Below are 72,089 nucleotides of genomic sequence, written 5' to 3' on the forward strand. Positions count from 1 at the left end.
GACAATTATTAATGGGTTATTTTAATTTTTTTGCAATTGAATTTTAACTCGATTGGTATGAGTATTATTATCAATACAGGATGACGCGAGTTCGAGTAGATAGAAACGTATTATCCTAACCCTTAACAAAAATAATAAATCTTATGAGTATAAAAATATATGATGTTGGTTATATTATATTATAAATGTTTTCATAGGCAGAGTCCATTATCAAAAAAGATGTTTGATCTGTCTTGTAACTTTTACTTGAGATTAGCCTCAAATAAAGCAAATATAAATTCAATGTCAAAACAAATTTTGCATAGCCAACCATATTCTAAAGTAGCAATTAGTTACAGTTTTATATTGATATCAAACAAAAGTTCACCCAATCAAAAATTTAGAAAATATTTAATGTATTACATAAATTTTGTAAACTATCAATAAATAATAAAATAAAACACTATCATTAAATAAAAATAATAATAGATAACTTTTTATATATATATATATATATATATATATATATATAAAGAGTTAATCCTATCTTATTTTAATAATTTAGAGCATATACTTGATTCTACAATATTTTAAATTTAGGAATGAGAAACATAAAGAGGCAAAAATAAAATCTGTTAATCTCAATTATCCAAGTCTCAATATTGGCATTATCAAGTTAAAACTTCTTTTATTATAGATTTTGATCATATTTGCTCTTTTTGATATAATGCTTAGAACTACTCATAGCCTATTACTAACTCATAAATGGAAGAATAATACATTCAGCACACTTGAACTCACGTACTCCTGCATTGACAATAATACTTATATTAATTAAATTAAACTAATACCTAATTCTCTTTTTATATACTAATTTTTTAGTAAAAAAAAAAAAGAGTTAGAAAGAACAGCAAAAGCCAAGAGTTTATTGAGAATCTTGTCCTATATCCAAATTTAGAGATATCAATTTTTTGTCTTAAAAGGAGCTTTATTTTTTAGCTTGGAGGACAAAAAACCTAGCATTATAATAATTAATAATTATGTAAAGTAGACAATTAATTAGAGACATAAAACAATTAATGTGGCATTGAACATATAAAAACATACATTGTTTTAATTGGCACTTTGTAGCTGTTTGTTTTTGTCTTGTTTGTCTATGTAAAACAAAAAAAAAACGTAATTCTTCTTTATTATTTACCTTCTTTTTTCTTTTTTGTTGCATGTATCTAACTCTTGTAATATTCCACCTACCCAACTGATTTATATATAATAACATTTAATATAATAATTGGAAAACATTTTAATCAGCAAACAATCTCTTGGTCCAAAGACAAAAGCATTATATTGTAATTATATGAGAACTTAGGTTTGATACTAAGCAACTCCATTCCCTCTTCCAATTATCAAAAAAAAAAAACATTTTAATCATATTCTAATTTCTAGTTAATTATTTGTTAAAACTTATCATATCTATACCATTAATAAAATCACTAATTGAGTTGTCTTCACGGGTTAATCAAGGACTAACTCGGTTGGAAAATAATTTATAAATAAATTATTGCCACTACACCAATAATAATTCTTGAGTAAACTTCAACAAATTTAACTTTTAACATAAAATGTTTTCTCTCACTAAATTTGTATATCTATCTATACTATTAATAAAACCCTTGATTGGTGTCATGATTTAACTGTATCAACTATTAATATTCTTAATATGATGTATTTACCAATTTCAACTTTCTTTTACTCACAAATTAAACTATTTTTTGTTTGCATTTCGTACATATTGCATATATATTTTATTTTATTATTATTATTATTATTATTATTATTAATTTCAAAATTTACGTTTCATTATTTATTATATGTTATTTTTAACACGCACTTATATTCTAAATATATAATTTACACATACCATCATTTATAAATTTATGTGCTTTAAACTTTTAAATTTAAAAAAAAACATTATTTCCCATAATTATGTCATCACCTAATTTATTGATAATATATAAAATTATACGCAACCAATACATCAAATATAAATAAAGTATTGTTTGCTTTAAAACTTTTGGGGAAAAAAGAAGGTAGAGTACACTTTTGAGATTGGCAAACAAAAAATACTTTAGAGAAGAATGGATATTCATGTGTGTGACTGACAATAAATATATTGCTTGATTTTGTGGTGTAATTTGAAAATGAAGTGTCTTTATCACTTTCCATTACTCATCAGTATGGTATATATTCCAAATCCAAGGCCAGTTCTTGTTATAATAATCCCTGCATGTGTATTTATCTTTCAATTTTGATTTTGTCTTTTCCAAAACAAATAAAATAAAGTAAGGAGAGATTAATTCATTTCATTCTTAAAATTTCAGTCAATACTTGTACTCATCTAAACTATTTGGATAGTTCTACACTTCGTAAATCCAATCTAAATCTTATAAATATTGGGTTTTATTAGTAAATTGATCCTTAAAATTATACCTCAATTTTCATTTTGATCCTTAGATTTTTTTTGTTTGTTTAAAAGTTGTTGAAACCATTTTTTAAATCGTGTTTTGGAAAATGGGTTTCGACTTTAAGAAAAACAAAAACATCACCTTATAAAATGTTTTGTTTTAAAACATTAATTTTGGTCTACGAAAGTCGAGAAAACAGATTCGGGAGTCGGTTACGTACGAGAAAGGGTTAGCACCCTCGTAACGCCCAAAATTGGTACCTAATTGATTATCAAGTGTCTTTAATGTCGGAAATTTAAAAGTTTTAAGATGCAATCGTCTTTAAAATATTTTAGTTGTTTTAAAATTAGGGTCCACTTGTATCAAATGAATCAAAACATTACATCCAATAAGTTTGGAAGCAATATTTTTAAGACATTCGAAGCTAAACTAGCCCTTTTAGAAAATCCCTACCTTACAACGACAAGACGCCATATCCAGTAAGTTAGGATTCTAAGACAGTTGCTCATATTTTGAAAACCTTAAAAACTTAGAAGGATGCTTGACTATTCGAACTCAACGAGAAAAGTTGCAACCCAATAAGTTAGGGCACTACTTTTCTCGAAATTTCCAAACACCAAGCATTGTCTTTATTTTGAAAAATTTAGAGTCTCGTTTTTAAAATCGATGCATTAGGAGCACATTAACATTATAGAACATCATACAAGATAACATATTATCTTAATAGGCAAGTAAAAGCATGAACTTAAACAAATTTTAAACAACAAACAAGGCAGATTTAAAGCATGTAAAACATACATACAAATATATACGACATACATTAAAAATGAATAAGTAAGCATATAAACATATAAGGTATACTCTATATATATTTTAAAAATAATAGACAAAAGATGATGCATGGCATACAATTTAACATAAACATGCCTAAAATAATACCAACATACATGTCAATTCTAAAATACAACTCTTAACAATAATTATAAATGATATGTATGATTTAATCAACTAAACAATATCAAAATAAGAGAAATACAAAGACAAAAAATGTATAAAAATAATTAGAAATAAGACATTTAAAAGTATAATATAAGAATGATAAAAGAGAACCCCTTTTTAAAAAATACTTATATATAGATTATGTTATAAGGTATAATAGCTATACATAAAAATGTTCTAAGTATTAACAATACATTTATTTATAAGGTTTTGGAAATATATCATTAATAAATAATAATGCATGCTTTAGAATAAAATAAAGGTAATGTAAAGTAATATAGCATAACATATAGTGTAAAACACAATTTACAAATAAAAATATATAATGATATAAATTATGAAAATATATAATACAATGTATATAATATAATACATAAAAAATATCTTGAAATATAGGTATAATATGTGATGAATATATAAATAGAATATAATATGATGAGGGATATATAAAATAATAATAATAAATATTTTATATATAAAAATATAGTAACATAAACAATATATAAAACATATAAAAAACGGAATGAATATATATATATATAACAAAATAAAATTTTAAAAAAGTATAATAATAATCTAATGAATAATATATATACTATTTATATTACTAATAAATTTTTAAAACAAAAAATATAAAATAAAAAGGATTAAAATTGAATTTAATTAAGAGATCTGTGGGTTAATTTTCGAAATAATAAATATTCTGGGCCTGATTGAAATGCGCGCTAAATTTAGAGGACTCATTAGGCAATTTCGCCCTAATCCTAAAACGACGCCGTTTCTCAAATACCATTTTAAAACTAACGTGAGGATTAAATTGAAACAAAATTAAATCCTTAGGGCTAAATTTGAAATAAATAAAAATGGAATTATAAATATTAAAAAATGCAAGAGGACCAATGGAGTAATTAACCCAATCCCCAAAAACACGCGGATCCTCCCCGGGTAATCGGGTCAGCGCGCAGATCCTTAAACTAAAAACGATGCCGTTTTAAGCTTATTGGGTTAAACCAAAACGACACCGTTTCGTTGGGGCTATATAAACCAAAACTTAAGCCCAAAATTCATTTTACACCGGTTTTTTAAAAAAAGGGTTTAAAACTCTCTGCAGATGGGAAGAGAGGGGTTCTGATCTTCAGCCTTCGGCCTCCGAGCAACTCAGGCTCGTGTGCCTCACGCGCCACCATACACGGTGATCGGAGGGTTAAACCCTCGCCCTTTTCGATGCAGATTTCGGTATATCATCTCTCCCTCTTTATTTTTATCTGTAAACTAAGTAAACTACATGTAAAATCATAAATAATAAAGTAGATCTGAAGAGAAAAATCACCTTTCTCAGAAAGAAAACTACTTTTTGTATATATCAGTAGTAAATTTTTACAATTGTTCGTAGAATCCTTGTGTACAAGTTTGAAGTTTCTCTCTATCCCTCGTGTATTTTTAGTCTTTGTGTTTGTGTGTAAAAATCCCCCCTTTTACAAATTTGGAGAAAGGCTTTATAGCCTTAGGCTGTTATGTTTTAGGAAAGAAATCAAAGATTTCTTTCCATTTTTGCCTTGGTTTTCTGTCTTTGTTTCCTCTTTTGTTCGCAGGTAATCCACGAGAATCTCGTTCGATCACTGATGTTTGCGCGCTGATAGAGCCAACGCCGAATTCTAGCGTGTCTTGCGCGTCGATGGTGGCGTGACATCTGATCACGACGTGCTTGGTGGCGTTGATTGGGCCATCGAATTTGCGCAAGATGAAAGGTCGTGTCGCTTAGAGTGCCTGAAGCTTCCAGAATTTCTTTGCGGCGCTGAGTTCCCAGGAAACCCTAGCTTCTGATTTGGAGTCCATGTGTTTGGGGCTCATTTGGGCCTGCTAAGATTTGGGTCACGATTTGACTTTGGGTTAGTGTATGTGTTGGGCCTCGGGTGTATTTGGGTCGGTCTGTTATGTTTAGACATTGGGCCCCACTGTTTGGGCTTTGTAACCTGGACTTTTATGGACTGTTAAAAATAAATATTTATTTATTTATTTACTTTTGTTTTATTTAAGCCCGGTCAAACTTGGGCTATTACAAAAGTAATTCCTAAAATATCAATTTTATTCCTTTTTGCCCAAAAATGTTCACCATTCAATTAGAATTTGACATGTGTCACAATTTTTATTTATTAATATCATTTTTCTATAAGGGTGCCTTTGTAAAACACTATAATTAAAACACTTCAACTTTATCGTTTCATCAAAGCTTTATTTTACTTTTACATAAATATTTAATAAAAATAGTTTTTACATGAATTTTCTTCTGCCTGTGTCATGGGTGTGCCATAATATAATTATGTATGATTGTCTTCAAAATTATATAACCATGTAGATGAGGCCCATCTATAAGAATTTCACTTTATCAAAAGAGATCCTTGATGATGATCAACCAAAACTTACTTATTAAATACGAGCTTAGTCCATTTATAACAATAGATTAATACTCAACTAATCAGTTTTGTTGCACAATAACATCTTCTAACTACTTAACCAATTTCAATTAACAACTAGATGGTAATTTAGTTACAGTTGAGACTTAGTGGCTTAAGCTCACTTGCTAACATTCTCTCGATTCCTGATGCAACACTCCACAATTGACCCGGTCACCTGATTCGAGATGTGATACATCACATTCGTTGTTGAAGTAACTATGATCTTATTTCAATATTCAAAAGATGAATCATATGAACAAATTAAGTTTAATAATGCACTCAATGAGGTAAATGAGTTTTTAAACTTCTAAAAGCATTATTAATTCAAGTTTGGGTTCTAAGTAAGCTTACGAAAGCAATAACAAATAAGGGACCAAAATGTAAAATGGCTAAAATAGGGATCATGGCGCGACATTAAAGAATGCATGTTGCGACATTGAAGACAATTAACTTCTCGTGTCGCGACTTTATCAAAGAATTCTGCGACCTTGGAAACAATAGTTTGATGTCACGACTTCAGCAAGGGAATGTTGCGACCATGGAGACAGTTTGCTCAAGATTGCATCATTTCTTACAAGATTACCAAGCATCAGTTCCATTTGGTTTAAAGTGACCCAAAAACTCGTCTAATCACATTATAAGGAAACACGAATTCCAAACACCATCATCGACAACCTAAACATTTATAAACACATGATTACAAATATATACACATTCATACTACATTCATGCATCATACTCATTTACTTAGCATGCAAGTAATCTCTCAATGATAACATATCATAACCAAAATGAGCAAGCATATCATCTTATCACTAGATTAATACATATACATATCACCAAACATATATGGTACATTCAAAATGCAAACTTTTCCTACAATAAGTACCAAAACAACAAGATAAACATAAGATACGACACTAGGTACATGTCATTTACTACAATTATATCAAAAACTGCACAAACTTTGTTGGTTCGAGAATTGAGTCCTATATGTTGTCGTACACCTCGAGTTCTCGAGATCTAATGTTACTTGTGCACGAAAATAAACAAAACTGTATACTAAGGAATAGGGCTCAGCGGTACTAACATGATTTAAAGCAATAATCAAATATAAGAAAAATATAAAATATATTTAATATGAAGTCCAACTACTATCTAAACCATAAATAAGCTATCTTTGTTTCTTGGAATCAGCATATTACATTTGGACAATGCCTTAGATAACACATCTTGATGATGACCGATATACCATAATCTCATTAAGTTACATTTGGACTAGACTTGGGCCTTAAACTACACTTCTTTTGATATTTTGAGTATCAAGCATTATCAAAATTAGCACATGAGACTTAGAATAGGAATATTACATCTGGACAAGGCCATGTAGCTACATTGCACTTTACATCAGAACTACCATTAAGGTTAGAAGAACTATAAGTTACTACCATATAACTTTTTATCTTAGCAGAATCTTTAATAACAACTAATTTGTAAAACCCATCACACTTTAGCCCTTTAAGCGTCACTTTTTTGGAAACTATATATTGCACTTGACAATGGGAGGGATAGAACTCAAATACCATTTGGTTGAAAAATAATGATTTAGATATAGAAATTAAAAAAGACTACCTACTATGTAAAATAGGTAAAATGTAACATCCTGAATAATTTATTTCTATTTCTGTAAATATCTGACATAAGTGTGTATCTGCTTTAGTGGTCAAGTGTTTTGGGTGTGTGTGTGAGGTCTTGGGTTCAAGTCTTACTTTTGCTAAATTTTGTTATTCTTGATCCAAGTATTACTCTTGTTAGAAGGGCTTATTTTAAATTATCTGTTAATTTATATTAGAATGAGCCTACTGGTTCGAGTGGTAAGAGGTTGGTGTGCTGGGGGTCTTGTATTTGAATCTCTGCGTTAGCAAAAGTATTTATTTTTTCTCGGTTGTCTGATAGAGTTTCGGTTGAACTAAAATTCTCAGGGACTTATTAGTAGTGGGTTAGTGGGAGAGAAATAAGGGATATTGGTAATATTTTTTCTTTTTTCTTTTTTCTTTTGTTCAAAAATTTTCTCTCTCTTCCTAAAAAAATTGACGTCAATTCTTCTCCCTTTTTCTCTGTATTCCGTTCCTTTTTCTAGTCTGTTGAACTACTGACGAATCTTAGCATCTTGTTATTTTGTTTTCTTTTAATCATTCAGTAAGTCTTGGATTGTTAGAATCTTAACGCTTTTTGGCTAAGTGTTTAATGAGAGGGTTGTTTTGTTACTCTCGGTTTAGGCGAAGGACAGTAATTGGCTGGGGCTCCTACAGCGATTTGAGTGTTCGGGGTTTCTGTTCGCTAACGGTAAGTATTCGCATGTGTTGATTGATGTTGTAAGGCTTCATTTGTGAAATAATCTCGATTGAGTTTTCGTAAGTGTTACTAAACTTAGACTTTGGAATGTCGATTTTTAGGTTCTGGAAGGCTCGTGTTTGCAGTAGCATCAAAATCGAACCAAGTACATACTTAAAATGTAAAAAATTGAGCTTCGAAGAAAGTTGAAAAACCACACTGTCGATACTTCACGGGCGTGTACCTGGCCGTGTGGTTGGCCGTGTGCGAGACACAGCTGTGTGTTTGACGAGGGCATAGTAGTGCGCAAGACACAGCCGTGTGGTGGCTGGAGTGTGGCTGTGTGGGCCACACGGGCTAGCCAAGTTGGGCGTGTGGGCACACAGGCATGCCACATGGGCGTGTGAGTTTTGGGCCAGGCCGTGTGGGCCGCATGGGCAAGGCCAATCTGGGCGTGTGCGCCATATGGGCATGTGGGCCAATATTTCTGAAGTTTTCTCTAGGGTTGCACGGGTCATTCCAATCGACTGTGGGCCTATCGTAGGGTCAGTAACGGCTAACCAAACCCTATATTGTATGCTATGAGATTCTGATTGACTGATCTAAGTAGGATACTAAATGTATGTCTGACGGTATTATTTAAGTATGTTTGTTATCTGTATGTAAGCATATTGAGCATGTTTAATCTATTATTTTTGTATCTGATTTCTGCATCCGTTTTGGGGTGGGATTTGTATATATGGAGTAAGTGTTCTGAAAGGCGACCTTCGCCTATATTTTGGCAGCATGGCTGCATATTATCTGATATGTGTCATAATGGCACAATATGGTGTGTAGGGATAGGTGGGTGTTGTTAACCCCACATGGTGTGATAGGATGATCGGAGTTGGTGTGTAGGGGATGGAGGTAGGATTTCGTATATCTGTTCTGTATACCTATTCCTATTATCTGTATCTGAAAAGGGCGTAAATCCAAATCTGTATCTGACTGTATATGAGATTAATGTATGTATTGCATGTCTATTTTTATTGGGTTACACACTGAGTTTACGAAATCTCACATTCGTCAGTCTATTTTGTACATGTAATCCACAAACTTAAGCAGATCAGTGCGACAGAGCCTCTTAGTGAGCACGAGTTTATAAACGGTTTATGATTATGATTTTATTTTGATTTTAAGGATTATTTCTGAAGTTTTGTAATAATTGGACTCACCGGACTTTTGGGTTTAACTTTGGAATTTGGATTTTTAGTTTAACTTTTTACTTGCAACGGGTTTTTAAAACCATGGTTTTTATGAAATCAAGGGTTTTCCAAAATTGTGACAATTGATATAAGTGAATATGAGATATAAAACTGAAATGATTTATCAGATCAACTTTGTTTTCAAAACCTTTCTTTGTGACATCTCCAGATTCGACCATAACGTCTAGGTCGGGTTTGGGGTGTTACATAAAAATATTACTATTCACACATACATCTTACTAATGTGATTTATAGCACCTAAACCTAGGTACTAAGAATTATTGGACCACTTCAAGAGTTTAGGTGTAACACCTTTAACCCGTATTCTTCGCCAGAATAGGGTCATGAAGCATTACCGAATAAAACACATCATTTACATACATTTATGCATTTATAATCAATATTCATTTAACACATCCACATTGTCCTTTATAAGGTCCTCCGAGACCCTAAAACATTCTTAAAAGTGGTTTGACACTAAACTCATAATATATGCAAACTTTGAGAAACTTATAAAATTTTCTAACATTTAAGGGTCACACGCCCGTGTGAACAGGCCGTGTGCCTCACATGGCTACTAGACACGCCGGTGTCACAAGCCATGTGAAAATAGAGAATACATACTGACTTGCACCATACGGCTGGAAACACGCCCGTGTGCCTTGGCCATGGAAAAACTGGAAGGGTTACTAACTTGGGTCACACGGCCGGCCACACGCCCATGTGCCATCCCGTGTGCCACACACGGCCAGTAGACACGCCCGTGTGTCTAGGCCGTGCCAAACCTATAGGGTATACTGACTTAATTCGAAAGGGTACCTCAGGGGACACACGGTCGTGTAAGATGACTGTGTATCGCACACGGCTAAGACACAAACCCGTGTCTTTGCCCGCATGGACAAAAATATGCCATTTGTAAAGCCAATTTGCCACCCTTCTCTCATACACACATAGCAATCAAATTGGTACCATTTCAATACATATTTTACCAACCAAAACATGCTATTCCATACACATAACATGCCATCTATTCACAACCATTTCAACTACTCAATTCCATATTCAAAAACATACCAATTCAATATGCCTAAATCATCAAACTCATATAACTTCTAAATATATTTTTATCACCTTTCCATCAACTAAATCATGCCTCTCAAACATATCAATTCCTCGTCTATAAATCATACCATAATATACCATTCCTTAAGCACTAATAACTAACCAAATAAGTAACCATTTAGTCATATGAACAACCATAGCAAACAATGCCCAAAACATAAAGCATTATATACATTACTTATATCACTTAACAAACACATAATTTAAGCCAGCTTAAATAGCCAAATACATACCAACATTTACAAGCCAAATCCCATGGCTCAAAATCATAACTTAAAATATATCAAGATAACACTAGCCTATAAATGTCATATTCCATATATACAAAGCTCTAAAAGTACCAACGAGATGATCGATAGTGTGATAATGTTTCCCGATGATCTCCGAGTCTGAGCTAGCTTCGATAATCTATAAAATATGGAAGAACACACAAAGTAAGCTTCAAAAGCTTAGTAATCCATATACAAATAAAGTCAACACAAGAATAATTGCATATCAATTCAAATATGTTAAACATAGCTAATCACATTCAAATTCACAAACCTTTCTCATTGAACATATATTCAATGTCTTAATCAAGTTCATCAAATATTTCCCCTTTTCAATACTCTTATGAATTTTGTACATACCTGAGTTACTTAGCTCTTTCACATATTCTTTCTTGACTTGACTTTGCCCGTTGAACCGTTCAGAATCATTAAGGATACTCGGAAATCACATAAGCTCGTACAATGCCATATCCCAGGTATGGTCTTACATGTTATCACATATCGATGCCACTGTCCCGAACATGGTCTTACACGAAATCAATTAACGATGCCAATGTCCTAGACATGGTCTTATACGTAATCACAATAAAATGCCAATGTCCAAGACATGGTTTTACATGTAATCACATCTCAATAACCTAATGTCACGACATTCGTATCCTATACTATTCCTAAGGTTTGTACGAGACTTTCGGATATCGTAACTTCATTGATTCTTGCTCATAATTGCTCGTTCAACATTCATAACATTTCAATGACAAATAAACACATATAATTCAATTTAAAGGATTTATTAGCATATGAACTTACCTCGTAGTCGGAATAGAGGGACCGGATTGACTATTCAATAACTTTTGATTTCCCTTAATCTAAATCTGATTTCTTTTGTTCTTGATCTATATATATATATATATATATATATATATATATATATTCAAAATTAATCCATTTAATCACTAACTCAATCAATTTCATCCACAAAACACATATTTAAGTCAACTTGCACTTTGGCCCTAAACTTTTAAATTTATTATAATTTAGTCCCTATTTCATAAAAACACAAGTTACAACAATTTCAATTAAACCCAAGTTAGCTGAATTTCTATAGGCTCATTAACAGCCCAAATTTATCAATATTTTACACATTTAACCACAAATTTTTATCTTTTCACAAATTAACCCCTTTTATGAAATTTCACTAAAAATCACTTTACAAAACATGACAATCTATCATCAAAAATTCATATTTCATCATCAAACACCAAAGAACACAATAACTTATTAAAGTAAACTCTCAAAATCTTTAACAATTTCAAAAATTAAGAAACGGGCTCGCTAGTACTCAAAGCAACGATCACAAAAATATAGAAATTATCAAAAATCGAGCTAAAATAGTACCTCAATCAAGTAAGGAGAGTGCCGACTATTTGAGCCCTAAAATGGATTTCTTCTTCTCTAAATTCGGTGGATGAATGAATGAAAATGATGAACATTTTCTTTTGTTTTAATTAAAACATAAGTTAATAATTAATTTACTAATTTGACCTCGATTTAAAACATTAATAAATCACATAATGTAAGGCCATTAATGTCCACTAACCTTATCAATGGCATAATAACATCATGAGGACCTTTGGTTTAATAAACCATAGCATTTAGGCACTTTAACTTATAGCATGCTACTTTTGTATTTTATGCGGTTAAGTCATTTTCTCAAATTAATCACTTAAACGATAAAATTAGCTCACGAAATTTTCAATACTATTAAAATGATTTTACGACCTCTGATTTGTGGTTCCAAAACCACTGTTCTAATTTAGCTAAAACCGAGCTGTTACATTAGGTATAACAAGATAAACTTGAGGTGCTGAAATAACTACTAAAGATGATGATAAAGATTTCAATACTTGTATTAGTATACTAGACATCAATATATAATTTCTATGATGTGAACCATACACCCTAACCAGTGAATGAGGTAGCAAAATAGGAGTAAAAATATTAGGACTAGAACCAAGCCACGACATTTCGAGCGAAGGAGAACCATAGACACAAAAATGGGCTTGACCTTAATTGAAATAGGGAATAAAACCAATTGATGATTAAAATTTGGATTGAAATGATAAAATCATCTATCCACGAAGTGTCCTATCTGGCCACATAACTAGCATTGAAGTCTTAATCTTTGAAACCTCTTATAGCCTCTATATACTTTAAAACTTGAATTATAGTTGAATGGGTGATAATGAAGCATCCCAAGTATCCTTGAAGGGCAAGAATGTTATAATTCCAAGTAGAAGTAGTGTTGTGAGTAGTTGAAGATTGTTAAAAAGTAGTATTTGAAGGTTGATAAACTACAAAATTGCTAGCAGGGTTACTTAAGCAAGAAGATTAGATTGACAAACCTCAGAATCTAGAAGTATGGTTGTAACACCTTGAAGGTCACAAGGAACTTGAATGGATGTAATCACAATGATAATAAGATCATATTTTGGTAGGAAGCCATTTAGAATGATTGTTATGTATTTATGATTAGAGATTGTTTTCCCACAAGTAGCAAAACACTGATATAATGACTTCACCTTAACCAAGAACTATATCATGTTGAGCTCTCCCTTTCTTTGTGAATGTAGATGCCTCCTGTAGGACATAAGTTTGGATGTAGTTCTACTACTATACAATCGATCTAATGTAGCCTAAATTATGCAACATGAATTTTAACCAATGAGGTGAGGGAGAACACTACTACTAATTGAAGACAATATCCACAACACAAGAGCATTGCCTTGCTACTCAAAGTTATCAAAATAAGGATTTGGGACTTGTTTACCACTTTCGTCAATTATAAATATAGAAGGTGGAACATGAGAGGGATTAATGAACCTTTGTAACTTGTGTTTTTTTAATGCCAATAGAACCTCTTATGACCATAACAAATAATTGGAATCATCAAGCACGTCATTTTTTTAGTGGTGAACAATTTTTCGTCCCCAATAGAGTGTTTACATCAATAACAAACTAATTCATATTAGATTTGGTGAAAGTAGAGGCAATTTATTCGAAAGTCATCTTAAGAAAACAACAAAAAATAAAAAGAAACTTAACAAGAATTCAAGAAAAATTCCAACATGACAACAAACTATTCAAGAACATGTAACTGAGTATCAAAGTCGCAAGAAGAAGAAGAAGAAGAAGAAAAAGAAAACCAAAGCGAATTAGTAGATCAAGCAAAACCAAGAATTGATAGCTAATTGCAAATGAACCTATAGAACAATAGATTAATTCGATCAAGAGTATGCAGCAAATCAATCGAGTATTGGCTTTGATACCATGTACGAATTCCACTTAATCAATAGATAAGTACTGTAACATATGTTTGGAAATTAAGGAAATGTAAAACAAAAAGAAAAGAAATCACAATTGATGATTTTTTTATGATAATCAACCAAAACTTAATATATATGAGCTTAGCCTATTTATAACAATAAACTAATACCGTCATCCTTTTTCAACAATATTAATATTTTGATTTTAACTACTAAGTACATTTGAAGCTCAAAAATTTGATCATAAAATAATGAAATCATAGGCAATTAAAGAGAGCTTTATTGTTGCTCTTGCATGGAAATTGAAGCTTAAGTAAAGTGATTGAGCTTAGACTTTCAACTCTTTTCGATTAAGCTGATTATGAATTTCATCCATTTGTTTTATAAAAATTAAGAAGTTAGTTATTCTACATTAATTTGTCAAAATTAGGTCATCGTATTTTACCAAAAAAAAACTAAGTTATTCTAGTTGGGTAACATTGTTAAACTTTCTCGTTAAATCGCTAACATGAAAATCAACAATTCAACAATTTGTATGCAGCGAATTAATAAATTATATTAGTAATTCGACAACTTATATGCAACAAATTAGAAAAAAAGCACCGGATCAAATTCATGTGTTTACCAACTTGACTAACAATTTTTGTGAAGTACTAGGACCAAATTATTAGTAATTAAAGTAAAATGACTAATTATTCAGTTTTTGAAAACTAGAGAGATGAATTTCATAATTACTCTCTTTTTAGGGAAAAAAAACTCTAGTAATTTTTAATAGGACATATGTGTATGTATATTCAGGATCATCAGAAAGATCCTCATGCTTGTGGATCTAACACCTCAGATTCTGTCTTTAAAGTACAATTCTACTTTCACTTTCATGCGATGGACGGGAGATTCGGCTTTCAATAATACAATGAAAAGTTAAATGGATTTCAACTCCCCGTTAATGAATTAACATTTGTGTTCAAGTACGGTACGTAAGTTTATACATGGTTCCATATTAAGACGCATTTATCCATAAATTAATAAATAATTTTAAAATTTATTAAAAATAAATATAATTATCATATTTCTTTTCTGTAATACAATTTCAAATTCGCACACTACACTACCATCCAAATAAACTTATTGATCGAATATTAGTATTGAACTTGGATGAACTTGTTTCAACCAATGAATCTACTACTCGAGTTCATCCATTATACTTTTAACAAGTATTATTTTATTGTGATTCAATAATAATATAATTTTAAAATAAAGAGAAAACCTATTTTTACCACTCATATAAGAGTAAATCATTGTCAAAACATTCACACAACTGCAATTTAAACCTAAATAATTGTTAAGGAAGGTAAACACTGACAAATGAAAACTTTTTTAATTATTAGATCATTAAAATCCGATTTTGCAAAAAATTTTAAGTTTACGAATTGACATGAATTAAAAAAACTAATAAAGGAATTTATATTAATTAATATTGAACATTTTCCTAGGATATGTGTAGAAAAGGACTATTGAGAACTATGGCAGACAGATTTTTTTTCTTGCATCACAATTTAAGTATAAATTAATAAAACATAATAATATTAATATATTGTTAAGTCCCTCTCATTTATTTTCTTTTTCTTTCTTCAAAATTTATATATATACTAAATTACTAAAATATTTCACGGCCACGTATGACACATCACAATCCCATCATCATTTAATTACTACTTCACCCCTACTTTTAAGCGAAATATGTAAAATACCCTTTGTGAGATCTGGCACCTTGGGAAGTACCCCTACGCCCCTAGGTGCACGTGAAGGTGAGAATTTTTGTATTATTGTCGGGTCCTTTTCGAGAAGGATTCAATCAGTGCACCCCCGTGACGGGTGAGGCTATTTTCGTCATTTCGCCAGCTCACGGCGGCTGCGAGTTTAGTGTCGGTCTCGTGGTTTTGGATCAAACGTAGGGGCTTTTCGGGAATAAAATTGCTTTTGTAAAATTATCGCCGGAAAACGACAAATCGACTACTTGAGGCTCTCGTCCGCCAACAATGTTTGAAATAAACAAGCTTGTGTGGCTCTTCAATATAACGAAATGTCTATAGTGCCCCCAATGTCCCTCTAATATTACTTTTTCTTTTGTTAAGTAAGAGAGAGGTTATGGCAATACTTTTTTTCCATAATCTTTTAGCAATTAAATTAAAGGTTTTTATTAATGAGTCAAAACACATGTTTTAAAGTTATCATATTAGATAAAATGAGGATATAATAAGTGTAATTATGAATTTAGGAAAATAAAAAAGTCTATATTCTATGATTTATTAGGATTTAATATTCGTATTTTATAATTTAAATCATTGACTTAAAAATTAGCAATTCAACTATCTATATATAAAGAATTAGCAAAAAGAAATGAGCAATTCAACAACTTATAAGTAAAAAATTAGCAAAAAGCATCGATTTGTTTTCATGTGTTTACCAACAATTAGACTAATTTATTAGTTTTTATGAAGAACGATGATCAAATTTTGACAAATTAAAATAAAGAGGTTAACTTCTCAATTTTGACAAAATGTTAAACCTCATAATTAAAATTCATCTGATTATGATATTTATTTTATGTAAAATATTATTATCAATAATAATTTAATTAATTAATGAAAATGTAACACTTTCGTTAAAAATTTTTGAATTGATGAGAATACTTTTTATTATTAATTCTATTACAAAATTGACATTAGAATAATAAAGTAATAGCTCTTAATAAAGTAATGTTGTTTATTAATAATATTGTTTATCATTGATTATTTTATCTAAAAACTTAATATTTTATATTTACTATTTTTCATTATTTTTAAAATATTTTATCCTCTCAATTATTTTTCAAAATTAATAGAAATATATACTTTTCAAAATAAATTCTCATTTAATTAGTAAATACATATTTTAAAAATAATAAAATATATATATTTAAATACATTCAATCCAATTATAATCAAAATTACAAACAAAATAATTTCAAAACCCATTAACAAAATAAAAGTAAAAAAAAAACTTAAATCATCTAAATTTGTAAGTAACATTAAAGAAAAATAACCCATTAAGCTAATTACCCTAGAAAAACAATTAAGCTAATTATTACTTTTGACGACTTCTCTATTTTGAGTTTTTAAGATATGGGAAGTATATTTAACATGATAAGCTTTTATAAGAGTAAATTAAATTCACAAAAATGAAAAGTTTTGGGGATAAGGGCAAAATATTAATACCAAAAAAACCTAGTGCAATTTTCTTATAGCATTAGTCAAAGTCTTACATATATATATATATATATACATGCTACCTAGTAGTAATATTTATTATTTAATAATAATGGTCTAGCCAGGATGGGTTGGTTCATATATATGTTCTTCACTTACATCTAGAGCTAGAAGAAAAAAAAAAACACTTCACCACCAGAAATGAAGGAGAATTTCCTGGTTCTTTGTCTTCCTCTAGCTGCAACCAAATCCCAAGTTTCCTCTTTGTGTTTCTTTTGTTTTTTTCTTCCATTAATGTAAACAAATAATTAAAACCCTTTCTTCTTTATGTGATGAGCACCACGAACTAGGAATAAGAGAAAAGGAAAGAAACAAAGAGAGTCATTTGGAAGAAAGACAAAAAAGTTATTGTATTTTTCCATTAAAAGATCTCTCTTTTATATATATATATATATATATTTTTTTTTTTCTTCCCCCTCTCCTCTCTGTTCAATGTCAAATATCACAGGTGATGGAGGAGGGAGTTTCTCTTCAGAAACTCATCACCAAGAACAACAAGTAGGAAACTTTCATGGAGGCTCAAACTCTTTGCTTTCAACTAACAGTAATGGCGGCTCCACTGCTCCTCCACCAGCTAAGAAGAAAAGAAACCTTCCAGGAACTCCTGGTATATAAACAAAGCTTTAACCTTTTCTTTTTTTTTAAAACAAAAAAGGGGTTTTGAGATTTTCATTAACAGGTCCTTGAAATGGAGAAATAATTGTTTGATTTGCTTGTTTTTTCATTTGTTTCAGTCATAAGTTATCGTTTTTACTTTTACTACATAGCACACAATTCAACTTAGTTGGGGTTTTCTATTCTTTTTGGCTTTACATGCTTGATTTAGATTTTTTTTTTGACATTTCATGCTTATGTCTTACATATGTTTTTGGATCAAAAAACCAAAAAGGAAATGTTTTTTTTTTCTTAGCTGGTTTTGGTTTCAACTGGGGCTGTTATGAAGAAGATCTTCTGAAATTTTGAGTACTTTTTTGGGAGAATAATAATAGTTTTTTGGAGATCTGTAAAAATGGTGAATTATTGAAGCTTTTCTTTTTTCTTGTATATGCTGTGGAAAGGGAAAGGGTTTCAATTATTGGTTGGGTATCACAATCATTGCTTAGCGAACTGTTTGCCTACCCTCACTTCTCTTTTCTTTTTCTTTTTTTCCTCCTTTTCTTTTGTTTTTTTAACTGCTTCTAGCATGGAATCAAAATTTTAATTTTGATCTTATGCTTTTTTACAAGATAGCGTTAATTTATGAAGTTTTTGAAGTTTGATGAGAGAATTGGCAAAACAAAAGTGACTGATTGATATTATGGTAACTTTGCATGGATTTTTATGTTACAGATCCCAATGCAGAAGTGATTGCTTTATCACCAAAGACCCTTTTGGCGACAAACCGATTCGTGTGTGAAATATGCAACAAAGGGTTCCAAAGAGACCAAAACCTTCAACTCCATCGACGAGGCCATAACCTACCATGGAAGCTAAAGCAAAGAACCAGCACCGAGATCCGTAAAAGGGTTTACGTCTGCCCTGAACCATCATGCGTTCACCATAACCCAGCTCGAGCCCTAGGTGATCTCACCGGGATCAAGAAACATTTCTGTCGTAAACATGGTGAGAAAAAATGGAAATGCGATAAATGCTCCAAGAAATACGCTGTTCAATCTGATTGGAAAGCTCATTCAAAAACCTGTGGCACAAAGGAATATAAATGTGACTGTGGCACCATTTTCTCCAGGTTTTACATATATTCAACTCTTAGTTTCATGCACTATTAACTACTCTTGTATATATAACTCTTTTGGTAAAAGTATAGTTATAGGATTACATTTTATCCTTTGAGTAAATTAATTTTTGTACTATAAATCAAACAACAAATTAGACACGTGAAAAATTATTAAAATTTTTAACAATAAAATCGATTTACTCTTTGATCTAACCTATAAAACTAAATGTAATTTAACTCCATGACCAAATGCTTCTTCACCAACTCTTTTGTTTATTATATATTCAAAGACTTTTCATGCAAAAAGAAAGATTAGTCCAGCATATAATATTATGTTTTGGGTCGATGAACATGAAGCTTAAATAATTTCCTTAATACCCAAACACTCTCTTTGCTTTGAAGTCTTTGTTTGACGTTAGAATTGTTATTTTATTTTAAAGTGATCTCATCACATCAATATTTTTCCTTTTTGCAGAAGAGACAGTTTTATAACGCATAGGGCTTTTTGTGATGCCCTAACAGAAGAAAACAACAAAGCAAGCCGAGGACTTATAAACGTGGGATCAAATTTACAAGGCCAAGTTGTTGCTGCAGATCAGCTCATCTCTGCAATTCCCGTCAATAACAACCCCAACACGTCTGCCATCAATATATCTGAGCCGTTCAGCAATGACACCAAAAGCTCATTGCAGTCCTTAAACTTGGCGGCGGGAACCATGTTTTCAAACGGAAGCAGCAGCCTGTTTGGTGGAACAAAAGTCACCACTGTTCCTAATCCTTCCTCGACCTCTTGCTTGCAGCTGAACGGGAATTCATCGACGTTATTCGAAGGAAACGGTGGCCACCTTTTTTCTGGGTCAGCCTCCATGTCTGCCACTGCATTGTTACAGAAAGCAGCTCAAATGGGTGCAACTGCTAGCACGGGTAGTCTCAACTCTCCCTTGATGGGGAAAAGTTATACCACCACAAGTACCATGGCGCCACCATCGTTTGTTTCAATGCAAACCCATGAAAATAACAACAATAATAATCAAACACAAACACTAGGAGGGGCTGATAGTACTGGTTTTACCAGCCAGTCAGATTTTTTCAATGCAAATGGAGGGGTTGATCAAAGCTCAAGTGTTAACAACATGGGTGTGATGTTTTCAGGGATTTTCGAACAAAACAATGCGTTTTTTAAGAGTGTAGAGAGCAGCACCCCAAGAACTACTGGTTTATCAGGTTTCAGAGCTGATACAATGACTGTAGATTTCTTGGGGATTGGGGGATCAAGACCAAGGAATCTACTGGAGAAACAGCATCATCATCATCATCATCATCATCATCATCATCATCCTCATCAACCGCAGCAAGATTTGGAGCAGTTTGGAGGAATTGGGCAAGCTAGACTGCAAGGCTTGAGCCATTTTCAACAACATGCAGTGTTGGAGAAACCAATGTGGAAAGTTTAAAAAAAAATTTTAAAAAATAAAAATAAAAATAAAAGTAGCTAGCTTAGCTATATCTCCAATTAGAACTCTCCTTTTCCTGTAACTTCTTTCATCATTTTTCTCTTCTTCTTTTTTCACTCTTTCTTTTGAAGTATATTAAGATAAATCTAAATGTTCTTGCTAAAGAGCAAGATTATTGAGCACTTTAAATAAAATTCAAGCAATTTAGGCCTAATTATCTATTCATATTTATGCACTAATAATGCAAACAGTAAGGGTTTTGAAAAAATATTAAGTTTAAGAATCAGTTTAGAAAAAAATTAAGTTCACTTCAAATAATATTAGCTGAGTTCGGTTTTCAATATTTAAAGGTTGATCTTAGTTTTATCTCACCCATTTTTAATTTATAATTTGTTGTTTTTTATGTATTATGTAATATATATGGTATAAAGATTCAATATACCATACGATCAGAAATTTTAATAAAATAGAAAATATATAATGGTTATAAAAGAAATATTTATATATAAAATCACTAAATATTAAGTAAAAATAATATATTTTAAAAATTAAAAAATATTATGTACGAGTTTAAATGAATTGAGTTAGTTATTTATAAATATGGATTAACTTGAAAAAATTTTGAGGTAATATTTTGAGTAAGACCGTATTTAACAAGCTATGTATACAGTTAATTAATATCATACATAAACCCAGATTTGATTCATGAATATCACAAAATTTTAAGCTTAATGGCAAATTTAGCCTTTTGGTTAATTTTTTTTTTTCAATTTAGCCCTTATACTTTTTTAGCTAAATTTGACCCTCAACCTTTTAAAAAGGATCAAATTTAACCATCAACATTTCAAAAAGAGTCAAATGGTTGGCCTTTTAACAGAAACTCTGACTGAAACATTAACTTTTGAAACAGGACAACCTACATGACAATCCACATGTTCTCCATGTTATTTTTTAAAATTTTTAATTAACTTTTTATATGCTTTTTGAATTTTTTAAATTTTGAATATTTGATAAATTTTAGATTATGTGGTGACATGGTATATAAGACAAAGAGTGTCATTTTAGCATGAAGTATACGTGAACTGCCACGCAGGTTACCACATCAACATCGCTAAAAAATTAATGTTTTTTAATCATCATTTCTATTAAAAAAATCTATTTGAATATTTTTAAAAGGTAAAATGTCAAATTTAGTTTAAAAAAGGAATAAGGGCCAAATTGATAAAAATATATATAAATATTGAAGGCTAAATTTGATAATTTGTCATTTTTTTATCAAGAATTCCTTTAATTGAGAGTGTATTAAGTAAACACTATTTTTTTTAAAACCAAAGCATCTTTCAAGTCCAGCTCATAGAAATTATTTTTTTAAGGTTGATTATTCCTCCTAATAATGTCATCTTTAAAGTTTTGAACTCGCAGATTTTCTTTTGAAAGTGCAATGTAAAAGTTGTCTTCAAAATTTTCAACTCAGAAAATCTCCTTTTTAAAGTGAAATGTAAATTATGTAAGGCCACTTTTTAAAAAAATTAATTAACTTATATGAGCGTAAAGTTTAATTAATTACTGCATGCAAGCGGCAGATCTGAAGAGTTAAAAATCCATCATTTTCATGCATGATTTGCATTACCTTTCCCTTAGATATCGGCCCAAAAGAAAAAAGGTAAAAACTTCTTTTTACGTTTTGCCTTTATAATCATTGCTACAACTTTTTAACCCTTTTTTCAAGTGCACGAGCAAGCAAAAGAGGAACCAAGCATGCCTGTTTAGTACCCATCAAGCCCAAATATCAAAATATTAAACCTAAAAGTAAAAAGGATCAAACTAGGCCCAAATTTAAATAAATAAATAAATAACAGTGGCCTTATTGTAGATTTTGTGGCTATGATCAACAAAACAAACCAAATAAAACGATAACCACAAAAACTAGATAAGCATTATCAACATTTGCTTGGGAAAAACAGAACCCAACATTTGATGCATGATTTGCATTAAGAAAACAGTAAAAATCCCATTTAATTACTCAATCTAAACGATTCAGACATTAATATTTAATACTTTGTATTGTATACATCCCAATTGGACCCTCAAAAGTGCAAAATGGCATTGCAGCAGTATTTTCATGCTTGTAAATACGTCTCCCGAAACAAAGTTTACATGACACAATCATCCAACAATAGGCAAGGAAAGTCCCCGGCGGAGGAATTCGCACCGCTAGCCACCACATTCAGGCGGCGCTTGCTTGCCGGAGTCGGTTCAGCTTCCCTTGTAGCTGTTGGTGCAAATTTTGGTGGCTTAACAAGTTTCCTCCTGGGGTTGGTACCTGAGAGTGGTCGGAGTTTGAAGCTGGACGTGCTTTATCCAATAGAAGGATACAGTCGTCGGATTGAAAACAATGAAGGATTTGGTTAGTAAGTTCTACATAACCTGACTTGTTCCTCAAGTAACTTCGATTTCATTCGTGGGATTAATTCGTTAAGGTGGATGTTGTTTTTGTGTTGAGATTTTTGAAATGCAGAGTTCATATATCCGGCGAGTTGGGTTGGTGATCAAAGGTTGCTATATAGAGCAGCTGAGAGATTAGAGAGATCACTTGATCCACTGCCTACCAATAGTCCGAAATCCGGTAACCGTCCCAGGAAGAATTTGAACGAACCAATCGTTGCATATGGTCCGCCTGGTTCAAGCGGGGAGCTGAATGTTAGTGTCATTGTTTCACCAGTTCCCCTAGACTTCTCGTGAGTGCTACTATAATATCACTTCTATATTAATGCATACCTACCAATTAGCTAGGTTGGCTTTGTTTTAAATTGGAATGCTAGGTTGGGTTTGTTTTAGATTGGGCGAATATGGGTTTAAATTGATTTCAGTTTTGAAATCCTAGAGTTATTTTGAGTTATTTTGGATTTGGATTATTTAATCAAGTTATTTAGGTTGGGTTACTTCAAATTTTGTCATTTTAAGTTTGACCATTCTGGTTTTAGGTGATTTTGGTTTAAATCATTTAGAGTTCATGTTAATTTGGATTCATGTTATTTAAGTCTGTCATTTAAATTTTTTGAGTTGTGTCATTTCAGATTTGATTATTTTCGATTTGATTTATTCTGAATTTGATTATTTTGGGTTTGGGTCATTTTGATTTGCGTTATTTTAAGTTTGGGTTTATTTGAATGCGGGTCATCCAAGTTGACAAATTTCATTTTCAAGTTGGGTCCTTTCAAATTTAGATATTTTCTTTATTATTTTGAGTTCAAATCTTTTGATATTTTTGGGTTTTGATATCATTTTTATTTCAAATCATTTTAAGATTGTATTATTAACTTTTTTTATAACTAAATTAGATTAGACTGAGTCTGAATTGGGCAGGTAGGGGACTTGCTAATTATTTCAATTAAATTTTTAGATTTCATCCAAGACCATTCCAAGTGAATGTGACCCTCTAACAGATTTACTACAATTTACATCTTGCTTTTCATCTTTGTTTCATAGAATTGAAACATTTGGAGGGCCGAAAGAGGTGGGTGAAGCGGTGGTTAAAACGATAACTGGGCAACGCTCTGATGTGAAAGGAACGTTGATAGAATCAACAATGAGAGAAGATCCTAAGATGAATGTGAAGTATTATGAGCTAGAATTCAAGGTTGAAAGTCCATCATTCAAGCGGCATAACGTTGCCGTTTGTTGTGCTCGTGGAGGTAGGCTATTCACCCTAAATGCACAAGCGGCGGAATCGGCATGGCCGGAGTTGAAGTCGGCATTTTATAGAATTGCTAACTCCTTTAATCTCACCTCTTGACATGGAGTTTCAATTTAGCTTGTATGTCCTCCTAACAAAGTTTTTCAAGGATGAATCCAAAAAAAAACAAAAATTTAGTAGGGCCGAAATTTAATTATATTTTTTTCATAGATCAAAATATAAGTTTATTGTATATTAATTTATAATTTCATCATTTTGAAGGGCTAAACAAAAATTTTCACTTTTAGGGGTAAAGTGAATTTTACTATATATTAATTTATAATTTTTTATTTATAGGAGGATTGAATTATAAATTTTTATTATGGAGAATCAAAATGCAACTTCACTATATGTTATTTTATAGTTTATTTGTTTATAGGAAGACTAAATTGAAAAAAATTGTTGCAGGGGTCAAGAACCCTGCCTGTCGCCGTTCAGATTAGCTTTTGATTTAAGGTTTTTTGATATCGACGTCGTATGCAATTGGTTATATACATGTAACTTGGACACAATAAATTTTAAACAAATCAATATTTGTCGAGTTAAATGATAAGAAACTTGAAATCTCTTAAGCAAAGTCTTAGATTTGAATCTTAAAGATGGAGAGAACAATGGTAAAAGAGTTTACTTTTCATTTAGAGATCTCACCTAACTTAATTTTAAATCTAATCAAAACTTAATGTAATTACTAGAGAAAAAATAACAATATTTATTGGGAAACATTTAATTTAATATTTTTGTGTTTTTGATGTATTATATTTTTAAAATTTTTTATATAATTTTTTTTAATACAGGTGGATTGGGCTGAGTCTAAATTTTAGCATTTTTGTTCAGGTCAAACTTGGATAAAAGACTCATTTTTCGGGTCGAGTCGGGCCCTAACATGTCAATCAGGCCTAAAATTTTGTTAGGATCCTACCCATGAACAATTCTAAGTGAAATTAGTGTATGCCTCTGATTGAATAATGATCGAGTCTAAAATATTTTACATTGAGACTTAAATTCAATTTTGTCCGACGACTTTATAATATAAAATCTTTTACTTAATTTATTTTATAATTAAATTTAAAAGAAGAATGTTCATGCCAATCGAACTAAGACTCAATTGACAAAATAGTTTATTTTACGTGATTTTAATAAGTTTGATATTTGTGTCACGGATATATAACATTTCACGCTACCATATATTTTAATTATTTTACATTTTTATCATATCTTAAATTATTCTGAATTTCATATAATTTATTATAGTAATTAAAATTAAAATTTAATTTTAAATTTATTTAATTAAATTTATACCATTACATTTTTTATAAATTAACAATGAAAACTGGGTTAGAGTATCAAATGAACTAATATAACTTAGACACGTTGTTAAATTGAGCTTTCAGATTTAACAAAATTCATGAGATTTAAACATTTCATTTAATGACAAGACTTGAAAAGAGTCAAGAGTGAGATCCAATTTTCCAAACACAACAGGCCAACTGCCAAAAAATACATCCTTTACGACACCTCCTCCTCACTCAGAAATCTGATCTCTCAGATCAAATCTAAATTACCTGCAAAACTAACAACAAAAGATCACAAATGGCGACGATGGCGAGGACAAACACTGGCCTCGCCTACCCCGACCGCTTTTACGCCGCCGCTTCTTACGCTGGATTCGGCGGATCTCCCAATTCTGCCAACAAAGACGTCGCCTCCAAGTTCTCCAACGAAGTTGCTTTGATCCTCTATGCCTTATACCAGCAGGTCATTTTACCGTTCTCATTCCTGATTCCTCTCTTCATCTTTGTTCTTTTTTTTATCGGATCTTGCCTAATTTCTAACAATGTCCCGTCTATCTTATTTCAGCTGAGGATTTCGCATGTTAGATTGATTATTTTTTATGTTTTGTATGTTGTTGTTCTGGAATTTTGAAGTGTAATTTAGGTAGATCTGGATTTACACTGATTTTATGGCAATTCGAATTTTGCTCTCTCGAATGATTTCGAATATGTACTTTAATTTATCATTTGAATTAGGAACCTCGTGTTTCATTACGATACTAACTTTCCGCATTATTATGTGATTTACAGGCTACTGTAGGTCCTTGTAATGTTCCGAAACCGAGTCCATGGAGTCCTGTAGAGCAAGGGAAATGGAAAAGGTCCGCAAGCTCATTTGCTGCTGTGTGCTACCTTTCTGGTGCTTCTTGTTGTTTGCATTCTAACTGGGATAATTTCTTATATGTATTTGCATTTCGGCTATTATAGTTTGCTTTGGTATGCTTAGAGTGGTATTGTTGTGATCTATTTGCTTAAAAACAACATTGATGATAATAATGTTAATTCATTGAGATCTGAAAGGGTAGGCCACAAAGTGGCGTCAATTAGACATGTCACTTGGATTTTTTAGTTGTCATAATATATTTGACATTACAGCACTGTTCTCATAGTTCATAGTGCTCAATTCTTGTGGAAAAAGTTTTGTTAGTTTATATTATCTAGTCTAGATTGGTCCAACTTTCTGTTGGCCATGTGTGCATGCTTTTCATGTATATGTAACAAGGGATTTAGATGCTTTTTATCATTTATACAGCTGGCAGCAGCTTGGAAACATGGTTTCTGCAGAAGCTATGCGTCTTTTTGTGAAAATATTGGAGGTATGAGCCAATAACACTTTCTGGTTTAGTTGTATATTTATAGGAGTCCATTCAGCTTGATATTATTGGATTCTATTTTACTCCTTGTTCTTTGATTTCTTGTTCAGGAAGAAGATCCAGGATGGTATTCAAGGACATCTAACTCTGTTGAGTCTGTTAGGGACGTACAAATGAATGTAAGTAAGCTGTTATTTTCTCAGTTTTGGTTATGTGATTTTACAGTTCCCATGTTTTATTAATTTCACTGTTTGGGTTGGGTGATTACCAATCCAATGGCATCTAACTCTGTTTCTGAGCTTGTTCTCAACTTTTGAAGAAGTTGGCACTTGGCATCTACATTATTGTTATGTCCATCTCTACTTAAAATTGGAATGAGAGAAGCCAAGTTGCTTTTGGCAGGTGCTTGCATTTAGGCTTATTGTTTCCTGTACTCACTTTTACCTTGTCAACTTGTTGGCATGTTCATAGCATAATTCGAATGGTGAGCCTATTATTGAGAATGGGAATTCTTTTGCTGAGACAAAGACCATTTCTGCTGAAAATGGAAGCCTGATGGAAGCTCAGGACAAAGATATTGTATTAGAAGGTCTCGGTCCGGTTGTTGTGTATGATCAATGGGTTTCGCCTCCAATAAAGGGTCAACGCCCTAAAGCCCGATATGAGGTATTGGCATCTTTGTCATTTAAAATTCAGTCCTTTTTTCTTCTTGCCTTTTTTCCTTATCAACAAAATTTCACTCTTATTTGTTAGCATGGAGCTGCAGTTGTTCAAGACAAGATGTATATATATGGTGGAAACCACAATGGTCGTTACCTAAGTGACCTTAATGTAAGTAAATCATCTGCTTCAACATGCAATAGACATGCTTCATGCCATTAATTATTTTTGTAATATCCTAAATTCCTAATAATTCTGTTTATTTTTGGTTTTGGACCTGGAATGAAATATTACTAAATCGTAATTCTCACTTTCCAGGCCATTGCTGGTAATTCTAATATAATAGCATAGTCGCATATCAATAGAACCATACATGATAGGTTTCCCCCTGATATGAGGATTGGTACAGGTTCTAGATTTGAGAAGTTGGACTTGGTCAAAAGTTGAAGCTAGTATTGAATCTAAGTCAGAGGAATCACCTTCTCCAGTAAATATAGCCCCATGTGCTGGTCATTCATTGGTTAGTAGAAAACCGAGTTTCCTTTGATTTCTCAAAACCAAAGTTCTCTAATGATAAAGTGTACATTTCTTTAGAATCTGTTTGCTTAAAGTTCTTGTATTCTTGCTGCTTATCCTTCTGCAGTTATAATCATTTAACCTTGTCTCTCTCTCTATATATATATCCCATCTATTTTTCCTCATAGATCCCTTGGGAGAACAAGCTTCTGTCAATTGCTGGCCACACAAAGGATCCTTCTGAAACCATCCAGAGTACTTGTTTCTGCCCCTTGTATCTACAATTTGAGGATTCCACTATTCTTTCTTGTTTCTTTTGATGTCTTATTCTATTGTTCTGTATTTTTATGGCAGTTAAGGCATTTGATCTGCAAACTGGTACTTGGTCAATATTGAAGACTTATGGCAAAGCACCGGTATCTGTTCTTTCTCTTAACTACCCTTCTTTTAGGGGGTTCCTGCTAGTTGCAGCTAGTGGCTGGTGGGATTAGCCTTTCTTGCTTGGTTGAATATGATATCCAAAGAACTGAAATCCAAATGCTTAGCAGTGTTGATTGCTGGTCGGTGCTTTGCTGAAATTTTATCAGCATATCAGTACCGTTGAACAAAGGCTGTAAATAGAACTTGTGAAGCAAAATTGCTGATTGCATATGTGTGCTTTATATAAACTTGTGGTAGTGTCCTTATTTTTTGCAAATTTTTCTTTCCCAATATGTGTCTGATTTTCCTTGCAGATCTCTCGTGGAGGTCAATCTGTGACCCTTGTTGGATCAACCTTAGTTATATTTGGTGGACAGGATGCAAAGCGAACACTTTTGAATGATCTACATATACTTGACCTAGAAACCATGACCTGGGATGATTTTGATGCTGTGTAAGATTATTTTTTTGGCAATTTTACTCATGCACTATCCCCTCACACCTCTTTTTGGATGTCTGAATTCTTTTGTTAAAGATGTGCAAATGGTCCTTATATAGCCTTTAGCATTGAGATTGTGTAGAAATCAGAGTATTTTTTTTTTTATATTAAATAGAACATAAATCGAGTTTTTATATACAACCTATGACACTACTTTAGGAAACTCTAAGTTAGGAAAGATACTAAATAGGAGATATGATCCCTTAAAATAAGGGATTTTAATAAAAAATATCTACAAAATATTCCTAAAATATTTACGAATATTCCTACACTCCCCTCAAGTGGAGAATATACATTGTATAATCCCGGCTTGAATAGGAATTTATTGAACACGTGTTTTGGCAAAGCCTTGGTAAGAATGTCTCGCAATCATCCTTCGAAGGAATGTAAGAAAGAGTGGTCATCTTTTTGTTGACTTGATCGGCAATAAAATGCCTATCAATTTCAACATGCTTTGTTCGGTCATGTTGAATCGGGTTCTTGGCAATCTGAATGGCGATTGATTATCACACAAAACTTCAAAGTGATCCTCTGATTTGTGCCAAGTTCTTTTAGTAATTTAAGTAGCCAAATTCCTTCGCATATCCCCAAAGCTAGTGCTCTAAATTCAGCTTCACACTACTTCTTGAAACAACAGATTGTTTCTTACTTCTCCAAGTTGTAAGGTTACCCCAAACAAAAGTGCAAGACCCACTAGTGGATCTTCTTTCGGTGAGATCTCCACCCAACTAGAGTCTGTAAAAATCTTAACATTCATCTTGTGTCTTCTTAAACATTAAGCCGTGTCCGGAGTTTTCTTCAAGTACTTGAGAATTCTATTTGTCTTTGCCATATGCTCTTGATGGGATTAGTCATGTGTTGACTTATCACATTTACGGAAAAGCTATATCCGGCCTTGTCAAGGATAAGTAGATTAGTTTCCCAACTAACCTTTGAAATTTCTCTCTGTCTACTAAGGACTCATCTTCTTTATTGAATCTCAAGTTTGCCTCCATTGGTGTATCAGTAGACTTACGACCAAGAAAACCAGTTTCTTTGAGTAAATCAAGTACATACTTTCTCCGGTTGATCACAAGTCCTTCTTTTGATCTTGCCACCTCCATTCCTAGGAAATACCTTAGCTTTCCCAAGTCCTTGGTTTGAATTCCCTGTTTAACAACTTCTTCAAATTGCTAATCTCTTCCTCATCATCTCCAGTAAGAATGATGTCATCCACATACACAATTAGGATTGCTTTCTTATTTGTAGAAGTTACCTTGATTAAAAGCGTATGATCGGCAAGGGACTGCTTGTAGCCATTTTGAAGAATGACTTTAGTGAACCTCTCGAACCAAGCTCTGGGTGATTGTTTTAACCCAGATAGAGACTTGTTGAGCTTGCAAACCTTGTTGCTACCTTCAATAGACTTTGAGCGGTGGCAATTGCATATAGACTTCTTCCTCAAGCTTGCCATTAAGAAATGCGTTTTTACATCAAGTTGGTGTAATTTCCAATCGCAATTTACAGCCAAACTTAGGAGTACTCGAATAGTGTTAAGCTTTGCCACAGTGCAAAAGTTTCGTGAAGTCTATCCCATATGTTTGCGTGAAACCTCGGCCACTAGTCTAGCTTTGTATCGTTGGATACGCCATTGGAGTTATACTTTACAGCAAAGATCCATTTACAACCGACGACCTTTTTTCCTTGAGGAAGGTCCGTAATGGTCCAAGTAGCATTTTCTCTAGTGCACAAATTTCCTCTTCAATGACCCTTCTCCATTTTGGATCTTTTAGAGCTTCAGATTATGCTTGTGGGAACTGTTCTTTATCCAAAGTTGCTGTAAATGCTTGAAAAGACGGCATCAATGAATTATAACCATAAATTTTTCAATAGGATGCTTGGTGCCTTGTCTAACCCCTTTTCTAATAGCAATAGGAAAGTCATCTAGAGTAGTGGACTTCTGATTTCTTCTTCCATTTCGGCAATGGACCCAAATCCAATTCTCGGCAAGAATCGATTACAAAAGCAGTCGGGGATGTCTTCTTTTCTTGTGTAGACACGAAGTTGTTTGGGTGGTGGTGTTTTTGAAGACCATCAATTGGAGTAGGTGTATTTTCGGAAGAGTGTTTAAAGTGGGTGTAGGTGAATTAGTCATAGGTACTACAAGAGAATCAATGGGAGCATTCACGGTGATGATCTGCGGTAATGGCGAACAAGATGGCAATTCTGAAGGTTGAGAATGAAGATTAGGAGGAGATACCTGTTGTGGCTGAAAATCACTCCATGTTTCCCCCTGAATTTCAGCTTGAGTGAAATAGGAATCCTGCTCATTAAATGTTATATCCATAGTGGTGAAAAATCGTTTAGAAGGAGGATGATAGCATTTATAACCCTTCTTAAGTGAAGAATACCCAACCAATACACATTTTAAAGACTTAGGATCCAACTTGGACTTATTAGGAGTAATATTTTGGATAAAAACAGTGCAGCCAATAATTTTAAGTGGCGAATGGAGGAGATAGGCTTAAAATGAGGAAAGTGCTGCAAAAATATAGATTGAGGCGTTTGAAATTTTAAAACCTTACTAGGCATCCGGTTGATTAAATATGTGGCAGTTAATAAGGCTTCCCCCCACAAATATTTAGGAACATTAGTGGTAAATAGAAGAGAACGAGTAACTTCAAGAAGGTGCCTATTTTTCTTTCGGCAATGCCGCTTTCTTTGTGGGGTTCCAACACAAGAACTAATCTGAACTATGCCTTTTTCCTTAAAAAAATCACCTAAAGACTTAGCAAAAAATTCATTGCCATTATCAGATTTAAAGAGCTGGATTTTAGACCCAAATTGAGTGAGAACCATGTTTTAATTGCACAAAAACACTAGCAGTTTCAGATTTATCTTTCAGCAAATAAGTCCAAGTTATCCTACTGTGATCATCAATAAAAGTGATAAACCACTTACAATTATCAGCATTCTTCACCCGAGAAGGGCCCCAAATATCACTATGGATCAAAGCAAAAGGGTAAGAAGGCTTGTATGTAGAAGGAAAATAAGATGATTTAGTATGTTTGGCAAGAGAGCAAACTTTGCAAGAAAAAGAATTAGGCCTTTTATTAATGAATAGAGCAGAAACAATTTTGCAAGGTATTGGAAACTAGGATGGCCTAAACGAAAGTGCCATAACATAACAATATCAACTTTTCCTAAAGCGGTAAATGACTTGGAGATCTCGATTTTAGGAGAGGTAGGAGGATGTAGAGACCATTATGCAAGTGGCCTTACCAATCATCTTCTTGAGTTCGGTGCTCGCAAAGTACAATCACGATCATTAAAAATTACAGAGCGGTGCAAGTCATGGACAATTTACTAACAGAGATGAGATTGCACGCCAGATTTGGTACAAAGAGAACATTTTAAGTGCAATCTGTTCATTGAGAATAACGATGCCATGTCCTCTATTTTGCACAAGGTACCATCACCGTTTTGATGACTTTACCAAAGGTATGGAAAAATTGTGAAACAATGCCTTGTTACCAGTCATATGATCCGTAGCACCAGAATCGAGGATCCAATTAGGAGTCAACTGGGAGGAGAAAAATGCAGTAGAAGAAAGGTTACCTTCTGGATCTTTTATGACCAGATTACCCTCACAAGACCCTTGAAACTTTCCAAATAGTTTTTGAAGTTCAGCAATCTATTCTTTAGTGAAACTAGTGACAGAGGTGGCAACAAGGCTTGATTTATTATCTCGAGAGTGCTTGGACTTCCAGTCCTGAGGCTTACCATGAAGCTTCCAACACTTCTCCTTAGAGTGGCCGGGCTTTTTGCAATGATCACACCAAGGTCTCCCCCGTTTGGAAGAGGGAGATGATTGATGGGTCAATAAGGCAGATCTTTCAGAAGTGGAAGATGGTTCATCAGACAGCATCACACACCTTGGCTTTCTTCCTTCTTGACCATAGAAAAGCCTCTTGAAGGAGGGAAGAGGAGAAATAGCCAGACCTCGCCGCGAACCTCGTCCAGGTTCTTATTTAAGCCTTGGAGAAATTGAAAAAGTCTTCGTTGAGTAACAATTTGCTGATAAAGAGCAGCATCTCTTGGATCTACCCAATCATAATGTGCATACAAATCTAATTGTTGCCAAAGAGCGTAAGGGTATTGTAGTAGAGAGTAACAGCATGGTTCCTTGTTTAAGAGTGGCTGCTTGATCTTCAACATGATATAATTCAGCAATGTTATCCGTACTAGAGATGGTTTCGCGGACTGCACTCCAAATTTCAGCGGCTGTGGTGTAAAGAAGAAAGTTTCGCTTATACTGGGGTCATGGAATTAAGGAGCCAAGTCATAACCTGACCATCAAATCACGCATCCACTTAGCAAAACCAGCATCAGTCACAGCAGGCTTCTTGATTTCACCAAGAACGTAGTCCAATCTTTCTCGCCCAAGAGAAAATCTTAACCGATTGGGACCATTCAAGAAAATTGTTGCCATTCAATCGATGGCGGTGATAGTCGACAGATTTAATCTGATGGAGCATCGGAACTAGAAAAATTTTCTGGATTTGAAGTAATCTCCGAAGTAGGAGAAGGAGTTTCGGACATGGTCTAGGTTGAAAAAGAAATCGTAACCTAAGCTGATACCATGTAGAAATCAGAGTATTTTTTTTTTATACTAAATAGAACATAAATCAGAGTTTTTATATACAACCTATGACACTACTTTAGGAAACTCTAAGTTAGGAAAGATACTAAATAGGAGATATGATCCCTTAAAATAAGGGATTTTAATAAAAAAAATATCTACAAAATATTCCTAAAATATTTACAGAATATTCCTACAGATTGTAATAGAACTGACATTTGCTGCTTTCCAAATCTCAAAAGCTGGCTTTGAATTAGGGGTTTCATTGCAGAGCACAATCGGCCTGATCCACTTAATTTTGACCCGATTAAGGTTCACTTATCATACTGTCTAAGAATCTGATGTCTGAATCTTAATTTGGTTCATGATATTACCTTGTGATCATTTGTAATCAGGTCTATTTCATTCCAGTTAAGAACTTAATATTTAAATTTCAAATAAAAAAAAGTTCTATGAAACTGATTTGAAGTTGTCATCCAAAATTATTGTACTTGCTTGAGTTCTACTGTTCTAGCATTAGAGTTGAGCTTAGTTTCTATAATATCAGTATAAATCTAACCTGTTTTCAAGTGAGCTGTGTACCTTTATGAAGTTAAATCCCACATGATATAATCCTTATATTGCATTTTTACTTTGGGTTGTCTTTTATACGCCATCATTTATAGATTGGAAGAGTGTCATTTTGAAATTTATATTACTTAATAACTAGTAATATTTGTTTATCTTCATTGTCATGCAGGGGGGTACCTCCATCACCTCGATCTGATCATGCTGCTGCGGTACATGCAGAGCGGTACCTTCTTATTTTTGGTGGGGGTTCACATGCAACATGCTTCAATGATTTGCATGTCCTAGATTTGCAAGCTGTAAGACAAGTACTCTTCACTGTTTTGCTTGTGATTGAGAAATTTGTATATTTATCTTTTATGTATTTGGATTTGTAGATGGAATGGTCAAGGCCCACACAACAAGGTGAGATACCATCTCCCAGGGCTGGTCATGCAGGTGTGACCGTTGGGGAGAACTGGTTTATTGTCGGCGGTGGAGACAATAAAAGCGGTAAATGTCTCACTTGAAAATGAAATAGAAGATTATAACTGTTCTTTAGATGACATTTCCAGTACATATTTAGTTTTAGCATTATTAAACTGTCAAGTGTCTCTGTCTCATGTGAAGATAAGAAAAAGCTTAGTTAGATTTGTTGATTGCATGGTGAAGCTTTTTTAATTTCTGCTCCTCATTCTTCATTGTTTGTCCAATTCTCATCTTGCAGGTGCATCAGAAACTGTTGTCCTTAACATGTCAACCCTTGTTTGGTCAGTTGTCACATCAGTTGAAGGACGTGTTCCTCTTGCTAGTGAGGTATTTTATATTTTACAAATGCTTGTAGCCTGTAAAATGCTACACATGTGGTAAATCTCTGCTGGAACTTTTCATCATCTGTATATTGCTTCTCTGCAATAAGGATGTAATATTTTATGAAGTCAAGGACGAAAGTTCCTCTTTTTTCCATTTATTTTGCTGTATGTAGTGCATGTGGTAACATTAAATGATATTAATCTTTAAACATCTGGTTTCAATGATTGGAATTGCAAAATTGCTTTCTAATTGTCTCTTATTGTAGGGCTTAAGTCTGATTGTGGGCTCCATTTCTGGTGAAGATATACTTGTATCTTTTGGAGGATATAATGGGCGTTACAACAATGAGGTAGAACAATTTAGGCACTTTATGCACAACTTGGTCACTTTTATTCTATTTGATCATGTTTTCTTTTTTGTTGTCAGGTTAATGTTCTCAAGCCAAGTCACAAGTCGACTTTGCAATCAAAGATAATGGAAGCCCCTGCTCCTGATAGTGTTTCTGCTGTGCAAAATGCCACAAATCCTACCAGAGATTTGGAATCTGACTTTGAAGTTGGTCAAGAAGGAAAAATACGAGAAATTGTTGTGGATAACAATGACTCGGAGCGCATGGTATGTGATATTTTGATAGTGTATTTGACACTCAATTTCACATATATCTCGAATGCCTTTGCATATCTGATATAGTGGATCTAATATACTTCATAACATTCATAAGCAACATCCGAAATTTTCTTTTTTCTTCGATAGAACTTCTATCATGTCCTTACGTTACAAACTTATAGCAAATAGCCGGTTTATTTACAATTTATATACTCTTTTATTCTACATACTAACTTTTTTGACCATTTATAATTTAAGAAGTAAGAAGTATTGAAGTTTAAAGGTGTTCAGATCATATTTACTGTGTTGTCAATTTATCTTCTCCACTTAAAGTTTAGAGTATATGCAGAAATCCAAAGGTGAGGAGACTAGTGAGCTCATTATAGCAACACTAAAGGCGGAGAAGGAAGAACTAGAATCATCACTCAACAAGGAGAAATTGCAGTCTCTCCAGCTGAGGGAAGAACTAACCCAAGCTGAGACTCGAAACACGGATCTGTACAAGGTAGTTTTTGATGTGTGTGATGGCTGGTCATGTAGTTCTTTCACTGTTTCTTTTGTAAGTTTGGAGACAGTGATGTATATTAGCTTAAAGACAATTTTCTCTCACTAAATTCCATTTTGCATTTTAGGCACTCCAATCCATACGTGGTCAACTTGCTGCCGAGCAGTCGAGATGTTTCAAATTAGAGGTATATAAACATTTAAATCCAGAGAACAATGCCAATGCTTACGGTATACTTTTGTCTGGTGCTTTAAAATGAGAACTTAAAAGCAGTTAAGTTTCACAAGTAAATCATGGCGCATTTGCCCAACCTTGATGATAGTATGAATTTATTTTCTTCATACGACCACTAGTATGCCTCCAAAGCACTGACCTTTGGTCGTTGTAGGATAAAAGCCACTAATTGTCTTATATTACTCAGGTTGATGTTGCCGAGCTGCGACAGAAGCTTCAGACTATGGAAACACTACAAAAGGAACTCGAACTCCTGCAACGACAAAAAGCTGCATCCGAACAAGCTTCCTTGAATGCAAAGCAAAGGCAAGGGTCAGGTGGTGTATGGGGTTGGCTTGCAGGAAGCCCTCCACAAAACGCTGACAATGCCTGAAAAGCCGAATTAAACAGTGATTTCTACATTTATTCAAATTGATCAAATTTTAGGTGAAATACATACATTTTTCTAGTTAATCAAAGTTCTTTCTATGATGGGAATAAGATATCTAGTTTTGCCCAAATGACCCATTGGGGTTTTTTTGCATGAATACATGTCTTCATAGATTCTAGTTTCAGTTTTATATATAGTTTTCACATATTGCTGTGGATGCAATACTTTTTCTTTTAGTCGAGGGTTGTATCAGAATTTGTATTTAAAGTATACGTTGGTTGAGTGAATATAGGTTTGCGGACAAACTTTGCGAGGATGGTTCTTTTTATGTAATATTGAATTTCAGAAAAAAAAAACTATGATGGTTGGTAATTGATATTTTTATGTGTTACTATATTTGATTTGTTGATAGGGGTGTGCATTTGGTCGGTCGAGCCTCGGTTCTGATTTTTAGTTTTTTTAAAGATTTAATTATTTAAAAAGTAAGAAATACTGTTTGTATCGCAATGAATTTGTGGAAATTTGATCTTGGATTAAATTAATTAATTAATGGGGTTGGATTATTTTATAGTTGGATAATTAATTGGGTACTTTAATTGAGTTAGGTTATTTATTAAAATTAATTAATTTGACTATTTTCTGTTTAGTGATTTAATTTTTATTTAGATTTAATTAATTTAATTCTATTTGGGTAATATAATTGGTTTTATATTTGGGTTGGTTACATGGTTTATATATGGATAATTGGGCACGTATTTAAATATCGGATTAACTATGGATAGTGATTGGATTGAGTTTTATTTAGTTTAGATATTTAAAATCTAAAACGGACTGAATAATGAAATAAATTAAATTATTTCAATTCAATTTTAAGAAATTATTCCGTTTAAATTTACAAATAACTTTATTTATGACGTCATTGATGAGTGCTTTAATCGTTAAGCCTAAAGTTAAGTAGAAACAGATTGCTTCTATCTTCTCATCGAAGTATGTTACCCTTCTAAATACACGTCTAATGCACGTTACTCGCAAAACGAAATTACTCTCCGCTCTTCAAATTTAATAGATCATGTAAATGTAGTTTAGATTTTAAATCTACTAAAATGAATACAAGCAAATAAATTCCCAACAATCTCAATATTATAATTATACTTTTAGTGTACTCTTGTTCATAAAAGTTGGAAGTAAAAGCTAAATGAAGAATTAATGAAGTTGTTACTCTATAACTTTAAAAATAATAATAAGAAAATTAAACGATTCAAGAGTTAGAAAAATGAGATTAATTCACAAGTATCGTCTAAATCTTAAATTAATAACAGTATTTTAAAATATTTTAATTAATTCCTTAAAATATAAATATTATATTAATCAAATCTTGTATTTGTCTATTCATCAATTTAAATATCAATTTGGGTTTAACATTAAGAAACATGATAGGTAGTGTCAACAGATTTATAAGAGAATTATTTTCTCTTTTAACATTTTAACATATTTTTAAAATGTTTTAAGTCATATTTAAAGAATTTTATTTACACAAAATTGAATAGTGAATTTATTAAGAAAAACCTTACTCGAAGGCTCAGTTTGAAGTTTCGTTCAAAAAGTTAGGATTTGGATAAAAATATAGACTCAAAAAATGAACTTAGATAAAAAATTAATGTCCGTTTTCTAAATGAGTTGGACCTCCGGTAAACTTCTTTTGTCCCAAGCCTAATCCAAATATGTAAAAAAAAAATTGCTACTATTTTTTTTACTTTATTATTTTATTTTGCTACCATTTTACTATTATATTACTACTATTTTATTGTTGTTGATTGAATATTGTATAACTCTTATTCTATTATTAATTTTACTAATATTTTAGAGGTATTTTTGTTAAATTAAATTTATTTTAATGTAATTTAAGTATATATTTTTATTTTTTATATGTTGAGAAATATTTATTTTAATATTTTTAATATATTTAATGTATTATATTTTTAAATTTACTTTTATATAAAAATAATATAAAAATTTTAATGCGAGCCGAGCTAAGCTCAAATTATGAAATTTTTATTTGAGTTGAATTTAAACAAAATTTTAAAAATTTTCAGGTCTAGCCTAAATGAATAAAGAAGTTATGTAGTACACGTGGCGAATGTATAATGTAGTTTCCCCCCGAAAGCTGTAGCGCTAAAAATCACCCTTTTGAGTCGGTTTTTAATCACCCTCCCCTCCTTATTTATGCCCTTTTTCTGTTTTCCCTTGACATCCATTAAACTCTCCTTCCTATATTTATCCTTCTCCATTTTCACCTTTCTCTCTTTCATTTTCAATTTAATACACCAATTTTCATCACCCCTTTCTTTCAATCTTTCTAAACATGGAGTTACGACCTTTAGAACTGCGTGTTATTTCTGCTAAAGATATCAAAGACGTCAATCTTTTCACCAAGATGGACGTATACGTCGTAGTTTCTATCAACGGCGATCACCGCACGGCTCAAAAAACTCCGGTCCACAAGGAGAGCGGTTCTAACCCCAACTGGAATTGCACCATGAAGTTCACCATCGATGAAACCGCCGCCCATCAGAACCATCACAACCTCGTCTTCCGTTTGAAATCCAACCGCGTGTTTGGGGATAAAGAAATCGGGTCGGTTCAGGTCCCTATCAGGGAATTACTTGATCAAGAGAATGGGAACGGGAAAGTGGATCACCAGCATGTAAGTTTTAGTGTTATGTTGGCTAATGGAAAAACCAAAGGTGTATTTAATTTCGCTTACAGATTTGGAGAGAAGTTTAGCATGCCTGCTCTTCCACCGCCTCCGTTTCCAGGGGCTGGATCGTACAAACATGGGGGTAAGCCGGTTATGGCTTATCCACCGCCGCCGACTGGTTATCCAGGGCCGAGCTCAGGGCATCCTAAAGGAACGTATCCGCCGCCTCCACAAGGGATGACAGGTTATCCTTACCCTCCACCTGGTGGATATCCGCCGTACGGGTACCAACAGGGTCCGGTTCCGGGATATGGGTACCAAGGATATCCACCCCCTCAGGGTGGATACGGTTACTCACAAGTGCAGCAACCGCAGAAGTCAAAGAAAGGAGGAATGGGGGCAGGGTTAGGATTGGGATTAGCTGGTGGATTATTGGGAGGAATGTTGATCGGTGATATGGTTGATGATGCTTACGAGACTGGTGTTGAAGACGGGCTTGATTATGATTACTAATCACCGTTTTTTTATGGTTTTTATTGTTCATTTGCTGTGGGTTTCTTCTTCTTTTTTTCCTTTTTAGATTGTTGAGATTGTAAATGTTGAAAAATAAATCAATGCTTTTTTTATTTTTGTTGTTTGCTAATTGAAATGTTGTTTGTGTAATGATTTTGTTTTTTAGTTGGTGGAGGATGAACTTGTTCTTTAATGTACGAAAAGATCATCGAAGGTATCGCAAAATAATACTGAAGTTGAAAGGATCCTTTGAAGGTAGATCGAATGAAGATTGTTGCTTTTAATCTTTTATCTCTAACAAATGCGTTGGGGGTGGGGAGGTGCTAATCTCCCGATCCTAAACAGAGTTTAAAATTTTATGTAAATTTATTCATATTTATAAAAATTAACTGAAAGATGCCCATATTATATTTTAAATATTTTTCAAAAATATTTTATATTATATTATTTTAATATTAATAATTTTATTTTTTATTTATTAAAATTTTATATAATTATCTTTAATAATATTATTATTATTATTTTGTTAATATATTTTAAAATTATTTTAAAATTTATATTAGAGTAATACTATATATTTATATAGTTTTATTTTTTAAATGTATTATAAATTACATAATATATAAAAATAATATAATATAAAATATTATAAATTTTAAAATAGATAGGATTGAGTTAAAGTCTTTAAATGTTTAAGTTTTTTAACGTGTTTTAGTGTATTCAAAATTAAATCTTCTTTTACGTTGATAATAATAAATCTCAATTGATTTTTATCAAATTTTTAATTGATAATAACGTTTGGACTTTTTACTTAGACAATATAAAATAATATTTAAATACCAAAATAGCATTCCAATACCATTATTTATGAAAATGAGATAGATTGAATAGTGAGGGTTGGAGGGAGATAGGGTAGCGGCACCGCCATTATTTTCTCACCCAATCATACCACCATCATTAACATATGATTTGTGATATATATATATATTTAAATGGTGGAGGCATATGGATGACGACATCAATATTGGGGTGTTTCTCACACTTGAAATTTATGTTTCAACTCAATTTTTTGTTTCACTTTAAGGCATATATAAGCCTTCCTTCACGGAGATGGATGGAGCTTGTGTTGGAAAAAAAAAAAAAATTGTAGAAAGCTTGTTGGGAAGAAAGGAAACATGTATTTTTTAAAATATTAATTTTTTTTTTTGTTTTTTATTTACTTTACAAATGGTTCCATTGTGTTGATTTTATTGAGATTTTAGTTTTATAGGAAAGGTACTTTGTAAAAAAGGAAGTAGGTATGTTTTTTGTTTTTTAGATGCAAATAACATATCGTCCCATTGTGTTTAATTTTTGTGAGAATTTGTTTTGTAGAAAGGGTGGTGGGAAGAAAGGATGCAGGTATGTTTCTATTTTTTTTACATTTTTTTGTTTCTTATATACTGAAATGGTATGGCAAAAATGTGATTTTTTTATTTTATTTGTAATTATTTTATATATATATTTTTACATGTTTTACATATTTTGTGTTGAAAAATTATTGTTTAATGTTATTTGAATTATATAGATATAGAGATTGCATGTTTAATTTTTCATATGTTAGTGTATTGAAATTTAAAAAGCAATAAAGTGGTTGTGGTTTTCATAGTGGATGTAATTTCATTATTGCTATTATGGATGTAGTATGTAATGCATAATAATTGTTGCATTTTTTCTTAAAATCACAATATTCTTAAAACATTATATTTATATATTTTAAAATTGTATTTACTATTCTAATATTAATATTGAGTTTTATCTAATTTCTAAAATAAAAATTTTAATTTACATGCTTAATGTATTTTTTTTGTATGTTCTTATACTCGAATGTATTAATGTATATATTTTGTAAGAAGAAAATAAAGTCTATAAAGTCTTTAACTTTATCAACACAAAGTATTTGACTTAATCTATTTAAGTAAAATCGTTGAATAGTCATTCAGTAAAAGGGGTGTTGAATGATTATTCCAACCTCTTTCCCAAATGATATCTTTTTCTTTCTTCTAAAATATCTTTTTTCGGGCCTTGAAATCAAATAAACATAAAACAAAACAAAACTTGAAATCATTCAACATAGTAAAATTGTAAAAATAAAGAGAGAAAGAAAGTAACAAGAATGATCCCATAATTCAAGCCATTTGAGAACTGTTAACAAAGAAAATTGCATGATGGCTGTATTGGTTTTGGGTATTTTTCTTCTTAGTGATAAAAAAAAAGCATGGATTTTTAGGTTTTGGTACTTGATTTGGGACTTTTAATTTAGGAAAGAAGGAAAGAGAATCACATATTAGAAAATTGTGGTTATTGAAGTGGTGGAAGAAGGTGTAATGTAGGTGAAAGCTTCAAAATGTTTTTGTAGGTCTATAGTGTTATGGATGGATTTAAAGAAAACTAACAAGAGAATCGAAAGGAGGAGTTGATATAATCTAAATATGAAATTTTGAGCAAGAAAGGACTATGGTCGATGGCTGCCCATGATGTTTAGTGCGATGGTGAACTGTAGTTTATAGAAAACATGATGAAAGTTTTTCTATATATAATAAAATGAGGAAGAGTGAGAAAGGTGAGAGAGAGGAGAGGTAAAATAATTTATTAACTTATACAAATTTAATAATTTATAATTTATATATTTTAAAATTTTAACATTTTATAAATATATTTTTATTTTAAAAATAATTTATAATAAACCAATAATAAATTAATATCAATAAAATGTTATTTTAATTATTTGTTTACATATAATATCTTAAATATCTTAAAACAATATTTTATTTAATAAATTTTTAAAAAATTAATTTGTAAATAAATTAATACTTGTAATAAGGGTAAAATAATCTTTTCAAATCAACCAAACAATAAGATACTATTATAAGTATATTCTATTCAATCAACCAAACAACGTAATACTTATTACGTCTCTATTTCATTTCTACCCTATTCTATTTCAACGAACCAAATATGCAGTTAATAACTACAATTACTTCCTTACACCATCAATCTATTTAACTCTTTAACCTTAAAATTTATATCATCTTTTTAAGAAAAACTTCTTTGGTTTGGATGCCATTGCTGCATTTTCTTTCGATATATTTCAGTTCATTGTAGAATGCAGCCATGTCTAATAACTCTATCAAAGAAAGCAATGATTTCTTCATTTAACGTTACACCAATATTGCAATTCAACAATGCCTAGATTGTATAGGAAGGAGCGTGCCCATGATGCTGTCTCGACAGAAGTGGATGGAGTGGATTAGGGCAGACAGAGAATGCTCACCAGCACAACAGCAGGCATGATCGTCGAGGGAGAGACCAGTGTTTAAAGTTTTTGAAAAGTGTTTATGAAAAAATTAAATTTAAATTTTAAATATTTAGTATTGTTGTTAAAAAGTGTTTTTAAAAATAAAATATTCATTAATGTTATAAAATGAAAAATATGTATTTAAATAATGTTCAAATTCATTAATATTATAATATTTTAATAAAAATATAAAAAATTTATTTATTATAACTCATTATTAATATGTTAATATATGAAATATAAATTTTAAATATTTATAAGTAATTAATATTAATTATTTGCAAATTTTAATTTGAAAAATCCCTTGATTTGAACTTCATTCCAACATTGATGTTACTATTGGTGAAACAATAAAACTTGTTTTACAACCATTAAAACAACAGTATCGTTATAGCTTTTTGTTTGACGAGAATTTAGACAAAATTAAGAGAGTTTGCAAAATAAATTTAAAATGTAAGTGAATCAAAGACATAAATAAAGAGAGAATTAACATACAATATTTGTTAACACAGTTTGAATTTCTCAATTTTATATTTGTGAAGTCTCACTTAGAAAATAAACTTATTTACCAATTGTTTGTGTCGAAATCATTTTTATTTTGCAAAACGGGGGTCGACTTTAAAATAGAAAATGGAGTCGCCACCAATCTTTTTTGTTTAGGTGTGATCGGACTACTTTGTAAAACATTTTGTTTTATTAAAACATCGATTTTGGCCTACGAAATTCAAGAAAACAGGTTTGGGAGTCGGTTACGTACAAGGAAGGATTAGCACTCTCGCAACGCCCAAAATTGGTACCTAATCGATTAATTAATGTCCTAATGTCAAAAATTTGGAATAATTTTAAAAATACAATCCCGTTTAAAAGTGTTTGAGTATACCCGAATTGGATGCTAAGATTCTCTTGTTCCAAAGGAATAAAATGTCACATCCAACACGTTAGGATACGACAATTCAAGCCGTCGAAACCAAGGTCATCTCATAATTTTTAAAATTCATGCATTGAAATTGCAAAAAAGGGTACTCGGTTATTTGGTTAAACGGTAAATCGAAACCCAGTACGTTAGGGCACGATCTCCCGAATTTCCAAACACAAAATATTGCCTTTAATTTAAGAAAACATGGATGAAATTTCAATAGGATATTCAGTTATCCGGTTGAACGAAAAATAGAAACCCAGCACATTAGGGCACGATTTCTCGAACTCCCAAATACGAAATATTTCCTTATGTTGGGAGGTTTTTTTTTGTAACGCGGGTAGTTATAAAATGAATGAAAATAAAAATAATTAATGCATAGAATATAAGGTTTATCATATAAATGAATTTTGAAAAAAATATTATGAGCTGCAATTTAAAATTAATGCTATACAAAACAATTTAAAACCAAAATAAATACAAATATAATGTCAATATGTACATAAAAATAATGATGTATGCCCATGCCAAATCTTAAACAAATAATGTACATGAAGTGAAAAACTTAATAAAAATAATATATATATATAAAATAATAATGGATGAGAGTGTTTAAAAAACAAATATATGGTAAAATAGGATTTTAAAAGAAATAAATTGTATATAAGTAAATTCTTAAGAAAATACAAATATGAAATAACATGAGATTGATAGTGTACGTAGACAAAGTTAATTTTAATATAAATTTTGTGTATATAATAATATATAAAGGTGATCAAATTAAATATCATACATAATTTTAAAACTACATTATATGAAAGTTTTTTAAAAAACAATAAAAATAACGAAAAATAATAGTAATATTAAAGAACTACTATAGTATATAAAAATAATAGTATAATAATATTAAGAAAAGAATAATAAAAATATTAAATATAATAGCAATATATATAATAATATCAATAATAAAATAGAAGATAAATAATATTAGTATATTAATAAACTGGATAGTATGCTAATATTAAAATAAGAGTAAAAAAAGTTAATGATGACTGACATAAGGAAAAAAAATGGTAATCATAATACGATGGTAATAACGGTAAAGAATAAAAATAAAATAATAATAATGATGACAGTTATGACACAAATTAAAACCATAGTAATAAGGGTTTTTTATTAAAAAAGTATAAAAAAATTAAAAAATTCGAAAATAATACAGCAAAAAAAGTAATTATGAAAATGGTATGTCAGGGTGGTCATGCCAATCGGACAAAGCGGCACCACCTACGACAAGCAAGAACATACATAAAAAAACTCTGAAAATGAAAAAAAAAGCTGAAAACGAAAAAAAAAAATATTGGACGTGTGGGTGCCAGAGGCGGCACTAGTGTTGCCTCTGGCAGAGGCGACACCAGTTGTGTGGGTCCCACAGGTGGCACCTAAGCGCTATAAAACCAACCAGAACCAGCAACCCTGGGAGCAAGATTCAGCAGCAAGGAGAAGAAAATAAAAGGAAAGAAAGGAGAAGAGAAGGAAGAAAAAGAAGGAGAAGGAAAAAAGAAGGTATAATTTTTTTTAAATAATGAATTTTATATTGTTAATGTGTTTTGCTGTTATTATTATTGTTTTTATTATTTTTGTTGTCGATTATTAATATTGTTAGTAAAAAATATTGTTATTATTGTTATTATTGTTAGTAAAAACTATAATTATTGTTAGTTATTATTATTGTAAAAAAACCTAAAAAGCCAATTTATGTTATGTAAAGAATATATTATTTTCTTATATGTGTTTTAGGTAGATTTTTACCCATATTATTTAAAAATAAAATAAAATAGCGAAATAAGTTGTTTGAAAGATTAAGTATCATTTTGGCACTTTTGACACTTAATCTTTCAAACAACCTATTTTGGTATTTTATTTTATTTTATATTATTAGGTAAAAACTCGTTTTAGGTTGATTTTAAATGGTTAAATGTAAAGATAAATGTTGTTTATGTATAAAATGAGAACTGAAAACTATGAGCTTATGAATGACAAAATTGCATATTGAGTAATTAAATTTTTATTTAAGTAGTTTATTTGGTGTTCGAAATTATTTTGAGAAAGTTTATTTATTTTTTAACAGATTGAGCATTGAAGATGGATAATCAGTTTTTCGTATGCGTTTATTTCGATGGAATTATCTTGACAACAACCGTTGGATGTATATTTGAATGTCGGCAACAAATAGCAATGAGATTTAATAGAAATGTCTCGTTGGATGATATGAAGGGAAGAATTAACGTAAAAATTGTTAGACGTTGTGGGAGAAGAATCTCGAAACTTTTCTACAAGTTTCCAGTTTCGATAGATCCAATCAAATTCACTGAAATGGAACTTGTAGACGACGAAGACGTGGAGACAATGATCGCTCTTTACTGTGGGAATGGGAGTGACAAAAATGCATCGATTCACTTATTTGCTGAGTTAGCCGGTATGGAGGAAAATGAAAATCTCACTGCATATGGTGAAGAACATAGAGCTCAAGAACCGTGCATGGTGGCTCCAATATTGTACGTTGATAGTGAATCGACTATAGGTGGGATCGATATCGATCTTAATGTTACACCCGATATGGATGTGGTTGGTGATGATGGTTACGATAGTAGTGATCCTTGTTATCAAGACGTCGATAGTGATAGTGATCCTGATGTGGATGATGTCCCCGATGATATTAGGTATATTATGTAAGTGTTTTTTTATACTAATTTAATAAATAACCCTGATTTTGACACTTTCTTCGTATTTTTTTGTATCTTATTTTTTAAAATATATTATTTTCCTATTTTATTTCTTCATATTATTTTAGTACATAATGTTTCAAATGTATTATTTAAGTATTATTTATATTTTTCAATAAATATCCTGATTTTAGCACTCTATTCGTATTTTTTTTCAGTATATTATTTTTAAAATATATTATTTTCTTATTTTATTTTTATATTATTTTAGCAAAAAAAATTCAAATGTATTAATTAACTGTTTCTATATATTAAGGGTTTTTACTAAATAACCCTGATTTTGATACTTTCTTCGTAATTTTTTATTTTCGTATATTATTTTTAAAATATATTATTTTCGTATTTTATTTCTTTATATTATTTTAGTACATAATACTTCAAATGTATTATTTAAGTGTTTTTTATATTTTTTAATAAATAACCCTGATTTTAGCACTTTATTCATATTTTTTCAGTATATTATTTTTAAAATATATTATTTTGGTACTTTATTTTAGCATAAAATCTTTCAAATGTATTATTTAAGTTTTTTATATTAATTTAATAAGTAACTGACTTTGGCACCTTGTTCGTATTTTTTATTTTCGGATTTTATTTTTTAATTATACTATTTTCATATTTTATTTTTTCTATTATTTTAACAAAAACTCGTCACCACCACTTTCCCCAATAAAGTTTTTTTCAGTATTTTATTTCTTCTCGTATTTTATTTTTCATTAATATATTTTAATTTTAATTTTTTACTATTTTTGTAAAAAGTTTAAAACCCGATCACATAAAAAATAAAAAATAAAAAAATTCTATAATAAGTCAAATAAATTTAAAAATCTTTTAAACAACCTAAAACACACACTTAACAAATAAATTACATAAAATAATAACAAAAAATATTCTTTACACATAAATGCTTAATACTTCAATGAAAATATAAAATAAATATGAACATTCCTTAATATCTCTTCTTAACCAAATAACACCTTACAAAGAAATAAAAATAAAATTATATCTGATTTAAATCTAAAACGTTATTAAACTAACATTAATTACTCAAATTTATAAAAAAAATTACCTTTTTCTTTCCTTCTTTTTCCTTCCCTCTTCTTCTTCTCCTTCTCTTTTTCTTTTTCTTTTTTCTTCTCTCAGCCGCCGGCCTCCTCCTCCTCTCCTTCTTTTTCTTTCCTTCTTCTCTCTTCTTCTTCTTCTTCTTTGCCGAAAATGAAGCTTGGGGACCATATATTATGGTCCTCTAAACAAAAAACCAAAACCCCTATGCATGAGGGGTCAAATCGGCACCAAAAGGAGCTGACACCGGTGCCGCCTCTGCCAGAGGCAACACTGGTGCCGCCTCTGGCACCAACATGTCCCTTTTTTTTTCTTTTTCAATTTTTTTTTTACTATACGGTTACTGTTTGTCAGGGTGGTGCCGCCTGTCAGATTGGCGTGACCACCCTGACATACCATTTTCGTAATTACTTTTTTTGCTGTATTATTTTCGAATTTTTTAATTTTTTTATACTTTTTTAGTAAAAAAACCCTAGTAATAACAATAATAGAAATGATACATAATAATAATAAATTTAAAACCCATATTAATTAACCGTATAATAAAACGACAAAAAAAAAGTCAAATTGACTTGAAAACCGAAATTCTGGGGCCAAATCGAAATATAAAAAAAGAAAGGATCTATTTGAATGATGCGAATAATGTGAAGGGGCCTAATAATAAAATATTCCCTACCCTCTAAAACGCACCAGTCAATAGGGACCTACTAGAAAATGAGGCTAAATTCTAGGGATAAATTGAAAATAAAAAGAAAATGAATTTTAAAAAAATAAAAATGCGGGAGGACCAAAAGGGTAAATAACCCATAAAGAGAAAACACGCGGATCCTCCCCAAGTCGGGTCACACGCGCGGGTTCTGCCCCTAAACGGTGCCGTTTTGGTGGCTGGGCTTATAGCACAAAACGATGCCGTTTTAATACCCTTTAAAAGCTGATTTTTTTTAAAAAAAATTATTTTTCTCCCCAAATTTCAAAAAAAAAACCTCACTTTTCTCTGGAGGTTTTCAGAATCCAGCCACGGGATCGGAGAGCCGTCGTCGCACGCGCCGTTATCGGCGCCGCCGTATACGGTGGCTGGAGGTGCGAAAAATCCCTCTTTGCCGGTGAAACAAAAGGTAAACTCCCCATTTTTAATATTTTAGTTTCGTATAAATGAAAAAATCTAAAAAAAAAGAAAAAAATGGTAGAAAAATAAAACAAAATGAAACAGAAAAGTAAAACCACAGTAAAATCACCTTGATTTCTTTTTAAATATTTGTTGTACTTTGATTTCTGTGCTTATATTAGTCCAAAAGAAAGGGATCCCCCCTTTACAACATCATATATTGGCTTTTATAGCCATTTTTACACTCTATTTTCACATGTTTGCAGGTACGTGCGCAGGTATACCACTGACGTGGCGTGGTGGAGCAGTGCACGACGTGGAGAGGCGTGCGACGTGCGGTGCCTGGAGACTACCTTGGGTGCGGCGGCTGAAGGTGTTGGCTGCTAGGGTTTCAAAGCATGTTTAGGTTGTGGGCTTGGGTATTGAGTTAGGGTTTTTTTATTTTGGGCCTGTTTAGGATTAGCAATTTGGGTTATAATTTTTGGACTGGTTTAATTATTTTGGACCATTGTTTATTGGGCTCCGGGCAAAAATTAGGTCCTACAGTTTGCATAGCCTATTAACTTAAATCCAATATATCCTTTACACAAATAAGTACTTATACTTCAATACCAACCCTAATTGTACAAATCATTCTCTCCAAATACCCCAATGACTATCTAATAATATTTTAATAGACTTAAAAGCATTAATTTTAAAATTGATTTTATCCATATATTATCTTCAATATTTATCTAATAATAGCTTTCATAGATAAATTATTTAATAGAAAACTTTCATACTCATCTAACCACCTTAAAAGTGTTTGATTTAAAATTTAATAACAGGACGATAATTTTATAACAAAACAATAATATAAATAATTAAAATATAACATTTTAGATATAAGTAACTAAAATATAAACTAAATCAAATAAAATAACTATTTTAGTAATTTACCCAAAAGAAATAGAACATGAAAGATGGGAAACAAGAACATTTCCTTGAATCCTACAATGACATGAAAGGAAAATTAAAAAAAAAAACTGTTGAATAAATATATTTACATAATCTTAATTATGTCTAAACCTTATTAGAAGATTTAGACTTAGAAGACAGGTCCTTATCAAATGAAGATGATGCTTTCTTAGGTAACAAAACAACGTTAATGTTAGGAAGAACTCCGCCACTAGCAATGGTTACTCCTTGAAAAAGCTTCCCCAACTCCTCGTCATTTCTCACGGCTAACAGCACGTGCTGTGGGTTGATCCTATTCTTTTTGTTATCACGTGCCGCATTCCCCGCCAATTCCAACACCTGCTCAAAAATATGAAACTATCAATTTTCCGTTTACGGAAAAATACACCGAAATGGTAAAATCTCAAAAGCTAACTTTTAGGATCTAAGCATGAATATCTATCACTGAAATATTGATTTTCCTTTTTTTTCCAAGAACAGGAAATTGAGACTTCGTTAAAAAAATACGCACAAAATTCACAATTACAATTTTCCTTTGATTCCGACATTTTCTCATTTATCTAACCAAAATCAAACTGCTGAAAGCAGATCGAGAGGACATGACAATAAAAGGTTGAGAAAAGAGATCAGACACCTCAGCAGCAAGGTACTCGAGGACGGCGGCAAGATAGATGGGAGCACCGCCGCCATAACGCTGTGCATAACGGCCTTTCTTGAGGTAACGGGCAATCTGACCCACTGGAAACTGGAGTCTTGCCTTTACCGACTTAGAAACCGCTTTTTTCCTATCTCCCCCTCTCCTACCTCCCGCTGTCGTTGACGTCGACTCCATTACAGCTTAAAAGACGTTAATTTACTTTAAAGAATAAAAAATTTGATTCAATTCTGATGAACTTCTTATTTGATCGGCAAAGAGGAGTGCGGAAAACTCTTTTTAGTTTCTTTTGGTTGAGATTTTTTTTGAATTGTGTGAAGTGAAAGTGATAGTTGATTGCGGGCTTTTATAAATGGATGTGGCACGCTGGCAATCCGCAGCTTCTTGATTTAGGCTATTGAGAGGTGGATAGTAGGTTTTGATCCGACGGTTGGGTTCTGTTCGTGATGTATTTAGATCTTACGGTCTGGGATTGCCTAGTGTTGTGATTCTTGTGGTTGGCCCTCTTGACCTAGGTGGAGATTATTTGGGGCGAAACCCAATAAATTTGTTTATTATATACTAATTTTTTATGACGTGCAATGCACGAGTTGTTCGTTTATTTCATAAAAAATTAGGTATTGTTTAAATATTAATTTATTATTAATTAAAATTGTTCTTGGCATAATATTTGGAAGATATAAATAAATTCTTAAATTATTTTTATATATGGGAAAATATTTGATAAACTATTAATAAAGTTTCATAACTAAGGTTAGAAGTTGACAAGTTTCTTATAAATGTATAATAAAATGTTTAAAAAGTAAGAAGCATCAATTTTTAAGGTTAATTATAAAATAAAAAAATTTATTGTTAGTTTATTAAATATTAACTCATTTATGTATATATATTAAATCGAAAATATTAAAATGTTTGAAAATAATGTTAATAACGTTTTAAAAAATATAATCAATAATCTTTATTTCAACATCGTAAATGTCTTACCTAAAAATAAAATTTTAAAAAATAATGTTAGATATAAAGTAGAATTTTAAAAACTTATTAGTGTTGCATGTTTTAACTTAAATCATTTTATAATTTTTATATATTTTATAATTCAATATTTTTATATAATTTATATAATTTTCATGTATTTTTAATTCAATATCATGTAATAATATTTTTAACCCTGTTTGTAATTTATTTTGCATGAAAAGCTCTAGTTTAACTATCTTATTAAATAACTATAATTGTTTTAATGTTTTTACCATTTTAATTAATTTTGAACATAATTAAGTAAAATGAATTTTATTTTAAACACTTAATTTTAAATAATTAAGAATTTTAAGATAAATAATATTTATTTTATGATAAACATTAAAAGTATTTTTAATATTAAGATAAATATTATTTATCTTTATGATAAATATTATATTATATTTTTAATGTTGAACTTCAAACTAAAATTTTAAAGGATGAATAAATAATATTATTTAAATCAAATTTTGAATTACAATTGGAAATAAAAGAAATTAAGTTAAAGCTTTCCTAGCTTAAAAATGAGTAACAAGAGATGAAGAAACAAATGCAAACTTTAAAACATGAAATTCCAGAAGATAGTTCTTTCGAAACTGAACCCAAGCCAAAAAATAATACACAAGAATACATGATGGTTTTTACTAGAGTATCCATCCAAGGATATTTAATTAAAATAAATCTTATTATAAACAATAGATCTCAATTGGAAACGATAACCCTTTTTAATACAAGAGCAAATTAAAATTGTATTAGAGAATTCCAGCAAAATATTATGACAAAACATCATAATCTCTTAAAGTTGCAAATGGTAAAAAAAAAAAACTCAAAATTACCTACAAAATTCCTGATGCTGAAATTGGTAATAAAGGTATCAAATATCAAACATGTTTTTAATGGTAAAAGATATTATTCAAGACATTATATTAGAAACTTCATTTATATATTTACTCAAACCCTATAATGTAACAAATCATTCAATTTCCACCTGTGACAGCCCAAAATTGACCTTAGTCGGAATGTGGTTTCGGGACCACAAAACCGAGGCATAAAAATAATTTAAAATTTATTTTGATGCCTATAATATGTGTGTGCTCATGTGTGACATTTTTTGGTGATTGATTTAGTGTTATAAAGGTGAATTTCACTAGAAAGGACTTAGTAGTGAACTTTGAAAGTACGATAGGGAATTGTGTGATGACTAATTAAAGCATGCATGCAAAACAATGGACTTGCATGTCAAATTCCCCTTTTTATAGGTGGTGGCCGGCCATGGCAAGGAATTATGGGCAAAGAAAACATGTTATGACATGTTTTGTTAATGCATGATGTATTAAGTGATAAAATAATTAGATGTGGGAAGAGAAATAAAAAAAAAATGTGTGTGAGAGTGTAGCAATCCCCCATTGCCGTGCAAGTGAAAGAAAAACAAAAAAAAAATTGTTCATCCTTGTTCTCTCCTTCTATTGGCCGAAAATTCTAAGAGGAAGAAGAGATTTTTGCTTCATTTTCTTTGTTTAGAAGAGATCTAGAAGGAGATTTGGCTAAACTTGCATCAAGATTAAGGTATGTATGAGGTTGTGTTATGAGTTTCATGCATGTTTTAGTTGCTAACTTGATGTTCATGTTAGCCATGGTTCAAATCCTTGTTATGCCATGGGAATGGTATTTGGCCAAAGTTGTTATTGTGTTAAAGCTATTGCATGCTAAATGTGAAGCTTGCTAATGATGCATGCAATGATGGATTGTCTACTCTTGAAATTTCTTTGTAGCAATCTTGAGTAAGACATTGAGTTTTCTTTTGTTTAACCATGACCGAAGTTGAAAGGGGCATGATTGTGATGTATTCGCCATGAAGCATTCATGAGCATGGTTTATGCTTCTTGCATGTTAGTTAAAATTTGTGCTTTGGATGGTTATGGACACCTTGAAATTGACCTTGCACCTATATGTGTATATATGTTTGCACATGATATTTTGGTGATGAAGAAAGTGATAAATATGTTTGTTTAAAGAAGAAATTTGTTGAAGAATGTTGTGAAATTTGCATGTACATTCGCCTAGTACATGTATAGGGTGAAAAACCTTGAAATTATTTTTGATTTTGTGTATTTATGATCATGTATAATCGGCCACATGAGTAATTTGAGCACTTGATGTTATGTTAAAATTCTTGAGCTTAAATATATGGATGTATGTATATGTGGCCATATAATGGCGTTTTGGTTCAAAGGTTGAATGATAAATTATAATAAAGTGAGATGATATGAGATGCCGAATGTGATTGACTAGTAAACATTATTGAGAAAAATATTGAATACTTCTACTTGTATTCGTTAAGCTCAAGAGCAAAGGGGAGCTAAATCCGATAAAGGGAAGGAAAAAGTGATCGAATAGCCGTTGAAGCCGTTCGACAACATCCGAGGTAAGTCCTCAAGAAATGACCCTACTCGAATTATGTGAAATGAAATATGGATGTGTAATGATTATTGATTTATGTGTGTATGAGTATTTGAATGATACCCGAGCTAAGTCCCGAAGGCGATTATGCTAGTGATATGTTTGTGTTTGAGCCTTAGTAACGAAAACGAAACATGGATGTGTAATGACTATTGATGTATGTGTGTGCATGAGTAATTAAATGATATCCGGGCTAAGTCCCGAAGACATTTATGCTAGTAGTTAAATCCGGGTTAAGACACGAAGGCAATTATGCTAGTGACTAAATCCGGGCTAAGACCCGAAGGCATTCGTGCAAGTTGTTAAATCCGGGCTAATACCCGAAGGCATTTGTGCAAGTTGTTCTATCCGGGCTAAGACCCGAAGGCATTCGTGCATGTGGTTATATCCGGTTGTATTCCGAAGAAGCTTGGGCTGAAGGTGAGCGTTGGTTGCTGTAATAAATTTAATTAGTACCCTCGAAAAGCCCAAAGGATAAGGTATGTTTATATGTGCATTGGAAAAGTCGATATGTTTGAGTAACATTCGTTTAATCGACTAACGAATTTTCAGCTATTGAATTGGTTGATATCTTGTGAAAGTATACAATGATGAAGTGTGAAGTAAGTATGATTATGTGAATGTGTATTAATGAAATGATTCATTTGGCTATGTGAATGTAATGCTTTAGTTAAAGCTGATTTTATTGCTTGAGAATTACTAAGCATAAAAATGCTTACCCCATTGCTTTGGCTCTCTGCTTTATAGATTTTGTTCGTTAGCGATCGGATACGGGATCATTGAAGTCGAAGTCATCCACACTATCAAAGCCTCCATTTTGGTATAATTTTGGTTGAACTTTGAAATGGCATGTATAGGACTACCCCTTGTTGGTTCAAATGTGTTGTGATGTACATGTGTACGGCCATGCGAAAATGGCTCGTAGAAGTAAAGTACGAACTTAGACCATTCGTGATTTGTATATATATATATATGGTTTCATGATGTGATTATGGATTGGAAATGGGAGTGTTGGTCACATGATCAGCCATTGGAATGGCTAAAAATGATCATAGGTGAACCTATGTATGGCAAGACTAGTTGGTTCATGGAGACTACAAAATAGGTAAGACCTACCTTAAAAACAGGTGCTGCCAGCTGCAGTGATGGGAATGTGAAAAATCACCAAAAATTGTAGAGATGGTATTAAATAGTGAAAGAATTATGTAAATGAACCTTGATGAGTCTAATTTCATATGGAAGAAACGAAAAGGTCATGGGAGTTACGTGTTAAGAGATATTAAAGTTATCGTGAGACAGGGCCAGAACAGTTTCTGGGTCCCCTTTCGCGACTTTGAAAATTTACCGTAAATTATCCAGAATGAATTAGAAGTCATGCCTAATATGTGAAGATTCCTTTTTGAGTCTAGTTTCATTAGAAACAAACGGAATCAGTATTGAAACCCTGTACAGAGAGATATTCAAGTTGTAACGCGCGAAGGTCAGTGTAGTCGACCCCTGTAACATGGGTGACTTTAACTAATAAAATGTACCAATTGGCCCGACCAAAAATTATAAAAATAAATCCATGGATGGATATATGAGTCTAAATTCAGGGAAAATTTACAGAATCAGTTTCCGAGTTGTGAAACTCGAGATATTCTTTTTAAGGTGACAGCAATGCAGTTTTCCAGCTTGCCTGGAATGTCAAATTGGTCGGTGCCATAAGTGGTTTTGGCTTGTTAACCTCGTGTCCGACAATCGCAACGGTCTCGGGTTCGGGTGTTACAATTTATTGGTATCGAGCTACGGTTTAGTCGATTCTAGGACTACCGTGATATGTTTGGGGTCTAGCTATACATGCCATTAAATGATGAATTGATAGTGTGGTGATTTCGACAATTTGACTTTGTGTTTGTTTATAGCAATGGATCCCGATCCCAATCGAGCAATAGCTGATGATGTGGAGAGTGTGGCGCTGCTCCGCGCAAGGGACAAAGACCAATGGACTCTCAACCTATGGCCAAGAACCCGAATGATGGGGCTAGGCAAGCCTTTTATAAGCGTGATGAATGATTGGTTCAACCAATACATTCGAACTAACATGGTTGTTCCACAACCTCCTTTTCCGACTAATGCAACCCCAGACCTACAATACCTCCGTAATTGACCAAATAAGGTCAAGTAAGCCCCGTCGATAGAATTAAGTAAACATGGGGCCACCGAATTCAAGGCTACGGATAGCGACGATGCCGAGCAAGCTGAATTTTGGTTGGACAACACTATCCGGTGCTCGATGAGCTATCTTGTACACCGATGAGTGCTTAAAGTGTACCATCTCCTTGCTACGCGATTCGCCTACTATTGGTGGAGTACTTTGACTTCGTGGTGCCTAGAGAGCAAGTGACTTGGGAATTCTTTCAAACCGAGTTCAAAAAGTATATCGATCGAGATTCATCGACCAAAAGCGAAGGAATTTCTTGATCTTAAGCAAGGCTTTATGTCGATTCATCGACTCTGAACGAAAATTTGTGAGGCTTAGCCGACGCGCGAGAATGCATTTCGTCCGAAGCTATTATGTGTAAACGCCGAGGATGGGCTGGATGATGATATAAGGATGTTCGTTGGCATTCTCGAAATACGAGAGTTCGTAGTACTTGTTGAGCGAGCTTGTAAAGCCGAAGAGCTTAGAAAGGAGAAACAAAAAGTTGATGTGGGAACTGGAGAATTTCAAAAGAGGTCTTCGGGAAAGTCTCTTCAACAGGCATCGAAGAGATCTCGAGATGATGTGAGCCGGTCTAGAGCGCCGGGCTTTTCTAGACGAGATCGCGATCGACCCCTGTGACCACACGAGTCACTTGATCGCCATGGTGGAAATGATCACCGAGAGAGAGTGGAGTGTCGCATTGTGGCAAATGGCATTCGGGAGTCTGAGGTTTCGTGATCGCTCTGCTATAAGTGTGGATCGGTGACCACTTTATCAAGGATGCGCCGAGGTTGCTTGAACAAAATGTAAGTCAAAGTGGAAACCCGAGTGCCACCATCGCCGAGGTAGGCCATCCAAATGCGAACAATGCTAGTGGCGGTCGAGAGGGCCGAGAGATGCTACAACAAGACTCGAGGCTCGTGCTCTGCTAGGACTTATGCCATCGCCGCACGCGAGGATCTTGCCTCACCAAATGTTATTACCGGTACTTTCACTCTTTTCGATACTAATGTGATTGCTTTGATTGACCCCGGTTCTACTCATTCTTATATATGTGAAACCTTAGCATCCAAGAAGACTTTGCCTATTGAGTCTCTCGAGTTTGTAATTCGGTGTCAAACCCTTGGGTCATTACGTGCTTGTCAACAAAGTGTGCAAGAAAAGTCCCTAGTATTCCGAGGTTCTTGTTTTCCGCGACTTGATGCTTTTGCCGCTCGATGAATTCGACGTTATTCTTGGTTTGGATTGGTTGACCATGCACGATGCGGTTGTAAATTGCAAAAGCAAGACTATCGATCTGAGGTGCGCGAATAACGAGATAATTCGGGTTGAGTCTACGGACTTAAAGGGGTTGCCAGCTGTAATATCAGCAATGTTGGCCCGGAAATATGTAAGAAAAGGGTGCGAAGTGTACCTTGCGTATGTGCTCGATGACAAGGAGTCAGAAAAGAAACTCGAATCTGTGCCAGTGGTTTGTGAATACCCGGATGTTTTCCCTGAAGAATTGCCGGGTTTACCACTGTTCGGGAAATAGAGTTTGGCATCGAATTGGTACCGGTACCACTCAATTTCGATAGCTCCGTATCGTATGGCAATCGACGGAATTAAAGGAGTTGAAAGCTCGGTTGCAAGAATTGGTGGATAGAGGTTTTGCCCGCCCGAGTTTTTCGCCTTGGGTGCGCCGGTGTTGTTTGTGAAAAGAAGGATGGAACCATGAGGTCAGCATCGACTATCGTCGACTTAATAAAGCGACGATAAAGAATAAATATCCGTTATCACGTATCGACGATTTGTTCGATCAACCGAAGGAGCCTCGGTGTTCTCGAAAATAGATTTGAGATCGGACTATTATCGATTCATGAATTCGAGATTGAACGTACCCAAGACCGCCTTGAGCGAGATATGGTCACTACGAGTTCCTAGTGATGCCGCTTGGACTTACTAATGCCCTGCGGTATTTATGGATTTAATAAATCGGATCTTCGCACCATATTTGGATCGGTTCGTAGTCGTGTTCATTGATGACATCTTGGTCTATTCAAGAAATGAGACCGAACATCTTTGAACACCGAGGTTAGTCTTGCAAATTCTACGGATAAGCAATTATATGCTAAGTTCACAAGTGTGAGTTCGGTTAAGAGAGGTTAGCTTCTTGGGGCATGTGATATCGGCATCGGGCATTCGAGTCGACCGAACAAAATTTCAGCCATACTTAATCGGAAGCCTCAGAAATATTACCGAGGTTCGAGAGCTTTTTGGGCTGGCCGATTATTACCGACGATTTGTAAAAGGCTTCTCAACGATAGCCACGCCTGATGAAGGCTACTCCAAAAGGACGTAAGGTTTGAATGGTCGGAGAAATGTCGAAAAAGTTTCGATCAACTAAAACTTATTTGATGAAGCCCCAATTCTAGTGCAACCCGAATCGGCAAAGAGTTTGTCATCTATAGTGACGCCTCCCTACTTGGGTTAGGTTGCGTATTGATGCAAGAAGGTCGAGTTGTGGCCTATGCGTCGAGGCAATTAAAGCCACATGAGAAAAATTATCCGACCCATGATCTCGAATTGGCTACTATCGTATTCGCCTTAAAGATTTGGCGACATTAGTTATTTGGTGAGAAGTGCCATGTGTATTCGGATCACAAAAGTCTCAAATATTTGATGACTCAAAGAGACTTAAATCTGCGACAAAGACGTTGGCTCGGTGTTAAAGGATTATGAGCTGGTCATTGACTATCACCCGGGAAAGGCGAATGTGGTTGCGGATGCCTTGAGTCGTAAATCATTATTCACTTTACGAGCAATGAATGTGCACTTGTCCGTTCGATCCGACAACGTGTTAGTAGCTGAATTGAAAGCCAAACCATTATTGATACATCAAATTTGTGAAGCTCAGAAGGTCGACGATGAGTTGGTTGCAAAACGGGCCGAGTGTGTTTGAGCAGGAATCGGAGTTTCGGATCGATGATGACGATTGTTTGAGGTTCAGAGTCGTCTGTGTGTTCCAAAGAATTGAACTTATTTCGATAATTCGAACGAAGTCCATTGTAGCCGAATGACAATCCACCCGGGGAGTACGAAGATGTACAACGATTTGAAACGTCGGTTTTGGTGGCATGGTATGAAACGAGACATCTCCGACTTTGTTTCGAGATGTTTAATATGTCAACAAGTGAAAGCGAAACATCAAGTGCCTTCAGGATTACTTCAGCCGATCATGATACCCGAGTGGAAATGGGATCGAGTCACAATGGACTTTGTATCCGGACTGCCATTGTCAGCAAGCAAGAAGGATGCGATTTGGGTCGTGGTAGATAGACTGACTAAGTCGGCTCACTTTGTCCTCAGACGTCGGATTTTCAATGGAAAAATTAGCCGAATTGTACGTTTCTCAGATTGTGAGATTACACGGGGTGCCTATTTCTATCGTGTCGGATAGAGATCCGAGATTTACCTCGCGATTTTGGAAGAAGTTGCAAGAAGCTTTGGGTACCAAGTTGCATTTCAGCACCGCCTTTCACCCCCAAACCGATGGTCAATCCGGCGGATAATTCGGATACTTGAGGATATGTTGAGATGTTGCATCCTCGAGTTCGATGGTTCATGGGAGCGGTATTTGCCTTTGATTGAATTCGCTTATAACAATAGTTTTCAATCAAGTATTAGGATGGCACCTTACGAGGCTTTATACGGTCGTAAATGCCGCACACTATTGTTTTGGACCGAGCTCGGTGAAAGTAAAATTTTCGAGGTGGATTTGATTAGAGATGTTTGAATGTAAAAAGAAAGTAATCCGTGAAAGTCGAAGATAGCCTCCGATCTTCGAAGTCGTCGTGGATCTGAGCGTAAAGACATCGAGCATCGGTGGGAGATAAAGTGTTTCTCAAGGTTTCACCTTGGAAAAGATACTCGATTCGGTAGTAAGGGCAAGTTGAGCCCGAGGTTTATTGGGCCATATGAGATATCTGAATGAGTCGGTCCATAGCATATCGTCGATTTTGCCCCCGAACTCGAAAAGATTCACGATGTCTTTCATGTTTCGATGCTTGACGCTATAGATCTGATCCATCGCACGTGATTAGTCCATCGGAGGTTGAAATTCAAGCCAATATGAGTTATGAGGAAGAACCGATTCGTATCCTATCACGTGAAATGAAAGAGTTGCGAAACAAGCGGGTTCCGCTAGTGAAAGTGTTATGGCTCAAACACGAGATAGAAGAAGCTACTTGGGAAACCGAGAACTCTATGAAAGAGCGATACCCAACCCTATTTACGGTAAGATTTTCGGGACGAAAATTTCTTAAGTGGGGAGAGTTGTGACACCAAAATTGACCCTAGTCGAATATGGTTTCGGGACCACAAAACCGAGGCATAAAAATAATTTAAAATTTATTTTGATGCCTATAATATGTGTGTGCTCATGTGTGACATTTTTGGTGATTGATTTAGTGTTATAAAGGTGAATTTCACTAGAAAGGACTTAGTAGTGAACTTTGAAAGTACGATAGGAATTGTATGATGACTAATTAAAGCATGCATGCAAAACAATGGACTTGCATGTCAAATTCCCTTTTATAGGTGGTGGCCGGCCATGGCAAGGAATTATGGGCAAAGAAAACATGTTATGACATGTTTTGTTAATGCATGATGTATTAAGTGATAAAATAATTAGATGTGGGAAGAGAAATAAAAAAAATGTGTGAGAGTGTAGCAATCCCCATTGCCGTGCAAGTGAAAGAAAAACAAAAAAAATTGTTCATCCTTGTTCTCTCCTTCTATTGGCGAAAATTCTAAGAGGAAGAAGAGATTTTTGCTTCATTTTCTTTGTTTAGAAGAGATCTAGAAGGAGATTTGGCTAAACTTGCATCAAGATTAAGGTATGTATGAGGTTGTGTTATGAGTTTCATGCATGTTTTAGTTGCTAACTTGATGTTCATGTTAGCCATGGTTCAAATCCTTGTTATGCCATGGGAATGGTATTTGGCCAAAGTTGTTATTGTGTTAAAGCCATTGCATGCTAAATGTGAAGCTTGCTAATGATGCATGCAATGATGGATTGTCTACTCTTGAAATTTCTTTGTAGCAATCTTGAGTAAGACATTGAGTTTTCTTTTTGTTTAACCATGACCGAAGTTGAAAAGGGCATGATTGTGATGTATTCGGCCATGAAGCATTCTTGAGCATGGTTTATGCTTCTTGCATGTTAGTTAAAATTTGTGCTTTGGATGGTTATGGAAACCTTGAAATTCGACCTTGCACCTATATGTGTATATATGTTTGCACATGATATTTTGGTGATGAAGAAAGTGATAAATATGTTTGTTTAAAGAAGAAATTTGTTGAAGAATGTTGTGAAATTTGCATGTACATTCGGCCTAGTACATGTATAGGGTGAAAAACCTTGAAATTATTTTTGATTTTGTGTATTTATGATCATGTATAATCGGCCACATGAGTAATTTGAGCACTTGATGTTATGTTAAAATTCTTGAGCTTAAATATATGGATGTATGTATATGTGGCCATATAATGGCGTTTTGGTTCAAAGGTTGAATGATAAATTATAATAAAGTGAGATGATATGAGATGCGAATGTGATTGACTAGTAAACATTATTGAGAAAATATTGAATACTTCTACTTGTATTCGTTAAGCTTAAGAGCAAAGGGAGCTAAATCCGATAAAGGGAAGGAAAAGTGATCGAATAGCCGTTGAAGCCGTTCGACAACATCCGAGGTAAGTCCTCAAGAAATGACCCTACTCGAATTATGTGAAATGAAATATGGATGTGTAATGATTATTGATTTATGTGTGTATGAGTATTTGAATGATACCCGGCTAATTCAAGGCGATTATGCTAGTGATATGTTTGTGTTTGAGCCTTAGTAACGAAAACGAAACATGGATGTGTAATGACTATTGATGTATGTGTGTGCATGAGCAATTAAATGATATCCGGCTAAGTCCCAAGACATTTATGCTAGTAGTTAAATCCGGTTAAGACCAAGGCAATTATGCTAGTGACTAAATCCGGGCTAAGACCAAGGCATTCGTGCAAGTTGTTAAATCCGGGCTAATACCAAGGCATTTGTGCAAGTCGTTCTATCCGGCTAAGACCAAGGCATTCGTGCATGTGGTTATATCCGGTTGTATTCAAGAAGCTTGGGCTGAAGGTGAGCGTTGGTTACTGTAATAAATTTAATTAGTGCGCTCGAAAAGCCCAAAGGATAAGGTATGTTTATATGTGCATTGGAAAAGTCGATATGTTTGAGTAACATTCGCTCAATCGACTAACGAATTTTCAGCTATTGAATTGGTTGATATCTTGTGAAAGTATACAATGATGAAGTGTGAAGTAAGTATGATTATGTGAATGTGTATTAATGAAATGATTCATTTGGCTATGTGAATGTAATGCTTTAGTTAAAGCTGATTTTATTGCTTGAGACTTATTAAGCATAAAAATGCTTACCCGTTGCTTTGGCTCTCTCGCTTTATAGATTTTGTTCGTTAGCGATCGGATACGGGATCATTGAAGTCAAGTCATCCACACTATCAAAGCCTCCATTTTGGTATAATTTTGGTTGAACTTTGAAATGGCATATATAGGACTACCCTTGTTGGTTCAAATGTGTTGTGATGTACATGTGTACGGCCATGCGAAAATGGCTCGTAGAAGTAAAGTACTGAACTTAGACCATTCGTGATTTGTATATATATATATGGTTTCATGATGTGATTATGGATTGGAAATGGGAGTGTTGGTCACATGATCAGCCATTGGAATGGCTAAAATGATCATAGGTGAACCTATGTATGGCAAGACTAGTTGGTTCATGGAGACTACAAAATAGGTAAGACCTACCTTAAAAACAGGTGCTGCCAGCTGCAGTGACGGGAATGTGAAAAATCACCAAAAATTGTAGGGATGGTATTAAATAGTGAAAGATTATGTAAATGAACCTTGATGAGTCTACTTTCATATGGAAGAAACGAAACGGTCATGGGAGTTACGTGTTAAGAGATATTAAAGTTATCGTGAGACAGGGCCAGAACAGTTTCTGGGTCCCCTGTCACGACTTTGAAAATTTACCATAAATTATCCAGAATGAATTAGAAGTCATGCCTAATATGTGCAGATTCCTTTTTGAGTCTAGTTTCATTAGAAACAAATGGAATCAGTATTGAATCCTGTACAGAGAGATATTTAAGTTGTAACGCGTGAAGGTCAGTGTAGTCGACCCCTGTAACATGGGTGACTTTAACTAATAAACTGTACCAATTGGCCCAACCAAAAATTCTAAAAATAAATCCATAGATGGATATATGAGTCTAAATTCAGGGAAAATTTACGGAATCAGTTTCCGAGTTGTGAAACTCGAGATATGCTTTTTAAGGCGACAGCAACGCAGTTTTCCAGCTTGCCTGGAATGTCAAATTGGTTGGTGCCATAAGTGGTTTTGGCTTGTTAACCGCTCGTGTCCGACACCGGCAACGGTCTCGGGTTCGGGGTGTTACACCACCAATGTTTTAAATACCAAGATAGAATTTCCTTTTATGGAAAGTCTCAAAATAAGAAATCTCAACCTGTTAAAATCTTTGTTCATTCATATTGCACAAATCAACAATTTTATTAATAATGAACAAAAGCAAATTTCTTTTCTAAAAGAATAAATATATTTTTAAAAAAGTTAATTGAACAATTAGCGAAAAAAGAATGCCAAAAATGAATAAACCAAATTAAAGAATCAATAGAATCAATAATATGTTCTGATATTGCTAATGCCTTTTGGAATAGAAAATAACATGAAGTAACATTACCCTATGAAGATGATTTTGATGAAAGATAAGTTTCAACAAAAGTCGGGCCAATGTAGATGAATAAAGAAATGGAAGAATTTTGTAGAAAAGAAATACAAGATCTTCTCAATAAAAAATTAATCAGAAGAAAGCAACTCTCCTTGGAGTTGCTCCTTCCTCTATGTAATAAAAAATGCAGAACTCGAAAGAAGAACGCCAAGATTAGTTATTAATTACAAACCTTTCAATCAAGCTTTAAAATGGATTAAATACCCAATCTCAAATAAAAAAAGTTTTATTGCAAAAGCTTTACAATATCAATATTTTCTTAAATTTTGACATGAAATCAAGATTTTGACAAATCCAAATAAAAAGAAGAGGAAATATATAAAACAACATTTACTGTACAATTTGGGCAATACGAATGCAACGTAATGCCCTTTGAATTAAAAAATGCTCTATTTGAGTTCCAAAGAATTATGAATGACAATTTTTATCCATATTCCTAATTTACAATAGTATACATTAAGGCCTTTTCTAGAATTGACCAAATTTTTTTTATTAATTACAAAAATAACCCACTTGCAAAATTATGTACGAAAATAACTTGTTTGCTACAATAAACCTCGGTGCCGCTGTTGCCATTGAGGGCACCACCCCTAATAAGTGCCCAATCATTGGCCAGTTTAAAAAATAATAATTTCCTTGGGTGTTGTTGTTGCTATTGGCAGCACCAATAAAAATATGCATACATATCATGCTAAAATACATGTATTTTGAGGGGAAAAAAAGAAAAAAATTATATTTTAATAGGTGCTGCCATTGCCATCGACGGCATCAACATTTTTATTAAAAAAAAGCATGTCAAATATTTTTTTGGTGCCACTGTTGCCATTGGCGGCACTGGTATCAGTAGGTTAGAAATTTGTTTTTTTTGTTGTCAACCTTGACATGGCGGCACCAGTGCCAATTTGTCAGAAGTTTTTTTTGTATTTTTTCAGATTTTCTTTTGTTCCTACCTTGTTTTTTCAAAAAAATTGAATTTTTGTGTGCCACCAGGCTCTTTGGTGTTACCAGCCCCTGTATATACTGGTTTTTGTTGAACATTGTTGTAATTGTTCAACCGAAAAAGAAAAAAAAGGAGAAAGTTTTGGTTTAGTAGAAGAGAACATAAATTGTTTTGAAGATGAATAACCCAATGTTTTTGGTGTACGTTCTTTTCAATTAAGCAATTATGGATGGTGACTTTGGTTGTGTATTTCAAGGTCAGAAGAGAGTAGAGATGAGATTCAATAAGACTGAAGAAGACTGAAGCTGGAAGAAAAGAGAAGAAAGATAAATGGAAAAATAGCTCTCCATTATGGAAGGGCAATGTCAAAATATTCTACAAGTTTCTAGTTTTCTCAGATCCATGGAAATGTACGGAGATGGAACTGATAGATTATGATGACTTGGGCACTATGATTGCAATATGGTGCTTGACTGGGAACGAGAACCCCCAACCAATTGAGTTGTTCACTTAGTTAGTTGATGTAGAGCCTATTGAAAATGTCACTCCAATAAGTCAACATCGCGGGTTTGACTTTGATCTTAATGTCGAATAGACAAATCAATTAGGCTACGAAGGGACATCGTAACAACTCGAAAATCCAAAATATGGTGGGAGTTCGTATAACAAACCTATTTTAGGTTGGTGATGTGCACCAATGCAGATGGTGAAGCAGGATTCGATAATGATAGGGATTCTATCACGATGTTGAAGAATATAGTAACCTCAATATGGATGTGGTCCTGACGATATCGACGATGAAGGCGAGAAGGGTGAAGATGTACCCCTCCATCGGTCAGCAACTCAAATCATGGCATTGTTATAGAGAATGACCCTGAGGCCCACATGTTTAGTGTAGATCCAAATGCAGCGCATGCACTTGAGTTCCTTGAGTATGCTAATATAATACTTGCCTACCGCTTGACGGAGAATTCGGAGTTGGAAGAGTTGTTCATAGGGTAACAGTTTGAGAAAAAGTTGGATTGCATATTTGCCATCAAGCGGTACAACATAAAGATGTCGATGGACTACAGAGTCACAAAGTCTACGCCAGCATTATATGTTGGGGAATGTTGGAAGGCTGACAAAGGGTGCAACAGGTAAGTTTGGGTTGCATTTATAAAGAAGACTAAATAGTGGGCAATCTGAAAATTGGAGGGGCCTCATACATGCACTTCTGGACATATAGCGCAAGACCATTTCAAACTAGATGCGAAAACAATATGCAACTGCATCATGTTGCCAGTGAAAGACATGCCCACCATTCTTGAACCGATCCCGATTGCTGCCATGTAAGCTCGATTCCAGTATAGGGTGCCATATAAAAAGGCATAGTGGGCTAAACAAATGGCCATAGAACAGTTGTACTGTGACTGCGATGCGTCATACAACGAACTTCATGGGTGGATATCCACGATGCAGGAGTATGTAACAGGTATTATCATTGACTTGCAGACACTACCATGTTACGGGACTGACGGCCAACTACAACTAGAGAGAATAATTTTCTATTATATGTTTTGGACATTTGATCCATACGTTCGAGCTTTTCCCCACTACAAGCCGCTTATGCTGGTTGATGAGACCTGGTAATACGAGAAATATACGTAAATACCAACGTTGGTACTCAACTAAGGGCATGAATTCAAACAAATAGTACTGTAACTGAGGCCGTCTCTCGAACCGGGTATTCTATAGTGCTATATATTGTTGATTTTCCACAACTCAATTATTTCCTTCTTTTCCCCTCTTGTTAATCCCATGGACATAATCAAATCTATGTGGAACGTCCAGAACATATTGTCTGTACCCAAATTATTACAGAACTCAATTGACATTGTACCACTCCACCATTGAGAAGTTCAACACCAGCGCCTTGATACACCACACATTTGCATGTTTTTGAACCCATGGTGGAATGACAACTTCAACATATTGTGTGGAATATAACATCTATATGAACTGCATAATATTTAACATGATGTTAGTTACACGATTCAAATAACATGACCAAATTAATTAAATAAAATAAATATAGCTTAATTAAGAATATATATTACATTATTGTCGATGCGTATGCCTCTATCATCTGACAATAGATAACGAGTGTCTTAGACTGCCCAATACCCGGAGATGTTACTTATTTGAAAACGAAGCAAACTTGTTAGCACATATTTAAAAAAAATAACAATATTTGTGGTTCAAGTTTACAAAAAAAAAAAAAAAAACTATTTACAGGTGGCTACATATGTGGTTGGTGACCCACTAATGCTAGAAATGACATCTAGTATAGAACCCAGGACTGTAGTAATGTCAAACAACCAAATATATCTTGTGTGTTGTGCCTTGTTACTTGACAAAGCTTTCGATACGACGTCTCCAATATTGTCGAGCCCCAACTGTAAGAACGATTCTAGTACAAATTGGCCAATAGAGGCAAGTACATAATGTGAACCTTATTATTATTTGCGTCCAGCATAAGTAATCACCTATTAGTTGCAATACATACACTCGAATAGTGCACATTAGCTCGAACTCAGTAGCACTGCTAGATAAATGTTGGAAATTTTTATTCAACCAGGAAAATTTCAAACTGGTGAATCTGAATTTCCTATCACTAGGGGAGCATCCAAGCAACTGGTAGCATAGGTTCGAAGGTTTGACCACTTTGCCTGGACCCATAACCATGTCATCGTCAGCTGGGAGTGCAAGTTGCATCGAGACGTCTTCCAAAGTGATGGTGCACTCCCAACACGGTAGATGAAAAGTGTAGGTCTTCGGATGCCACCGCTCAACCAAGGCGGATATTAAGTTTGCCCTCAAGTCAAACATTTGGACCAATGCAACTGATCCAAATCCTGACGACCTCCAAGTACGACATAATTTGTTCGTCTGGACGTACCTTGGAAAATGGACTCGCGATCTCAATACTCGATACTCATCCTGTCCATATCATATAACCAATTTTTGTTAAATTAGCTGAGTAAATATAAATTATACCGTAACTCTATAATTATACATATAATCTTTAATAATAAATATGACAAAATTTTACTATCTCATTTATCATCAAAGCAGTGTGACCGACTGCTTGGAGTAGATAATTCATACTGATATTTGTATAAAATTTTTTTAAAAAATTAATCAACACTTAAAAAATTTGATACAGTTAAACATTATATTATAATAATTACTTTAATATGACATAGACAAATTACAATAAAAAAATTAACAAAACTTACACCTATTAACTTAAGATAAAACCAACTCAACAAACTCAACACTTCAGGTATTTGTCAAATAAAAACCATGCAAAATTTATTTTTGACCTCTAATTTTAGGGTAGCATGTGTGCTGGGTAGGGGACTAACTAAAAAAATGGGGGCAATTTATAAGGGGAAGGTCGTGAGAGCGGAAAAAAAGAAGGAAAAAAAAGTTGGCACGTTCGTGAAAAACCTTGATCGTAAGCTTTTTCATGTCTTTTTACGCACGCGCCAGCTTTTTTTTCTCCTGCCCGTCCTTTTTTTTCCCTTTCTTTACTTCCCGTCTCACGACCTTCCCCTTATAAATTGCCCTCTATATTTTTAGTTGGTCCCCTACCCAGCACATATGTTACCCAAAAAATAGAGGTCAAAAACAAATTTTGAACAAATTTTTTTTGGCAAATATCTGAAGTGTTGAGTTTGTTGTGTTGGTTTTATATTAAGTTAATAGGTTTAAGGTATGTTAATTTTTTTATTGTAATTTATGTATGCTATATTAAAGTAATTATGATAATATAATATTTAACTGTATTTAATTTTTTGAGTGTTGATTAATTTTGAAATTTTTTTTGCGAACGTCAGTATGAGGTCTCTACTCTAAGCTGTCGATCACACTACTTTGATGATAAACGAGACAGTAAAATTCTGTCATATTTATTATTGAAGATTATATGTATAATTATAGAGTTGCAGTCTAATTTATATTTACTCAGCTAGTTTAATAAAAATTAGTTATATGATATGGACAGGATGAGTATCGGGTATTGAGATCGGGAGTCCATTTTCCAAGGTACTGTTTAGACGAAAAAATTATGTGTACTTGGAGGCTGTCGGATTTGGATCAGCTGGATTGGTCCAGATGTTCAACTTGAGGGAAAACTCAATATCCGCCTTGGTTGACCGGTGGTGCCTAGATACCCACGCTTTTCATTTACTGTGTGGGGAGTACACCATCACCTTGGAAGATGTCTTGATGCAACTTATGCTCCCAGCTGACGGTGACGTGGTCACAGGTCTAAGCAAAGTGGTCAAACCTTTAGCCCTATGCTACCAGTTACTTGGAGACTCCTCTGGTTATGGGAAGTTAGATTCACCAATTTGAAATTTTCTTGGTTGAATGAAAATTTCCAACACTTATCGAGTAGTGCCACTGAGTTCGAGCTAATGTGCGCTGCTCGAGCATATATATTATAGCTGATAGAGGGTACTTATGTTGTACGCAAATAATAATAAGGTCTATATTATGTACTTGCCTCTATTGGCCAATTTGTACCAGACTCGTTCTTACAATTAGGGCTCAGTAGTATTGGCGACGTTTTATCGAGAGCTTTGTTGGGCAACAAGGCACGAAACACAAGATATATTCGATTGTTTGATCTTTCTTCAGCTTTGGGCTCTGTACAAGATGTCATTTCTAGCATCAGTGGGTCACTAACCACATATGTGGCCACTTGTAAATAGGTAAAATAAATTTGTAAACTTAAACCACAAATATTTGTTTTTTTTGGAATATGTGCTAACAAGTTTGCTTCGTTTTTAGATAGGTAACGTCTCCTGAAATTGGGAGTCCAAGACACTCGTTCTCTACTATTAAATGATAGAGGCGTACACCAAAGACAATATAATATATATTTAATTAAGTTATATTTATTTTATGTTGATCATGCTATTTGACCTGCGTAACTAACATCATGTTAAATATTGTGCAGTGTAACACCCCTTACCCGTACCGAAGACTAGGACCAGGTACGAGGCTTTAGCAGACATGTACTTAGACATTTTCGGGAAGTACAGGTTTAAAATTTTGTTTCATTTTGAAACCGATCAATTAACAACTTAACATTCCTATTATGGGCCTATGAGGCCATAGTCATACATTGCAAAGGGTCCGGGACTAAACCGAGGACCTAAGAAAATTTTAAGAAAATCTCTTAACTAATGCCTCACACGCCCTTGTGAATACATTACACACGTCCGTGTGCTTTGGGACATGCCCGTGTGCTTTGGTCCTCTACCTATGTGGAATTAATTAAATTTATTTTCTATTTCGAACCTACAGGGGTTTTCACATAGCCAAGCACACGATCGTGTCCTTGGCCCGTGTCCTTTACACAGCTGAGACACGCTCGTGTGGTCGCTCGTGTCCAAAAACTCGAGCATTCTGTTTATGACGTCAGCATACCTTTAGGGGCACACGGCTAAGACACACGCCCGTGTGCTAGGCTGTGCCCTCCACACGATTGAGACACACGACCGAGTCTCTACTCGTGTGTTTACTACCATGCATTCTGACTTAAAATTTTAAATGCAGGGGACACACGGCCATACCACACGCCCATAGGGTGATTCGTGTGTCACACAAGGCCTAGATTCATGTGTCTACCCGTGTGGACCTTATTAGGCTATTTATCAAGCCTTTAGTCACCCTCCAACATCCATTCTCACTTATGGTTTCCACAATATATAATAAAGCCTGATTATAAACTCAAATGACCTAGATAAACCTCATTGTATGTAAGCCTCATTTCATCGATTTTACACATGCTAGGTTAATTCCCTTGTGTCAAGGATTTCTATACTTTAAGAAACATTCAAGATTGGCTCATTATTAGAACTCATTGCAGATCATAGCTTAGCCATCCCATGTGACTTGGTCATGTTATATGCGTCTAATTGTGATACACTACGATCAATCATCACAATAACATCTGAACACAAACATGCACAACTTTGTAGGTCATACCCTACTTCAAAATGAGCCAATTCCCATGGCCATATATAGGTAAACATGAATACTTTTACATGCCTTCATTTTGGCTAATCAAATGACACATATAAAAAAATGAACAAAAGCCCTATACATGCCATTAAACAAAATAAAAGTGACTATATACCAAAGCTGGACTAGTTGATAGTGTGTTGATTCTCCGACTGGCTTCCAATCTTTACGAGTCCTCGAGCTCTGTAAGACAGGGAAAAGAGAGGGGTAAGCATTTACATGCTTAGTAAGCCCCAATAACTGGAAGGTAAACTTACCAAGTAATTAGCATACAACCATATTTGGCAATAAAACCAACAGACATTGAATGATTTCCCTATCACATGCACTCAATTTACAAGTTAGTCACATAACAATACACCATATAATTAATCTTAGATGAGCTCATCATTCAACATTTTCATATATTCATATAACTCATATTAGTCTCGTTGAGTTTCATGGAGATCTCGATGGATTATCCATTTACCGCAAGGTCATAAAAGTGATCATATCATGTATGCTCTCCTGCGACCCCACATCATACAGCGGGATTACCAGTCCAGGCTAAATCACCCCGTATTATAAACTCATGGAGTGATGTCAGGATTACCAGTCCAGGTTAAATCCCTTATAGCGACAAACACCCTTAATGAGCTCGGATCTGAATTACCAGTCCAGGCTAAATTTAGACCCTA

At 33.3% G+C, this 72,089-nt stretch overlaps 5 protein-coding genes across 5 annotated transcripts; 4 read left to right on the top strand and 1 right to left on the bottom strand.

Annotated features, from left to right (window-relative positions):
- Positions 1-17,525: 17,525 nt before the first annotated feature.
- LOC108470814 (zinc finger protein GAI-ASSOCIATED FACTOR 1-like) lies at positions 17,526-20,881 on the top strand. Its single transcript, XM_017772295.2, has 3 exons — positions 17,526-18,106; positions 18,829-19,225; positions 19,689-20,881. Exons 1-3 carry the CDS (start codon positions 17,932-17,934, stop codon positions 20,665-20,667), a joined length of 1,551 nt encoding a protein of 516 aa, XP_017627784.1. The 5' UTR covers positions 17,526-17,931; the 3' UTR covers positions 20,668-20,881.
- Positions 20,882-22,554: 1,673 nt separating this feature from the next.
- On the top strand, positions 22,555-24,557 carry LOC108472866 (psbP domain-containing protein 7, chloroplastic). Its single transcript, XM_017774424.2, has 3 exons — positions 22,555-23,074; positions 23,186-23,405; positions 24,157-24,557. The coding sequence occupies exons 1-3, from the start codon at positions 22,768-22,770 to the stop codon at positions 24,461-24,463; spliced, it is 834 nt and encodes a 277-aa protein (XP_017629913.1). The 5' UTR covers positions 22,555-22,767; the 3' UTR covers positions 24,464-24,557.
- A 1,184-nt stretch (positions 24,558-25,741) lies between these two features.
- On the top strand, positions 25,742-37,215 carry LOC108473393 (acyl-CoA-binding domain-containing protein 4-like). Its single transcript, XM_017774921.2, has 18 exons — positions 25,742-26,158; positions 26,485-26,555; positions 26,987-27,050; positions 27,158-27,226; positions 27,519-27,713; positions 27,801-27,878; positions 28,117-28,227; positions 28,412-28,478; positions 28,578-28,639; positions 28,958-29,097; positions 34,503-34,629; positions 34,708-34,822; positions 35,037-35,125; positions 35,388-35,471; positions 35,549-35,737; positions 36,078-36,233; positions 36,361-36,420; positions 36,655-37,215. The coding sequence occupies exons 1-18, from the start codon at positions 25,994-25,996 to the stop codon at positions 36,838-36,840; spliced, it is 2,028 nt and encodes a 675-aa protein (XP_017630410.1). The 5' UTR covers positions 25,742-25,993; the 3' UTR covers positions 36,841-37,215.
- A 1,817-nt stretch (positions 37,216-39,032) lies between these two features.
- Positions 39,033-40,306, top strand: LOC108472481 (protein SRC2-like). Its single transcript, XM_017774022.2, has one exon. The coding sequence runs from the start codon at positions 39,200-39,202 to the stop codon at positions 40,046-40,048; it is 849 nt and encodes a 282-aa protein (XP_017629511.1). The 5' UTR covers positions 39,033-39,199; the 3' UTR covers positions 40,049-40,306.
- Positions 40,307-50,313: 10,007 nt separating this feature from the next.
- Positions 50,314-51,220, bottom strand: LOC108473020 (probable histone H2A.5). Its single transcript, XM_017774590.2, has 2 exons — positions 50,843-51,220; positions 50,314-50,547 (listed from the first exon to the last, which is right to left on the bottom strand). Exons 1-2 carry the CDS (start codon positions 51,038-51,040, stop codon positions 50,314-50,316), a joined length of 432 nt encoding a protein of 143 aa, XP_017630079.1. The 5' UTR covers positions 51,041-51,220.
- Positions 51,221-72,089: the final 20,869 nt, after the last annotated feature.

Source organism: Gossypium arboreum, chromosome 11 (genome assembly GCF_025698485.1).
Source record: "Gossypium arboreum isolate Shixiya-1 chromosome 11, ASM2569848v2, whole genome shotgun sequence".
Classification (NCBI taxonomy): Eukaryota; Viridiplantae; Streptophyta; class Magnoliopsida; order Malvales; family Malvaceae; genus Gossypium; species Gossypium arboreum.

Bases quoted from the DNA above. Each gene is read 5' to 3' on its own strand.
- LOC108472866 (XM_017774424.2), top strand. From the start codon at position 22,768: ATGGCATTGCAGCAGTATTTTCATGCTTGTAAATACGTCTCCCGAAAC. The intron at 23,075-23,185 runs GTTAGTAAGTTC...TTTGAAATGCAG, and splicing joins TGAAAACAATGAAGGATTTG to AGTTCATATATCCGGCGAGT. The intron at 23,406-24,156 runs GTGAGTGCTACT...TTTGTTTCATAG, and splicing joins CCAGTTCCCCTAGACTTCTC to AATTGAAACATTTGGAGGGC.
- LOC108473393 (XM_017774921.2), top strand. From the start codon at position 25,994: ATGGCGACGATGGCGAGGACAAACACTGGCCTCGCCTACCCCGACCGC. The intron at 28,640-28,957 runs GTATCTGTTCTT...TTTTCCTTGCAG, and splicing joins AGACTTATGGCAAAGCACCG to ATCTCTCGTGGAGGTCAATC. The intron at 36,421-36,654 runs GTATATAAACAT...TATATTACTCAG, and splicing joins CGAGATGTTTCAAATTAGAG to GTTGATGTTGCCGAGCTGCG.
- LOC108470814 (XM_017772295.2), top strand. From the start codon at position 17,932: ATGTCAAATATCACAGGTGATGGAGGAGGGAGTTTCTCTTCAGAAACT. The intron at 18,107-18,828 runs GTATATAAACAA...TTTATGTTACAG, and splicing joins AAACCTTCCAGGAACTCCTG to ATCCCAATGCAGAAGTGATT. The intron at 19,226-19,688 runs GTTTTACATATA...TCCTTTTTGCAG, and splicing joins TGTGGCACCATTTTCTCCAG to AAGAGACAGTTTTATAACGC.
- LOC108472481 (XM_017774022.2), top strand. From the start codon at position 39,200: ATGGAGTTACGACCTTTAGAACTGCGTGTTATTTCTGCTAAAGATATC.
- LOC108473020 (XM_017774590.2), bottom strand. From the start codon at position 51,040: ATGGAGTCGACGTCAACGACAGCGGGAGGTAGGAGAGGGGGAGATAGG. The intron at 50,548-50,842 runs GTGTCTGATCTC...ATTTTTGAGCAG, and splicing joins TCGAGTACCTTGCTGCTGAG to GTGTTGGAATTGGCGGGGAA.